At 35.2% G+C, this 53,918-nt stretch overlaps 1 long non-coding RNA gene across 1 annotated transcript; it reads left to right on the forward strand.

Annotated features, from left to right (window-relative positions):
* The first annotated feature begins 24,544 nt into the window (after nucleotides 1-24,544).
* Nucleotides 24,545-31,206, forward strand: LOC116407068. The gene is made up of 2 exons (XR_004220041.1): nucleotides 24,545-24,651; nucleotides 30,496-31,206. It is a non-coding gene; the product is annotated as an uncharacterized LOC116407068 (long non-coding RNA).
* The last annotated feature ends 22,712 nt before the right edge of the window (nucleotides 31,207-53,918 follow it).

A 53,918-nucleotide genomic window follows, 5' to 3' on the forward strand; every position in this document is an offset into this window, starting at 1 on the left:
CTTATTATTAATCAGTTCTGATGCAGAATGCACTGCTTTCTATGTTATGCTTTCAATTTTAACTATTTGTTGTAAGAAGAAAATTAGTCCTTCTGACAAAGTTGATGTAGCTTGGATGCAATAACAGCTGCATTTATCTACTGATATGGCTCTAATCTTCCCAAATTAAAACTGTTGTACAGTATAATGTTGTCAGAGCTCAAGGCTGCTAATTTATTCAATGGGTCATTTTTATAAAATGGGCCAGTTTCACTCATCCCTATGCAAAAGAAAACCACATATGCTGATTGCCACAAACCATCTTCCTACTTACTCCTAAAGAAAGTACTGTATATTTGTTAAAATAATCTATCCTCTATAAACCATGCTGATTACTAGAGATGTAGCGAACTGTTCGCCGGCGAACTAATTCGCGCGAACATCGGGTGTTCGCAAGTCCGCAAATTCGCGAACTTTTCGTGATGTTCGCAATTTGGGTTCGCCGGCACCGAAAAAATCGCAAAACTTACGATAACGTTACGAATGCTCCGAAAAAGTCGCAAAACTTACGATAACGTTACGACTGCTCCGAAAAAGTCGCAAAACTTACGATAACTTTACGAAAGCGCCGGAAAATACGAAAAAGTCGCAAAATTACCGATCATTTCGAAAAACGGCGTGTGTCAATTTTTCAGAGGTTTTTGCCCTTGATCCCCCTCCTGCATGCCACTGTCCAGGTCGTGGCACCCTTTAAACAACTTTAAAATCAGTTTTCTGGGCAGAAATGGCTTTTCTAGGTTTTAAAGTTCCCCTTCCCATTGAAGTCTATGGGGTTCGCAAAGTTCGCGAATATTCGCAATTTTCGGCGGAAGTTCGCGAACAGGTTCGCGAACTTTTTTTTTGAGGTTCGCTACATCCCTACTGATTACTAATAACGATGTCTTTTTTAAGCCATTTTTTTTATCTTGTGACAAAGTTCCCTGCTCCAAAACTCAACCTTATAGGTCTATAATTGCCAAAATGACACTGTAATCATTTCTGAATGGTTCAGTATATTTATAACATACCTGATGAATGGGAGTCTGAGCAGAAATAATAGCATTCCCTAAGATCCCTAAGTACTTTTTGTGTATTAGATCAGGCTCCAGAGCCCTGTTTTCATTTGTTTTTATTAACTGTATTATTTATTATTGTATTATATCATGTGTCAAATACTGACAATTTGTGCTAATTCCTTTGTATTGCTACAATGTAACATTTTAGACATTCATTCCATTATTGTATATACTGAGCAAAAAAAAATATATTTTCATTAACTACAACACTGAAATTAGACCATATTCTATCATGATAAACATTTAGCATGTTTTTACACTCACTATTCATAGGTCAGAGGTTATGCCCCAGTTTTCGAATTTACTTTTATTTTCTGCATGTAAGAGAATACTTGTTCTGTGAAAAAAATACTAGAAAAAAAAGATTTAGCTTTTTTTGTGAATAATGAGGTATGTATTAGTTTTAAGTGTTAGTGTTCCTTTCATAATTTGTCTTGGTGAATATTCATTCTGTAACATACTTCTACTACTAAGTAATATTTGTATTTAATTTATAGTATAGTTCAGTTCTTAAAGGAACAGTTCAGTTTAAAAATAAAACTGGGTAAAATATATATGTTTTTATATATACAGTTAGTTCACTTTGGTGACTGACATGTTAGAGCAGGGATCCCCAACCTTTTATACCCATGAGCCACATTCAAATGGGAAAAGTGTTGGGGAGCAACACAAGCATGGAAAATGTTCCTGGAGTGCCAATAAGAGCTATAATTGCGGTAGCCACTATGTGGACTGGCAGCCTATAGAAGGCTCTGTTTGGCTTTACACTGGTTTTTATGCAACCAAAACTTGTCTCCAAGCCTCCAACATGTTGCTCATGATTCACTGGTTGAGGATCACTGGGTTAGAGAGATGCAACGAAGGAGGTTGTGTTATGGCGATTACTTTACACACCCATTCACTCCAGCCTTTATAGACTACATTTTTGGCTAACTAACTAATATCTATTTATCTAGTTTTATTTTTACAATGGGCAGTTCCTTTAATAGTTGAAAGTAAAGTGCAGACAATGTAACTTATATTAATGATGCACAGGCAAGATTTAAGCTAATATCTTAGCTTCTACTTTAAGTATTCTTAAAGAGTTTGAGTGTAATTCATTGGGTTAATTACTGTAGGATGCTTACCTTTCAGTATTTTGAAAGAGCCCCTGATTCTATATTTTACTCTGCAACCCTTGGTGAAATTATTTTAAAAACCTCTTTTTGGTATAAATTAACATAAAGCACTGGGTAACTTGCTGGCTCTATATAAATAAATGATCATGATGCCCAACAACATGTGGGTTACATGTTACATTCAACATAATTAGCTCTAATTAGCAATAAATAAATACATAAGAATCCTTTTTATAGAATTAGGTGGGGTGAACAAATAGATAATTATTATAACTTGCATTTTACTAGAAAAAGAAATTTGTAATGGCCCTTAAAGAATAGTATGTTGAAGGCAGGATAGTAACATAATAGTAGAGTTAAAAAAACACACACCCATTCTCTTTAACATTTTATCCAAATGTAAACCCTCTTCCTGCTAGCTGATCCAGAGAATGCAAAAAGAGCCTTGATTTAATTGGACAACAACCAGTATAGTAATATGTTCATTGGAGGACAGATATTGTGGCACTGCACACCAGCTGCTCTACATGTTACTAATAATGATGTAATTTTTTTAATTGTGTTTGATTAGAGAAAGGGTATATTTTACTTGAAAGTATATGAAGGCTAAATTAATGTTGCTCAAAAATAGTAACTTCACTGTTAGAATAATAAAAGTATATATGTTCAAAAGGAATCATTTGCATATATAATAATTTATTTAAAAATATAGGTATAGGACCCTATATCCAAATGCTCAGATAGAGTGTTTTCTGTAATTTGGACCTCCATACCTAAAGTCTACTAAACAAATCATTTAGACATAAATTAAACCCAATAGGATTATTTTGCCTCTATTATCAATGTGTTTTGTTATTATAGAGTAAAATGAATATTTTTTTTAGAAATCTGAATTATTTAATTAATACGGAGTCTATGGGAGATGGCCTTCCCGTAATTGGAAGTTTTCTGGCTAACCGGCTTCCTGATAACGGATCCCATAGCTGTACCAGCAAGATATTTAGCAACAACTCCACTTTTTTAAAACTAAGTTATAGGGCAAAAGCTGAAAAGCTTAAAGTTGAATGTGCACTTATTTATAAAGAAAAACTTGAATTTTAAAAAATTTAAATAATGAAATGTAGTTCAATTGCATTCTAACAGTGCAGTAACTAATGAACAATATTCCATTGCAAGAGGCATATTTTGTTATGCTAATTATACTAACTTTTTACAAGTTTACTCATTATATGTTTCTGCATCTGTGTTGCTGTTCTGCACTCTGAAAACCAATATAGTAACCTGGTTTCTTACTCTTCTGTTTTTGTGCTGCAGTTTTGCAAAAAACTACATTAACATACTCCTTTGATGTAAAATAAAGTTCTTGTATAACTAGATCCTAAGTTGCTACCAACACCATTATTTATGCATTTTACTTTCATGCAAATGAGACTTTTACTCTCTGAAGTTGTAAAATGAATGTCTTCATTTTCTTAAAAGGAGCAACACATCAAAGCAGCTGACAGCATGGAGCTCCAGAGGTTGGAATTTATCTGCTGCCCCCTTATCATGTCTTGAGGTTCATTCTCTGTGACTGGTGCTTTAATTGAACACTCTCTTGTCATTGTCCCCACTAACACTGTTTACATATCTGCTTGGATGTTTGGGGTCCTTAAGCATAAAGCATGACCTGTTAAAGTGCAAGAGAATAATATCTGCGAGTGTCTATTAAGACTCTGGGATTATAAAATAAAAGGGCCAATGTTTAGGAAAAAGGCTTCGTAAGCATTAAAACATCAGTTGTTCTTTTGGAGTAGTTTTAAAAACTCTTGCTCGAGTAGAACTCTTAATTGTATTATGTTGCCTTTTATCCTGTGTCTGTAGCAAGGGCCTTGCTTATTTACATAAAACTTTAAATGATAAAAAAAATGTAGGTATTTAATAAGAGAAAAAACAAACAAGCATTTGGAAGCATGACATTAACATTTTTAAGTGTGCTTAAAGTTGTTAAGTATCACAGGTTTTGTATATTTTTTGTTGACAAATTCGTATATTATATAATTATACTATATACTATATTATATATTCTGGGAATTCACTTAAAGTGGACCTGTCACCCAGACATAAAAAGCTGTATAATAAAAGTACTTTTTAAATTAAACATGAAACCCAAATTCATTTTTATATTAACACATCCAAACCTATTATAAAGGCATTTAAAAATCCCAGCTGTCAATCATATATTGCTTGCCCCACCTCTATGCCTTAGGCATAGAGGCGGGGCAGACAATAACTTTAGCTTTCCGTTCAGCACTACCTAGATGTCACTGCACATCTCACTTTTCCCCTCCCTCCTCCTCATCTAATTGTGTAGCCAGTGCATGGGCCTGGGCATCAGGTCCCCCATTCTGGCACATAAACAAGATTTTGGGGTGATACAAAACTTGCCTTCATAAGTGTCCACAAAATGGTGCCTGCTTGCTTTGATTGAGTAATTCCAAGATGGAAGGAAACAACATTTATATTATTTATATAGAGTAAGTAAAGTTTATTTTGCTCAACTAACAATATAAAAAATAATCTGGAGTTATTTCTTAGGGTGACAGGTCCCCTTTAAAATGATAGCCTGGTAACAACTTCTCAAAGTAAAAGACAGCTGCATCCAGGGTAAATATAAACCAAAATCCGTCTTTTTTATTAACAATGAGGTTTTTTAATACTGCAATAGTTTATAACATAAGTATAGGAACTCACACGTTAATTCTCTGAAACAGGGGAGTACTGCTATGAGGCAAATTGAGAAACTCGGCTTAGGAGGCAGCACCCCGCAAGTCTAGTCGACATTTAATGAATATTGAGGTGTTTGCATGTGACAACCTGGCCAAGTTATGCTACGTTCCCACCATCATGTTGGTCAGGAAAGGTTCCGAAACAGCAAAGAAATTTGTGTTGTGCCTTCACAGTGCCAGAAGTGTCTGGGACAAATCAAACTAATTAAAATGCTAGCTTTATTCAAAAAAATATAAATTAATTACTATTAAGTACAGACTTAAAAATATAAAACATTTTTTTGCAACACTGCACTAAATCACAGGCTATGCCTAATTAATTTGATCTGTCCTGGACTCTTCTGGTGTGCACAGCATTTGTTTAAGATATAGTAATGAGGTTTCTGTAAGCTGTAGGCTTGGGGATTGTGCCAGAATTTTTTAATTTATTTTGAATCCCCTGTGGATGTTTGGGTGGTCTGATTGAGACATTAAACCAGTGGACAGTTAAGGAATTAAGTACCTGAACTGCTCCAGTATAACTGGTAAGCAGAGTTTTTGATTGTAACATCTGGGTATGCTTGATACATAAATAGTGATGTAACCTTCCTTTTCGGTTTTAATATGAAAAATACACTATCCATTGTTCTGCCATTTCTTTTAGGGCTTATTACATTCTCTTATGGATTAACACTTTACATGTGCTCTATTATTAATATATATAATATGGCATTAATATAATATACATTATATGGCATTGTATTGTCTTACAGCTAATGATCTTGTCTTCATAACCAGGCTAGGGTTTGTGAATAAAAGCCTTTTACCATTATTACAGCTATTAACACTTATGCCTTGTTGTTGGGGATATTTTCTCTTTTTGCTATAACTTTTATGTCTAACAAAAGGGAGTCTTGGGGGCACATTTACTAATCCACAAACGTCCGAAAAGCGTCCGAAAAGCGTCCGAAAAGCGTCCGAATGCGTTTTTTTCGTAATGATCGGTATTTTGCGATTTTTCTTAAATTGGTGCGACTTTTTCGTAGACGTTACGACTTTTTCGCAAATTGTGTCAACTTTTTCGTAGCGTCACGACTTGCGCGAATTGTCGCAACTTTTTCGTAGCCGTCGCGCCGAGTACGAAAGTTTTGGATTCATTCAAGCTTCAGTATCGTGACTTTCCTTGGGCCAGGTTGGAGCTGCAGAGTGCCAGTGAGTCCTATGGGAAGCTTCCAAAATCATGCAAAGTCTGAAAGGTTTGCCCGCCGTTTACGAGCGCTCAATACAAAAAAGTCGCGACAATATACGAGCAAATCGTAACGGCTACGAAAAAGTCGCGACAATTCGCGCAAGTCGTAACGGCTACGAAAAAGTAGCGACAATTCACGAAAAAGTCGTAACGGCGACGAAAAAAATCGCAAAAAATACGAAAAAGTCGCAAAATGTTCGTTTCCAATCTGAATTTTTCCCATTCGGATTCGTGGATTAGTAAATGTGCCCCTTGGTCTTGGACTGCTGCATTTAATTAGGTAGTTGGTAGTTTTTACTGTAACATCTTTTGGCAATTACTAAACAGCTTGTACTAAAATGTATTGCAAAGCTGTTGGTAATCATGGTGGAGATATTCAAAAAGTCTGTAGATACATACATACACAGAAAAAAGTACAGTTTCTGATACATTTGCTGGTGGGACTCAAAAACTGAAATGCACATGACAACCCAAAATCTTTATATGCTGATATATAAAATGAAAACTGATAACTGATAATTAACTGGTACTCATACATTTGATAATACATAGATACATTTTTAACATTTATTTTACAAATGCAATATTCATTAAGAATTAACTTGTGTTGTCTGATGGCAATGGTAAACAACTGCAGGATTTATAGCATGATATACAGTTGACTTAAATGAGCCCAAAACATGTTTATAGTGTCACCGTAAAAAACAATATATCTAGCTAACATGCTTTCATTTTTTAAATTCACAAACACAAGCTTTTACACTTCTTAGTATTAAATTAATTACTTACTATGATTAACACTTAAGACTAAAGGGATAGCCTTTTTTTTGTGAAAAGAGAACCCCCTTTATATGTTGTCCACTAATGTACTTTTCTAGAGAAAATATCCTTAACTGTGTCTTATAGTTTTATTTTTTTACCAGTTTACTAGTTGATGTTTCTGCAGTCTTTCCAGCTAATTATTATTGGCACCCAGTAAGGGACTGCATACTTAAGGTGAGGCCTTACCAGGGATCTAAAAAGAAGTATAATTATGTTTTCATCCCTTGAGTTTAATGCCCTTTTTATGCAATAGAGTAAATCAGAAAAAAACATGAGGCCAAACTAATAAAACATGAAGGGGGATGGTTCATTTATAACCAGTGCAAACATTAACACAATGTCAATGTCATATTTTTCCTTACAATCTTTTTGTACAAACCACTATTTTGTGGTGTGTACCATTACCTACAGAAAGAATAAACCCACTGCAAATTAGATGCAAAATACATGGATGACAATATTGGCATTGAAAGGGTTTTTGACACACCTTGCCTTTTTGTGCCATTTTGTGACTATGGTGCCCTATAACAGATACTAACTACAGAGTTCTCTATATTTATAATAGTGAGCTGTGAATATCATTATTTATAGCATTCACAATGGCTTTGCAAGGGCAAAACTTTATTATATGCATATCAATGTATTATTAGTGTCAAAAATGCATTTGTGCCTAGATATAAGTAGATGCCCAAAGATTAAGCTAATTACCAATTTATAGCACAATTGTCTCTCTATCTATGCAGCATTTAGAACCTGGTCTTGTTCCTTGCACCCTTTAGAAAAAGGATATAGCTACGCAAAGCTAGGGTTATGTTCTCAGCTCACTTTTTTGTAATTTGGTTTATTATTTCTATTTGGTTTAATTATATTATATTTAAAGTTGACGTAAAAAGGGCTATTAAATTAAAAGGTTTTTTTGTCACTGGAAGACGAAGTTCATTAGAATTTTCTCTAAGAGGATCAAATACATAATTATATAATATATATATATATATAATTATATTGTTATAAGTGGTGTATTTATAAGAATGTAGTTTCTTAACTTTGAGAGTTCTTGATTTGGGAGGTATCTTTCAGCAAAGAAACCGCCATACAGACACTGGCTTTATTCCCACCAGAGGAAATATGAATATCTGTAGTCAATACAAATTAAAAATTGGTGTGAATCCAAAGATCATAAAATGGTGCCAAAGTTGTTTTTCTTGGCATATAAGCGGCATATAATATATGGTTAATTTATAAAGCAATTGTATTTTCTTTTATGCCACAATCACCATATTTTTACGCAAAAAAACTTTTGCACTGAAAATGTATACACAGCTTGATGAACGTGGTCCCACAGTCTGTCCTATCTGCCTTCATTGCTCTAGTGAAATTACAGACTAGTGCTTTGTATAATGGTGATTAATGGCTTTAGTAAAATGTGTAAAATCTCTGGTGTATTGGTCTGTCAGAGAAATCACTTTCCAGTATTTTTTGCAAAATAGTTTGTTTTGACATTTGATAATCCAGCTTTATAATCTATATTTTAGCACTACATATGTTATGGGATGTGCACACTAACTGCTTACATTGTATACAGCATATACTAACATTAGATTGCATCCAAGTGGGTAGGGTGGACGGGGTGAATGTGAGAAAAAATAATGCAAATATTTCCCATAACTTTGAAATAAAGAAGATAATGATTGTGTTACATGAATTTGGTATCCCGTGAGATAAAACTGTGACACTCTGGGTAAGTGCCTCTGTAGAAATGCAGTATAATACACACCCTGCCAAGCCAAATTACTTAAGTAGCTCCCATTTCCATAAGATAATTGATAGACTAGAATTGTCTGCAACTGTAAGAAAACTAGAGCTGCCTCAAGCATAGCTGTGACATCCTAAATCAATTTTCTTATAATGACATTTAATTGTGTTGGTGGAAAATTAAATGACTCTTTAAACATACGTGGAATATTGCAGTCTCATATATTAAATGAAATATGTTTGTTGCCTGATAGTTTGCAGTATTTAATCATATAGTATAGAAAAAGTACACATTTGATACCTTGATAAACATATTGTATTCACAATATTCACAACAATATTTTCACTATTTTGATGCATTCAAAAGTCACTGGCATATTCCACTATGGCATTACTTTCCAACATTTAGCATTTATTGTACCAGGGATGCAAAAAAACAGATTTAGGGCCATAGTAATTATAAAAAAAGATAATGTGATAGATTAAAGTCTTTCAATCCCATAGGAAGTCTGCCTGTTAAATAATCCTTCAGAGGGCTGCATATGACCTAAGGTCCTCCAGCTGCACAGCCCAGACCTATACTATACCGTATAGCATGAAGGGTTGCAATTTCTTGCTCAAGGAAAAACTGCATAAATCCAGTCTTTATTTTTTTTTATCACAATACAAGAAATATATCTTCTTTGTTACGCAAATATCTCACTGACTTGGATAAATATTTTATTGACATATTAAACTGCAGTATCACGGAGGGTACAGTTTCTGTCAAATTACCTTTTTATAGGTTTAATATTTCCTAAAAAAACCCAAAACAAACTACAGAAACACACTCTTTAATTTGGGAGTGATGATTTACACATATACAGATTTGTAATGAATAAACAATATTTCTAAAGGTTGTATGGTGCAATATTTATGGCAGTTCGAAGAAACACGTTTGAGTGATAAATTATTGGTACCTCACAGGTGGGAGCCATCTAAAACAGAAGGCGAGTTAATCAAAGCCCAGGATTTTTTCTTACTTTCATTGTTTTCTGTTAGGGAAGAATTCCGGTAAGCTGGGAGCAGATATTGTGTTGCCAAGACAACGTATACTTCCTGCAGTTTTGTAACCTCTAATCACTACTGGGAAAAGCTAGGAAAAAGGAAGGATTATTTGAATGATAAAAACATGCATAGTTATGGATAATATCCCAAAATATACAAAAGGAGGATATTACGTTTTCTATGTGTAGAGACCTCCCTGGGTCTTTCTGTGGCTAGACCACTGTGCTAAGTTATGCCCAGCAAATGAAGGCCTACGGATCAGTGTTATTTTCCTGTGAATTCTGCTGTCGGTGGGGCTTTGTAAATTATCCATAATAAATATATTCTACATGTCATTGTCTTTTTAACAAATTAAACTCCACATGGGGTGGAATTGTACCCTAAAGAGCATGGAAAACAAATGAAATACGTTTTTATAAACTGAAATCTGAAATGTGTTCCTCCATAATAGTTTGCCTAAGACAGTTATTACACTGCACATTTTAATTGTTCCTAGTGCTTTTCTAATTTCTGTTTGAAATTATCAGGGTATTAGTTTGCAGTTTAAAGACTATATCAATTAAATAGGTTACTATGGGCGCTGTTATAATAAATTCTAGGATAAAATTATCTGGACCAAACAATTACAAATCACACATGTTTTACTATGTAGAATTGAAAAAAAATCTGCTAGTTATAAATATAATATGTATATAATTATGTTTTGTGTAGGTACCATTAATAAGGGAAAAATATACTATACTTTTAAATTTCTGTCTACAGTTGTTTAACTAATTCTCCCACAAAGCTAACATTATTAATACTGCTTTTGTAAATATATGTGCTTAAATATTAAGTCCAATTTTATCTTCTGATGAACCAGCACATGGAAAAGTATACAATATAACACACACATATATATATGAGTAAATTCAATTAAATGAGAAGAAAATGCAAAAAGGTTAGTAATTTTAAATGGAATTTTGTTATAGTGACGAGTCCAGAATTTTAGAATTCAGTAATAAGAGGCCTGTTTATCAGAATTTGAATTTGTGAGGTTTTAGGGTTTTTTCCTGCTACTAAACTCACATTTAAAAAAAAAACAAAAAAAAAACGCTCAAAGGTTTGCTTATTTATTAAAAAACTAAATTTAAAAATGTGATTAAATAAAATTGTGGAAAAAAGCTAGAATACCTTGAATTTGTGAGTTTACAAGCTATATAAAAAACTTAAAAAAACTTCCATTAAATAGTTTACATTTTGCCTAGATCAGCTCCCACTGACTTCTTCTTGACTTCTCAAGTTTTTAGATACCAAAGTTTTCCATTTGAGTTTTTCAAGTTTTTTCTCTCTTGATATTTGTCTTTTTAATACTTGATTTTGAGTAATAGTTGGAGTTTGAATTATGGATTAAATGCAGGGTATCAAATAAGTGCTGACAACATGCTACATTTTGCTTACATTATCTAAAATGAACACAAGGTTGTATAAACTGCTAAGGTTAAACAAAAGTCAGTCACATTGGCTTAATTAGTGTAGTATTCTTTTCAAACAGATATAGAATAAAATAATTATTTTAATATAAAGAACACAGGGCTAAGGCCATAATAATCCATTAGATGGCCAAGTCTAGGAGGACTTCCTAAAGGTCAAGTGATCTGCCTTTGATACTAGATCTGATACTAGATTCCCTGTGGCAACTCATAGTGACCCTAGACAAGCCACTTAATCTCTAATCATTATTAGTTCTTGATGATGGCTTTCTTCATGTTGTTGTTAAAAACCTGTTAGGCACTTAAAGGAGAAGGAAAGGCAAAGTCACTTGGGGGTGCCAAAATGTTAGGCACCCCCGAGTGACTTAAATCGCCTATCTTGTACCCTGGGCTGGTGCCCTTGTTAGGAAAAAACAGCACCAGCCCGGGGTACCTGTAGCGATGCGCTTCCTCCTTCCTGCTTCATTTTCCAGCAAATTCCAGTGGCCGGCACATGCGCAGTAGAGTGAAAAGCTGACTTTTCTGTTAAAGAAGTGCTGCAGCTACCCGGTGCTGGTGCTGCTCTCTACAAACAGGGGCACCAGCCCGGGGTACAAGGTAGGCGATTTAAGTCAATTGGGGTGCCTAACATTTTGGCACCCCCAAGTGACTTTGCTTTTCCTTCTCCTTTAAGGTCCCATGAATACTAATTTATCCCTGCTATATGTTATACCATAAACCTAATTTCTGAAGTAATATGGTTAAAGCAAATATGAAAGTACTAGAGAGTTTTGCATTTTATAATAGTTTTAAGACTACCTGTGATCTTTGGTCAGTGCTGACACACTTTTATATATTTCAGTGTATTAGAAGAAGTGACACAAAGAGCGAATGGTCAATATAAAAAAATATATTCTTATTATCTGAATCAAAACCTCAAGTATTACTTGATGTCAACAAACCATCTCAGAGCTTTACAAAAAGATGGGAGTTTCAAATATATTTTTTCTCCCATGATCAGATAAATGCAGATAAATTAAATATATATATATTTGATAGAGGACAGTGCTGTTGTTCTAAGGCAGTGATCCCCAACCAGTAGTTTGTGAGGAACATGTTGCTCATGTTGCTCCAAGTGGCCTCAAAGTAAGTGCTCATTTTTTAAATTCTGGCTTGGAGAAAAGTTTTAGTTGCATAAAACCCATTGTAATGCCAAACAGAGCCTTCTGTAGGCTTATTTGCACCACAGGAACTTTTTCTATACTTGTGTTGCTCCCCAAGACTTTTTCCATTTGAATGTGGCTACTGGTTTACTATTCCACAATAATCAGCAGAGAGCATTTACTTGGCAACAGTTAAAGCATCTTGCTAGGTATTACTAGACTTGGGCAAACTTTGTGTCTTTTATAACAATATCCACATGACAAAACAAGAAGGGTGTTAACACCATACAAATAGTACAAATCTATAAAGAATGCTATACACATTTTCAAATTTCCTGAGCAGAAAACACATTATACACACTTCCATATCATAACAATGTCATGCAAAAAAAACAAAAAAAAACATAGTTGGGCATGCACTAAAAATACATTTATGTACCATAGGCCTTACAGCTACTTTGCTCAGCCTGTACCAAGTATTATAATATACTTCTCATGATTGTTGTGTGGTCAGTTAAACTCTGTTTTATGCTCAAATAGGGACAGTGCTACCAGACATGCAACCATAGTCTCAGCAGAGAAAATAGATCCTTGAAGCTCAAAAGATGGTTACAAACTATTTAAAAAAATAATAATTTTTTTGGTTCAAACATCTGGCAGCAGATCGTGACAGAGATATCACTCACTGATATTACCAGAGAGTCATTAAGAGGAGGGAAACCAATTTAAAATATTTTTTTCTTTAATGGCAACTATTGCTGGCATGGGTGTTACACACAAGTAGTGTGTGCTGCCTACATTTTATTATGCATCTATTTTTGAACATGACATAAAAAATGCCCTGCAAATGCATTTTTGGAGACCTAAGTTATGTTAGACATAGACATAACCCAAGCACAGACATGGATATATAAGTTTATGTCCACACAAGGAAAATAAAATCAGATTATAAATTGCTATTTCATGTTTAATACACAGCACTAACACAGCTGGGTGGTTATCCTTATCATTTATTTATAAGATACCAATAAATTCAGAAGTGTTGTCCATTTGGAAGCACTGTAATATTCACTGAGAAAACAAAAATGATGTTCCATTGACCTTCCTCTTGTTATCCCTAGCCCCCTTGGGTTTAGATTTTGCACCCACAAGACAATAAATGCAACAGCTGTCGATATTAACAATTTTTGAAGAAAGATCTTACCTTTTTATTATGGGGTGACATGCAATATAAGGATTATTTATTTACAAATAAATATTGGTCTTTGTAAAGTATATGCGTTAATGTCTTTTCCACAGCTGATGAGGGTCATGTGAACAGTAGGTAGCAAAGGAGACATAAATTATTATGAGGTTTGGGAATATTAGGCCACAAAACATTTAGGCACAGAAATAACATTGAGTCTTATTTATCAAAATATGAGTTTGTGAATATTAGAGTATTCTTTTTAATTCCAACAAACTTGAAAGTCAATTGTTTACTTATTGATTAAAAAATTTGAATTGTAAAAACTTGATCGAATACCGTGAAAATACTTATGCAGCATATTCGCATTCTACTTGTCTTTTTTTCAATGCGTTGCAAAAGCTCAAATTGAAAAAAATTGCTTACAACTCCTATTAACTTCTATAAGAATTTGCAAGCTTTTAGCTGCCAAAATGTTACATTTGAATTTTTTTGCACTTAAAAAGTTGAGTCTTGGAAGCTCTAATTCGAATTTGTGAGTATTAGCACAAGAAAAATTGAATAGCAGTAAAAATTTAGCTATGAACACTGATAAATCAGCCCCTTACACTAATTATTACTTAGAGTAATCCTAATTTATTAGAAACTGAGTAATGTAATATATAGATGTTTTTTGGAGACCAAATTTGACATGTATGTATCACATATATGGACGATGTGTATGATGTGTATGAAAATGAACATATCATTGGGAAATTGATTGGTAAACTGTGCACAATCATTAAGTGGAGAAGCTGAAAAAGCAATTACAGGTAGGGGACCTACCAGAATGCTCAGGTCCTGGGGTTTTTCTGGATTAGGGGTCTTTCCGTTATATGGATCTCCATCTCTACTAAAAAATAATTTAAACATTAAATAAACCCAATATGACATAAAACTGATTTGCCATTTTGTTTATACTGAACTATATATTTTCTCATATTTCATTATTTTTTCAATTTCTTAGTAAATCGGATTGTGTAGAGAAGTCATATTATTTTATAAATAAATTTTTGCCAACTGGGATTTAAATCGGTAACTATTATTGTTGGTTTATAAGCATTAGACATCTATTGGACTGTACATAGGGGTAAAATAGTTCATAAGCACTGATATACAGATGCAGAATACTGCCTACACTAAAAAGTCCCTGCTTTCAAAAACTTGCAGTCTGCTGGGAAGGATTAAAAGCTACATTTACAAAATCCAATTCACTATTTGTTCAATATCTTCCCAGTAGGCGACCACAGTGCAAGTACAGTTACTTTTGAGTATAACAAACATGCTCTTTCCCTTCTTTGCTTGATTGGGATTTAGCATTTAAAGAAAACTTTTCTTTATAAAAACATTAATGACCCTTTTATCAAATTTAAATGAGGGTCCTGCCACTAGAGAGATACTTTATTCAGAAGCTGCTGCAGTTAAAATGTGTTTTGATAGTTCGACTACTTGCAGTACCACTTCTGATCTCAGGTGGCCGGAGACAATATGCAGCAACAGACAAATATCACTGATCTATTGGCTCCTACAGATAAAGCATTATCAAATCAGATAAAGATATCTTGATCTGTAAATATATTGTTATATCAGTGCTGGGGAAAAAGCTGGCACATATTAAGGGATAAACTGCTTCCCCTGCTTCTTATAAAAGCATACACATACACTCTACTTTGTTTTTTATATTGAGGCCATAATAGTATCCCATTTACAATGATTAAAAGAGCATTCACTGTAGGAAATTTTATTCATCTTTAAGTCCCATTCACCCCTGATTCCAATAAGAATAAAACCCCTCTATTTTGCTTTAAATCTATGGACCTTATGTTACCTTAGAGAGAAATCTCAACTAGCATACTGGTTCTCTTATTCATTACCTTGGTATAACCGAGCAATCATTTTAAAAGGCTCAGTTTACTATTTTCTTGTGGTTGGCATAGGTTTTAGCCTTTAACTAGTTGTTTCAACCTTTGATAACTTTGAAAAAGAAGCAATATAAATCATTTGAATAATAGCATGGGGAAACATAAACAAAATTGTTGTATGTTTGCCTGTGCCTTAATTACCGTAGTTTTTATAAATATATTAGAGACATAATTTAACCCTCATCTGTAAAAATGTTCATTTTATTTTCTCTGCTTTGGCATTTATAATATCTTAATAAACAGATTAAACATTTACACAATATTCCAGTTTGCAAATCTTTCTTTCTAAATTAAAGTACAAAATTTGTTTGAAATTTGATTGAAAATAAATAGACTGCAGAAATATCATTCAAACAGACTGAATAGGTACTGTACCTGTTAGTAGCTAAATAAGGCATCAAATCTATTTTTTTCATACTTTCAATAAAGATTTGTTTAAAGCAATTTAGCTATTTTTATATATAAAAAATATCAGATTTCATATAATATATATATATATAGTTTTTTTTAATATACAAATTAACATGTGTATCTATATTAATCATAGATTAATATTTTCAATTATAATTCCTTGCAAATACTGTTTTATATTTGAAATATAATAGTGTTTTCCATAAAAGCATTAAACCTAAGGTAAATTTTAAAATATAATTATTCAATTGAAAATGAAAATTTGTACAGCATTTTAGTAAAATACAAACATTTTATTTTAGTAGTGATTATTGTGTGTAAAATAAGTTTATAATATTCCCATGGATTGTTTCTATATTTACTGTTCTGTTCAAATTCATCCTTGCTGTATAAACCCACTGAGAACTGAATTCTCTATCTTCTACAACTTAAAGGTAGGAAACAAGATGGGATGCAAAAGGGTTAATTGTAATAACACAAGCAGAGCCACTGCTGTCCGTGTTTCTTTGACTGTTCTCTCTTTTCTCTTGTCAGTTTCCGCAAGAAAACTCCTTTGGAAAATCGGCTTGCAGATGTGTACAGACCATGTAGATAATCAGCCATTGGATCTCTGCTGCCAGCATATTTAAATAAATATGGTAAATGAATGAATGTTTAGGTTCTTTACATGGATTTATTATATGATTAGTAGAAAAGATTAGATTAGAATTGAGTGGGTTGCTGACGATCGGTGTCAGATATTCAGATTTCCTGTCTTTGATTACGGACTAGTCACCATTTTATCATTGAAAATAATACATTAAATAACAGCCTTTTTTTTGTAAAGTAGTTATTTAAGAGCAGATGGCCAGATATGTCAAAAACAAATGTTCTCAAGAAGTAACTTTTTTTCATCATTTTTAACAAGAGCTGAATGCATTTACTATAAAAGAAATAAGAACACCAAAAAACAGCAGCATTGAAAGTCACAGCAAGCTTTGATAAAGGATGGAAAGTAGCATTACAAAATATAAGTATATATAATATTATTTCTTCTTCATACTGATTAAAAGAATTGAAACAAAAGTTATTTTAAAAGGGAACACATAGTTCAAATTAACTTTCATACTGGTGAATATATTTGGAATAGTTTTTCTTCAGTGTTATTCCCAGGAGTCATCAGGAAAGAAATCCTAAGGCATAAAACACAAGCGGAGGGCAGAGAACTAGTTTTGGGTGCTAGGATTTGAACCACAGATAAATGTCAGTCAAATTGATTGGATATATTGCATAGTTGGCTCAAGACAGCTGTCAACAGATCTTGCTAGTTCAGCACCCATGTCTCAGGTTTTATGCATGAATGTTTCTGACAAAAACTACAGATTGTGTTGGTCCCTACCAAATATTACTTTTTGTAGTGCTCTAATCCTGGGAAATGGGAACAGTAATTTCTATTTTATGTTTTTGCTGACTAATAATGTTTATTATTTGTATATGTCTTGCTATAAATATAGGGAAATTAATGTTTACATTTACTTGTAGTTATGAAGCTAGATACAATGTGCATAACACTAGTGAGGAAAAAGGGAGAACTCTACCAATTTTCTATGCATAATCACCATTATAGGCTTAATGTTTTTCATTATCATTATACTACTATATAGTATACTTTTGTCTCATAATCTGAGCACAATGACAAAAGACTTAAGGGAAAGTTATATAAAATTAAAACAATAATGCAAAAATATAACTAATGATTATGCAGAATGAATGTTAGGTGAAGACGTTGCAAGGAGCAGGTAATAAATTTATTCAAGCTGTTTCAACAAAAAACACAACAAAGAATTTTGGTCATATGTCCCAAGATTTTTACTTTTTTTATTGAGCAAATGATTACTATACCTAGGGCTGTTCTCACATGCATAAAAAAACAGTTTAATTCGTTTTGGCTCATGCGGTTTATTAAACACACAATTGAGCATACAAACAGCACCTGTTTAGAAATGTACATAAGTACAAGGAGGTATAACCCTGCACTGGAGATTTCTATAAGAAATTTGCAATTTTTGTTTGTTTACCGAGTTAACCTTTATTACAGAAATACCAAATTATAATAAATACATACATGCTCACTATTCAGATTAAATGTGTTCCTGTTTTGTAAGGTAATTATAATTACATATATTTTGTTGTACAATATAATAAATGCATAAATGCATAATAAATGCTGCATAGATATCTGGACAGATGGTAGCAAAACATGACAAAATGATAAAAACATAGGGAGCATATTTACTTCCATGTAAAAATACACTACATGGCCAAATGTATCCAGACACCTGCATGTCCACCATCATCACATTCCTATACGAAGGGTATTAATGCTTCTATAACAGCCTCTACTGATCAGGGAAGGCTTTCCACTAGATTGTGTGACATTGTTGGTGGGATTTGCTTCCATTCAGTGACAAGAGCATTAGACTGCTAATGTTGGGCAATCAACCCTGGCTAATAGACAGTGTTACAATTCATTCCACAGGTGTTCAGTTGGGTTGAGGTCAGGGCTCTGTGAATGCCAGTCAAGTTCTTATCCTCCCATGTCAGCAAACCCATTATGTTCAGCCCTTAATTTGTGCAGTGGACATTGCAAGTAGAAAAGTAATCAATTAACAAGAATGTCAGTATATACTATAGCCTTAAGGTTTCATCTCAATATAACCAGGGACCTTTGCCCAAAACATTAAAAAAAAAGCCCCAGACGTTATCTCTCCTTCACTTTACTGTGAGCACTATGAATTCATGCAGGCAGTGTTCTCTTGGCATCTGCCAAACCCAGACATTTCTGTTAGACTGCCAGATGGTGAAATTACATGTATCATTTATCACTCCAGAAGATGTGTTTCCACAGCTCTAGAGTCCAGTCGTAGTGACATTTACACTACTCCAGTCGGTACTGGAAGTACAGCTTCATGTGCTCCATGCCTTCCAACCTATTGGATCAGAGCCCTCCACAGCCCTCCCCCTGTCTGTATAAGAATACATCTAGGTGCTGTGTTTGGAAGAAATTGGCAACATAGGAACCTTCTTTTCTAAGAACAGTTGTAGTATAGTGGAGTGGAGCTTCTCTAACATAACACAATGTATATTCTTTTCCAGAACTAAAAATTGTCTAACTGCAATCAGCGGCATAACTTGAAAATCCTGCCCTCCCCCCCAAAAAAAGTCTTCGGAGGGATCCAGCGCATATTGCCCATGTCCCCTGCCAACCTGCTTCCCAGCAACAGATTGAAGAGTGGATGGGGAGTGGGAGTTTCTGCCACTTTATTACACAGCTATAGAGGAAGCAGACCCAAAGGTCCAGGCCCCCTGTAACAGTGGGGTCGGCTTTATTTATAGTTATGCCAGTGACTGCAATGTAATGTCCCTGATTTGTACATTTCTCTGCATTTTTGCTAGTTTTGTGGTAAAGCAAAATGGGCCAGTTTTGCTCATCTTTAAATATTAAGTTTATTTACCTCATAGCCAATAAAAAAAACACATTTTCTATGAATGTATATATAACAGATTTGGCCACATCATGTACATATATACTGGGTAATATGTTTAAATCATCAACATTTCAGACAGATCAATTGACATGTATCAGTTCTTGTCAACTTTGAATCAAACATATCTACACAGAATTTTTTTTACACTGTTATAAATAACCCTGTTTGCCATTTGACAGACTGTTGCAATGCACATACTTTGGATGTTCTTTGTGCCTGGGTACACTATTTCTGCTATTTTACTTTTGGGTGTGCCTGACCTTCATCTGTCTGCTTCTTACCATGAAAAGTGGTGTGTATATTGGATTTCATCAGTTGTGTTATGTTTGGGTTCTTTAGAAAAGTACTGATGCTAAGTTAAGGTCAACAATTTCCAAAGGTCAAATATAGGACTTATATTTTACCAGGAAGTATGACAGGCACAGTATGACAATAGTCATACTGTTAAAAAAAAGCAATATGTAGGGCAATATGTATAGTAATGTCTAGATAAAAAGAGCAATGTGCAGGAAATTTACAAAAACGCAAATATCAGATTACTTGAATTCTTTAGGTAGATGGCATCTTGGAAAGTTTTAGGTAATGTCATTTTGATTTTTGAACTCTTGAAAAAAAAATCTTGAGAAATCATGGTATTAAATCATGATCACAAAAATAGTCAGTTAACAGTTAACAAAAATAATTGTTAATAAATCTGCTCCTGAGTGTTGCATTATTGTCTGTATTGTTGTTTTGCTATTAATACATAGTACATTAAATGACAAAGATGATCTGAAGTTTATGTCTGTTTTTTACATTAGTAGAGGTGTCTGACTCTCAACTTCAGATTAAACAGCAAGCATCTTTTGCTTGGGTAGTATTCTATACAAAGTTGAGTATTGGTTGCAACCAAAGTGACAATCAAAATGTTGTCATTTAAAATGTGTTATATGTTTCCTTGTACCAATGCAAAACAATTGTACTGAGGAGGCCTGTATCTTGAATTGCTCCAGACTTAATATTACCTTCAGCACTACATTTTACATTCAGCTCATTTCATATACATTTGTTTTGTTTTTTTGTTGTAAAAACACTGCAATTTATAATGCGACAAAACAGCAAGAAATCCAAAAGCAAATTGTTCTGTTTTCTGTGCACTTTGCTTTTGGAGCGCTAGTGTAAAGCCCACATCTGGTACTAATAGTTTAAAATAGACTTTAGTTTTTATACCACCCACTTCTGAAGATGCCTGTTTTTGTTTGATGGGTGTATTTGTGAGCCAAAACAGTTCTTACTGTGTTACTGCACAGAACACTTTCTAAGAGTCATATATAACCTTCCTGGTTTACAGCACTGCAACTTAAAAGGACCTTATTATTAAACAAAGAAATCAAACTGTGCCCTGCCCTTTTTGGATGCCTCAATATTGGGGTGTAATACATGGCTCCCATAAGCAGAGCATGTGCCCTTCTAATCTTGGATATTACATATAAATCCAAAGCCATGCCACAGCCACCACAAGATGGAACCAGCGCCCTTAAATTACCACTGGTTCTGGAAGGCAGTAGTTATCGGTCTTCTTGTTTGAAGTGAGGTAAATTATTAAACTATTAGGCATAGGGTTTAGTAACTCGTTTAAAAATGTAAAAAGGGAAAGCCAGGTGGAGGCTTTGCACTATCCCTTTGATGTGAAAATAATCTTGATATCTTAAAAATACCCAAAAATGTAGAAAATATGTTTCCTTTTTTATGGTTTGAATAACATAGGTCATACAGTAACTATATGCAAATGCATGATTAATAAATATATTATGTATATATGTTTTTTTTAACAAATCCATTTCAGAAATCTACGTGGGTACCTCAGTGCCTTCAGTATGGGTTTCCTGAACACTTCAACTGTTCTTAAGATCCCACTTAAAATGTAGGTGTTCCTGGTCCAGTGACTTAAACTGAACAAAGTCTTTGTATACTTCTTGGTTTATGCAAAAGGTCCTTTTTAAGATATACTTTGAAATTAAAAATGGTATGGTATATATACTTTGCTCCTTATTTATACCTGTGCAGTACACATTTCCACATCACACAATATCTTGTATTTCTTGCAGAGCTAAAGCTTTCAGTTTTATTGTTAGAACTGAGAGAATTGCAAATAGCCACAACCGTGTTGTTACTTAAATGCAGACAAATAGGAGAATGCTTGTAAAACTGCATATTAAAAAGGGCAATGAAATACACCAAGCATTGCCACATTACCACTACAGCATGTATTCATATAGGATGAGGTGGTGGCCATTGGTCAAGTAAAACCGAAAATTGGATCCACTTTCCTGGTTCTACATATGCCGATCATAAAACCCTGAACTGCACTGATAAGCCCCAAATAAAAGCCAAATCCTAATGCTGCTATTTCCTAGCTGGGCTTTAAAACCTAGTGGGTGTGCTTTAGCCTATTTGGTATTCAACAAAAATGTTGGCCATGGAGGTCCATAGTTTGACAACTACCATCCACACTTCTAAAATACTGCCGCATTCTGGAAAGTTTTAATGATCAAAACTCTATTTTATGTAATACATTTTCAAATAAAGTTACCAAGGGGTTCCATGACCATTTAAATACATAGGCAGGCCAAGTGTTTTTATCAGGGTCATGAAACTAATGATCTCATATTTTACAACGGGGGGTACAGAATTGCATCATTAGGCACTAATTATAACTGGTGACATCACTACATACAGTTTATAAGGATTTTTATGGCACTTGTGTAATATATCTACAGTATATAGTGTATACAGTGTACAGTATATAAAAGCCTAGAAGCTTTCAAAGCAATATATGATTGTCTTATATTTACTTAAATAATACTGATTTCTGGGTATTAACTATATATTCCTTGAACACATACATTCCCAACAAGAAGGCAATGGAGACAGCATAATTTCTTTTGTAATTTTAGATGCAATTGCATTTGAATCAGCAAAATGTGCACCTGCAATGGCATTTGAGAAAAATGCTGCACTGTGAGTAAAAAACATTGCAACTTTAGATTTGGTTTTAGAGAGACTTTCTTGTAGATAGGTTTGTGGAATGATCACTTCCTTGACCTAGCTATTGGCCTTATTTTTGGCCCATTGGGAAAAGAAAATACATGGAATGGACTGAGATATAATTAATGTATCCCATATCAGTGGATTTAGCATGTAAATAATAGTAGAAATAGTAGTAATTGTGGCTACATTTGTTCCTTTGCATTTTGCAATGTCTAGGTAAATACACACACCATAAGCAAACTTAGGAGGGCACTACTACTATGCAGTTAACATTTACTTTTCATTATTAGCAGATCATACCCCTGCTGGCTTTATAGGAGGGTTATGGTAAGAGATATGAAAGTTTGAGATCAGGAAAACAAACAACAGTTGAGTCTTTAGAAATGATAAATCATATCTTAGTAAATCAAGTAAAAGTTATACTGGGGGTTGGGGAATAATTATACATTTGCATGTTAAAATTTCAATTATATATATCTAAAGGAAAATGTAAATGATGGCATTATGTCAAGTCATAAATGGCACTTGCACATTCGCCTCCTCCATTTAACCAATTGTTGAAATTTTAAAGCCAAAGTTTCAAGCATTACCCAATTTTTCCATGACCGAACCAATCACTTTACACTCACTTATGATCAGCCCTTGTTGGCTTAATAGAAAACTTGAAATTCTTTAAAACCTCTTTTAAAGTGTATATTCTGATGTTACTTGCATCTAAACCTTTCAAAAATATTTGTTTTACTGTTGCCTTTTTCTAATGAAACACTCAAAATGAATAAAGAAATCTTTAGTTCTTGCTAGACTCACCTTATAAATAATCATCATCGTCATTTATTTATATAAATAGGTAAGCAGTGCTTTACATTAATTCATAGCAAACAGGGGTCTTACATTAATTTAACAAACAAGGGTTACAGATTAAAAATGGAATCAGAGGACCCTGCTCACAAGAGCTTACATTCTAATAGTACACTTTATTGAATGAAAACATAATGTCTCTTCTCTTAGTGATCCTGGCAAACTGTTTCTAATATCAGTATCTTATGTATAAAATCAAGAGACAATGGGGGGTCATAAGGGTCAGGGAAGAATGGGTTTCAAGATGGGGAGAGATGTAGAAGGTTAGGGTATTGAGGGGGTGCATAAAAATACAATTTAGAGTGAAAATGATGCAGAAATATACTGGGTAGGGGGAAAAGGAATTGGAAAAGAGAAAGAAAAGGGAAATAAATAGAAGAAACATACTAAAGGGAACATGGGGAATGTAATCAAGAGGGAGGAGTAGATGTTTGAGTTTTCTAGTAAGAATAAACACTCTCACTGTATATTTTATGGCGTATAATACATCTTGTTTCTGGTTAATGTACCATGCATGTTTGTCAGGGATTTGAACTGCAATTTCACAGGATCTATAACTGCTGTGGGATTGCTCTATTTGTTTTGTAGTTTTGTTTAGTGAGTTGGTGACAAATGAATATTATACAGTACTCAATTTCTTGTATGTGAAATGCACATCAGTTATGTGTTTACCTTGCAGCAGATCCACTGATGTTCGGCCCTAATATAATAAATGTAGATTATCTTTAAATGACACATTGTATGGTTTGTTTGTTCAAGCTGAAGTTTGCTGCAGCACCACAACAATATTATTCTCTTCTGCTGCTTTTTTTTCCCTCCACTTTTGCCCTTAGAGGGCAATTAAGGAAACAAACGATTTGTAGAGATTAACTGACTGCAGGCTTTGCATACTAATATAGTGGCATTTGGCTACAACTGGTGCACTTTCTAATTAATGGAGCTTCGCTCTTTCAGCCTGAAATGTCTGGTTTTGGAGGATTAGACCCCTGTGGATTCAGGTTTGTGTGAAGGGAAAAAAATAAAAAATAAGAAATAAAAATAGGCGTGATCTGTAACCTAGCAGTGGTGACTGAATAAATCTCCTTATTTACATTGCAGCTATAAGGCTGGGTACAGAATTCACATACAGAATGTGCGTGATGGCTGATAAATTACAGGGATGCAGGGATATTTTTTCCATTGTGAGCTATGAAGTTGATGTTTGCTGTAAAGGAAGATCTTTGGATAGATCCAAGGTTGGTTTTCCTTGTTATCTCTCATTTACTCTGTCTCTCGCTGTCTTTCACTTGATTTTATCCCATTGTGCCCAGCATGTGTATTTCTTGTGATGTGATTGCATATGCAAAATGAGACTCAAGAGGTTGGGCTTCCTATGCTTGGTGTAATATGTTCCCTCTCTTCACTCTGTTCTTATTATGCTTTTTAATGATGTGTTCATCTACACCTGGAACAAAATATAATCAAATCCTTATTAATGAGATATACTGGGATACGTACAGTATATGCTTTGAATGAGTACACTGGGATTAAATGGCATAGTTACCAGCAGTTTCTTCTGTTATATTACTCTCTGAGAAGTGGCAGATGGTTTTATAATGGTCTTATTCAAATAAGAAAAACAACAATTTCCTTTAATAGCTAGACATACATTAAAAAACATAGATAAAAGGATGTTGCCAGAATCATGATCTAAGAGTGAACCTCTATATCTACTGATACTCTAGTAGCCAGCACATAATGAGCAATATGCAATTCATTTTCATCTTGGCTGGAAAGGCTACATTCATACACTTTTCTATTGTCCTGATGGTACAATAAAAGAAAAAACAACAAAGAGGTGGATTTTCTAAATCTAATGAAATAATGAAAAAAAATTGTACTTGATTTTCAACAGAGAATTGAGTGGTTCAGGTTCTCCTTTGTCATTCTCTGTAACATGGATGCCATTTTTAAGGGCTTAACCCTTTCCAGAGGGCTTTTAATGTCTTTGCGTGAGATGGGGTCATTGTAATAGAATCTGATTAGTTGACATTGTAGTTTAACTGGCAGATGACACACCACATAGAAAAACATCACACAGCCTCTGCCAGTTCTAAAATTATAATTCACTTAGTCACTATAACATCTCTTTGAAGCTCTGGCTTTACCTTTTTTTCTTTATTCCATGCAAATAATATTGAAACAGGACTTGAAGCTAAAGTGGCTAGTGTAACAGAACAATGTAAGACACACCTAGCGTTGTTTATCAAAGGAAGAACAAGGTGTTACTATTTTTCATTAATGGTTTAAGAAGAACCAAGACACTATCTAAAATGTGCTCACAATAGAAAGTGGGGGCATGAATATCAATGAACTGTGTAAAGCTTGGAATTTACATCTTTAAGTCTTTTTTAGAGTCTTTTTTTTTAGATTTTTGGGAATTCTTTTCTGTTGCACCAGAGGAACAGCTGAATGATCTATTTGTTAATTCCTAGGCACAATGAACCTCAGTGACACAGTTGGATGGCAGTTGGTTTTAGTTCTCCTCCATATGAAGCATGCAGTGACTTCTCCTGCCTTTAAGAAGGAACAATTTGAAATATATATTTACATAGTAAAGTTTAAAAAAAAGCTATAAACTAGCTGAATGTAAATTTATTGTCATGCAAGTAGACTACCTCCTGAAACAACACACTCAAAATATTCACGTCCACATAATCCAACACAAATAAGTGTGCAACGTGCAGTTGTGTCTGGTGTGTTAAAACACATGCAATTGTGCTTGTGTGCTGACCAGACTAGAGCCAGACTCAATTGCTCTGAAAATTGTGCTGGGACAGTGTAATTTCTGGGGTTTGGCATTTAAATGACATATGTGCCTGATCCTTTAGATGCAAGAAAGACCAATGTGCAAATTGAAGCAGTCGAAAGTGGGAACCCAAGAATTACTTCCACCTTGAGGGCGTTCCCCTGCATCAATAGGGGAACTTGTACATGATTCCAAACATGAGGACCATCAACACTGAGCGCAACTATTGTGAAGCACCAGGGGTGTTTTGGACACAAGTAACTTTAAGGAATGGTGTCAATATGCACAAAGACTGTACCCAACCAACTGTGGCTGTCAACAAACCATTTGATTACATTTTAGCAACTACCACTAGGGCCAGAACTAATATGAATAAGAAGGGCTAAATATAAGGGAAGTTACTCTTTAAGCTCTACTGCAGCTTGGGCAGATAATAATCATTTCTGGGTGGTGTGTAACATGCATAAATACAGAATAACATTGCCCATTTACAGTGAGGGCTGAGTAACTGGGCCTGTACATTTCCATTTCCTGTAGTTTTTAGCAAGGTACCATTAGGGTGACAACCAAAGGGAATAAGCAAAGCTGAATACTCAGAAACACAAGGAGACTTATTTATTAAAATATGAATTTGTGAATTTTTGTTTCAATTCATATTTTTTTTACCAAATTGGAATGTTTGCTTATTTATTTTGAATCTTAAAAACTTCAAATTTAAAAAAATCTAATTTACCTTTAATGCATGAAATTTGCATTCTACTCTAATTATTTTCAATGGGTCTACAAACTTTCAAAAAAATTGGAATTTTTAAAAAAAAAATCACTTTTGCCTAGGACAAGTCCCTTTGACTTCTACATGAACTTGCAAGCTCTTTTTCACACTAAATTTCATGTTACATTCAATTTTTTTTGCCCTAAATAAATCTTGAGCATTCGAGTTTTGGAAGCTCTTATTCAAATTCACGAGTTTTAGCACGGAAATATTTTTGAATTGGAACATTGATAAATCAGTTCCTAAATATTAAATGGGCAAGAAGATCACAGGGATCCTCCCTTCAGAAAAGCACTACAGATATGGGATCCATTATTCGAAACCCGTTATTCAGAAAGCTCCAAATTACTGAAAGGCCGTCTCTCATAGACTTAATTTTTATCAAATAATTCAAATTTTTTAAACAAATTCCTTTTTTTCTGTAATAATAAAAGAATACCTTCTACTCGTTCCTAATTAAGATATGATTAATCCTTATTGAAGAAAAAACAATCATATTGGGTTTATTTAATGTTTAAATTATTTTATGTAGACAAAGTACGGAGTGCCTAAATACAGAAAGATCCCTTATCCAGAAAGCCCCAGGTACCAAGCACTGTGTATAATAGGTCCCATACCTGTACTATGGTGGAAGCGTTGTAATGAGCCAGACTCGATACCTAGGTAGAGAAAGGAAGATCATAAAACAGAATGATTAAAAAAGGTAGAAGAAGTAAAAAAATGAAAAGAGAGAGTATAAAGATGAGCAGAATAAGAAAAGAAAGGGATAAGATAATGAAAAACAGAAAAGAGAATAGGCGGAGTAAAAAAATTGAAATGGAAAATTCTGTTTTGTCAATTGAATGAGTGGTAGTGAGATAATCAGCCAATGGCATGATGACACATCACAAAATGTATCAAATTATTAATGTAGTATGAACATGATCAAAAAAATCATACAAAAATTATAGTACAGACCCCATAATAAACTATTTCAGTGGCATTACTACATATACAGCTGACCCCATGGTCTTGGTGGAGCATCAGGGGTTCCAGACCATAGGGATTGTTGTATCATAGCCCCCTCCCAAGCCCCTCTCCTACCTTAAACTTTGCTGAGAACCAAAGGTGTGCAACAAGCAGGTAGCAAGCAGGCCGGGAAGAGGACAAGGGAGGAGCGACCATTGGTGCTGGGCCCCTCTGAACATTTGTCTCAGGGGGCCTGGCACTTGCATGTTCCACTACTGTTCTGTTGTTAGTTTATATTTCTATAGCACAATATATAAATATCAAAATAAATATAATTGTGGAAGCAAAGAAGATGGCACTGTATAGCACTTGCTATGCTGTAGTGGTGTCAAGCACTCTGAACCATTTTATTATTTTCATATTCCAAAACATCCTACTTATATAAGCAGCTGTTTTATCAGCTCTCCATCAGTTGCACACTCTCCATGCTGTTGTCGTTTAAATATTTACTTTTAACATATTTTACCTTCAGTCACCATTTTGTGATGTTCTATGTGTTTGTTGAAATGTCTAAAAGTCATAGCAGGAAGAAGTGCTGGATTAAATAGAAAAAAAGGGGGCTCATTTACTTGCAAATGATAAATGATGTCATTGTGCAACTGTTTGTTTGTGAGTCAGGTTATACACATGTATGCTCAGTGCAACTATATGAAGGTGCAAGGAGTGGCTTTAGAGGCAAGCACCTTTTATTAATGGCATATATTCGTGCAATGTGTGCAGCTGTTGCACCTGCAAAAGCGGTAGTGATTCATTAATGACCCCTATAAAGGCTCATATAGAAAGTTCAACTGTAGTTCTGGTGGCAGGAAGGAGACCAGAGTTTGTCTTGGTGTATCAGGTGCAATTGTGGAGAACAAAAGGCTGTGCTCTTCTGCAATGACTCTGGAAATATGGGAAATAATGTTGCATTGCAGGTAAAATACATGGTGACTTGCTCCAGAAATTGCACTTTGCATATGGCTCTTGTGCTTGTAAATGGGCCCTATCATTTTGTCCATTCAAAGACTAATTTAACCCAGCATGGCACTGCTTTGTGTGTAAGCACAGTGCCTCATGTATGTATGTATATTTATTATTTATAAAGCAGTATTAGGGTACCCATCGCTGTACACTTTGACAATGTTGAAAAGTACACACAGGGAGGACAAGCATTATAATAAAAAAGTATAAACACACAGAAATTAAATGGTAAGAGAAAACATAGGAATAAAGTCTCTACCCTGTAGAATGTACAATGTAAGTGCCAGGGAGTCTTTAGTATGTAAAATGGCACTGGTTCAAAACTGGATAGTGATGAGCGAATCTGTTTCGTTTCACTTCGCCGGAAAATCTGCAAATCTTTCAAAAGATTTATGAAAAAGCAAAAAATTCATGAAACGGAGAAAAATGACCTGCATAAAAAAAATGACTCCATGCCTAGTGAAAAATTTCTCCCATCACTAACACTGGATTATACGGTGGCACATACTTTTAATTTAATATACATAAAATATTAAACTATGAACTTTTAATGAAATATATGTTAATATGTTCTGGGGTAAGTTTCCCTTTTAATCATAGCAGCACTTGTTTTATCCTCCTGTTGGCTACATATGATTTTTGTGTGTTTATGATCATTCAGGCAATGGGAGGTGTATCCATTTCTGAGTATCAGCGCTTGTATCTTTTTATCTTTACACAATTTGTGCCTGGTGACTTACTTATCAATTGCTGTATTCCCATTTTTTTAAATGTAATATGTGTCATTGAGTGTACAGTTTGCTTTATGCTAGTGATGATTTGCACATCCAAGCTGCTGGTCATCTGGGAGGTACCAGCCGCATTTATCTGCCTTGCGTGCTTGGAGCCTGCAGATATGTGATCATATGCGTGAATGGTTCATTTCAAACCACAAAGCAGCTAGCTGCATAAGGCAGTGATGTCCTGAGGGCTTGTCTCAGCCACTGCAACCGTGTGTGTGTGTGTATAGGGGCAATAGATCACAATCTCTGATCTTCTTAATAGCACTCAAAAGAATTATTTAGAAGTAGCAATTTTAGACATCAAGATGAGAGAAAGTGGTAGCCATTTTGTTTAGCAAAATGGGCTTTAGAAATACTTTCCAGTGTTCCCAAACATTATATATAATGCTCATTTTTAGAAGTCCTTAACAAATAGGAGCTTTGTATGATTTCTATTGCTTTTGAATTAAATGAAGTGGAAAGGTACAACTTATTGTGCGGACAAAGCATTCATGTCTCTATTTTTGCTATTGAACTGATAAAAGAAAACAATGTTACAATCAAACTTTTTAAACATAATAGAAAATATAAAAGGAACATTTATAGAAGATGGCCTTGATCTTGTCCAGATTTCTTTCATTTTGTCACATTTTACCCAGATTCCCCTAAAATGGGATATCCATGTCCTAACATTGGTTTCCCATAAATATTTCTAAAAGTAACCTTAATGATAACACCAAAGACAACCATAGGGCAAATCATGTCTAACAGTTCTCTCTTTCTCTTGCAGGAAATGTATTTCCCTCCTTACTGGATTTCATAACATCTGAGAAAAACAAGTTCAACATTCTGGCTTAGAGAAACTTGTATGATTTTGGACTTATTAATCCTTTTACTAGTCAACTCTTATGCCTTCCATTACTGAACCTTTGCCATGCTAGTATCTGACTTCTCACCTTTGTTTACCTTAGCATCATCATCTTTAGCAAAATTGCTCTCAAGAATCTATTTTGCACTGGGGCTGTGCAAAGGTTTTTAGCAGAAAAGGACCCAAATTCATACAGAAGTGGGCACATCTCTGCCTACTTAAAATGAACACATCACCATCAATCAACAGAAATGTTTTGCCCCTCTATACAGTATGTCAACCATCTAACATGTAGCCCCATGATAATGTAGATATTAACAATAAATTATATCAAGAGTCTCCTTTTCTATTAGAAGTTCCCTGAGACAAAAAAAGACAATAGTGAAGTATGGAATTAAGTAAAGCTGTCATAAAGAACCCCTGTAAAAAGTTTTCAATTAGAACTGAGAAGGGAAACTGGCCTCCAGAACTAAGGAAGATATTCTTGTTGAAACTGAATTAAAACCTTGATCTTTCCACATCAAATACTTTCTTCTTCTGGAACAGAGTCCAGCTCCTTTCTCAGAAGTGATTTAATTTCTTTCTATTTCTCTTACTTTCCAAAAAGTTTTTTGAATAAATTCAAAAAGAATACTTAGCAGCATCCCTCCAAATCTATTTTTGCCTCAATTGTTAAAAACAAAAACTGCCAAAAGATCTTCCTTATGCTATATCTCCTGGGAACTTACCTCCAAATAGCTGGAGCTTCACAACCCGTTTGACAATCTTCATTGACTGTGCAGATTCCAATTTAAGGATAAAATGTCAGAAAATAAAAAAAATTGTGTTATGGACTGTAATATGAGGAAGGCCGTAAACTACTAGTACCAACCTTTAGGTGAAATAGAAGAGCCCTGGCAACCCTGGTCGATTCACCAACACCCTTTTGGGACCCCTGACTTTCTGCTGCGGGGAAGACAGGGATTCTATACACTTCCAAGATTAATACTGAAACACAGTACATGTCAGAAAGAGGCAATGTCAGAGTCAGGCAATAGTCAAAAGGCAGGCAGCGAAGATTCAGTGTCAAAAACGAGGCAAAGTGTCAAAACCAGTTGAACAGTCAAAAATAAGGCTTAGCAAAGGTCTGGATACTCAGAGCCAGTTTGGGCAAGGAAAACAAGCAAATGTGCACTATTTAAATTTGTCACCAAAGTGACGTCAGCGTGTCCAAACACTACTGCGCAGGCAAGGGTCTGGAGGCGCGCTGAGCCAGAATGCGTTTCGATACACGAGAAAGCAGACGAGTCCGGGGACCAGCGAGCCTGCAGGTAGGAGTGCACGCCGGTCTCCCGCCACTCGTAACAGTAAGTTTCTTAAGAACATATTTATTGGGTACTGACAGTCCTTGACCAAGGTCCAAGTCATGTATTCCCTGCTTCTGTAAAAGTCTGTAGATGCTAACACCATACGGAGCAAGCTTAAGTTACACCAAAGTATTGTAATTGTAATCATAGGACAGCCCTGTAAAATTCTTCTTTTTTTATATCAAAGTTTAGTAACTGTTGATACAGATAATATGATAAAAAATAATCTACACTCTCTTTAATATGTATCAGTGGTAACCCCTGAATTTCTGTCAGTGCTGGGTTTTTATTCTGCATTTTGTTTATGCTACAAAAAATAATTCTTTTTGTAGTTTCAACAAATGCAGGCACAATGGTAGAAAAGTGCTCTGTAAATATAGTTATTATTATTTTTACATTTACAGAAAGGACATCTGCTTGTTTCAATTTGCTTAAAGTGCACTTTACTGCTGTCAAGCAATTCCCATTTGTTTATCTGTCTGTTTTAAACGCAATAGTTGAGATTTGTAAAAGGGGTTAAAATTTGTTTAAGGGCGGAATAAAGCCTCTCCAATACAAGCAATACTATTTAATATAAAAGATTTAAGGTAAGCCTTACATTTTTTTAACCCATGAATGAGGCACACCAAATTTGGAGCCCTTTGCAAATTACTCAGAAGAGTATTCCAGAAGAAAAATACAAAAAGAATACATATATCTGTGCATGCAACAAGATTTCACTTCTGCTGCAAAAAAGTGTCGCTCGGGTAAAAAAATTGTCACCCGCGTCAAAAAATTGTTAAGCTGATTCCCGAAGCGGTGAAAATGTTGTGCATCAAAAAAAATTACACACAAGACAATATTATTTGACGAGTGACATTTTCGCCATTTCGCAGGGCATTTTTGATGCATATGGCTTAGTGGGCACCTTTTTACATTAGTTTCCATACCTATTATGATCAATTTTTTCTTCTGTGTCCATGGGTAACATAGTTTATCTGGCACTAGGACCAATATTTAGCACATCAGAACAGGGCAGAATTTTCACTGTGGCTTAACAGAACAAACTGCAACCAAAGGAGGAGAAAAATAAATGTATGAAACATGCCTTTGTCCAAGATATCTACTTTTTGTGTTATCATTCTAGTATTAATATGCTTGTCTCTTACATATGTTTTCTCAGTTTTTAAACTTCAGACTTAAATTTCAGACTTGTTTTGTGAACTGAAAACAACTGTAATCAGTTTTCAGACCTTTGTTGTCTATAGGGTGCAGGGTACTACACTAAACCATCCTTGCCCAGGTGTCGGTATGCTGGGCCAAACATGTCATTTTAAAATCAAATGAACTGGCTGGTAGAGATTATAATCATTAAATACAGATATAAGTATGGCTCTGTAAAAGTCTAATTGGTCTTCCACCACGTTTTGTGGACTGATCGGTGGTTTGAAGTTTTGTCTTTTATTACCCTACATTCCTTGATTAAGAAACAATTGCAGCATAGTGATTATTAAAGGAAGAGACTTCTAAAAAAAGTCTTCTATAGAGCAATCAAGATTATAGTGAATTTATATAGACAGAATATTATTGATCCAGGAACTGGTGACTGTCTAGGACAAAGAAAAAGCATTCTGTTGAGGGTTTGAACCCAATAAAGGCAGTAAATACTCAGTAGATGTAATAAAATGAGTTTTCTACACTGTTGTATCTTAAGTTATCATATTTATTCAGTATTCAATTACTGGTTTAAAAAGTATTAGTTTAATGGATGACCATACTTAATAGGAAGATGAATGTGGAGGAGTGGTTCTTCTTGCTTAATGGCCTATATCTAATAGAAAATTCCCCTGGCTATTAAAATGACTCCAAGCCAAAGGCCCTTGGCCAACTCCTTGCCTTCTCCAAAAATAGTTTTTGCAGGCTCACTTATTAGGGTATGTTTTTCCATCATAAACTGTAAACAGAACATTTTTTTTTCGTAAATATCTAAAGATATTGTACAGTGACAAGTCCGATTACAAAAAATTTGTATTTTTTCTAGTTTACAACTTTTGCATAATTTCTGTGTAATTTCAACTTTCTTCTGTAATTTTTGTTCTTTGCAACAATTTGCGCAACAGTTTGTGCGACAAAAACGCATTTGTCCCAACGAGTTCGAAAGTTTCGGATTTATTCAAGCTTCGGTATCGTGACTTTCCTTGGGTTAGGTTGGAGCTGCAGAGTGCCATTGGGGCCGATTCACTAAAGGTCAATAACGCTTATCGCATGCTTTTTTTGCGTTAAAAAGCATGCCATAATTAAGTCCCGAATCATCAAAGTTAAGAGGCATATTGCATGCGCAAAAAAAAACGCACTACCGCTGTGCGAATATTAACACCTACTTGGGGCAGGCGGTACTTAAAGAAAATTGTGCTTGGTGAGCTTTTGGCAACACAACATGGACTTTGCAGTGGGATTTTTTCAAGTATGTGTTAGCCCTAGAGTGATGCATCCTCCAGTTTTCAGAACAGTAGTTTTCTGAATATAGCAAGCGGCAACGCTCATCGCGAGTTTAATAATGCAAAGAACATCGCGTCTTAATTATGACGCCTGCCCTTTTAGTGAATCGAGCATTAAGTCGCAAAAAATAGGAAGCGATAAAATTTTTAACACATGCTATAAATAGCACTCGTTTTATTGCCCTTTAGTGAATCAACCCCATTGAGTCCTATGGGAGACTTCCAAAATCATGCACTGAAGGTTCAAAGAAAGGTTTTCCCGCCGTTCACGATCATTCGGATAGGAATATTTTGTGACTATCGGCTCGCCATTCGCAAATGATAGTTTCAATACGAAAATTTCGGAACTTTCGTTTTGTAAGTATGAAATCTTCGTATTCAAATGAACTGAATTTTCATGACTTTTGTAATCATCAGAAATTATCGGATGTCGTGATTCCAATTTGTACTTTAATGAATGTGCCTCTAAGTCTGCTAAAAATCATTTAAACAATAAATAAACCCAAAAGGATTGCTTTGCATCCAATAAGGATTAATTACATATTAGTTTGGATCAACAACAAGAAACTGTTTTATTATTTTATTTTTATTATTACAAAATTTGGAATACCTTTATTAAAAAAATTTATACCCAGTAGACCTTGGAAAAAATGTTCTAAATTGATCAGAATTTATTTATGAAGGTTAAGGGATCTTACTGAAACAATTTAAGGCAATGTTCTGTTTGTGGCAATAATAGAAGTCAAGCTTTTTTATTTATGGACACTATTAGTAAATAAAAAGTAATAGCTGATTTTGACTTATTTTGGTAATGGAAAATATAGGTTTAGTAGTTTCAAGACACTTTTATGGGAATGTAATAAGGAAAAATGTGTGCACAGTAAATTTTTTTAAATTTGAACCATTTTTTCCCATGCATGCATTTAACATTGTTACATAGTTACATAGTTAAGTTGGGTTAAAAAAAAGTACAAACCCTTTGAAGTAAACCCAGCACACACAACCTATACTAACCAATCTATACACTCACATACATAAACTATATATACAACCACTAGTACTAACTGTAGATATTAGTATCACAATAGCCTTGGATACTATGCTTGTTTAAGAACTCAGCCAGGCCCCTCTTAAAGGCATTAACAGAATCTGCCATTACCACATCACTAGGAAGGGCATTCCCCAACCTCACTGCCCTCACCGTGAAAAACCCCCTACGCTGCTTCAAATGGAAGCTCCGTTCCTCTAATCTAAAGGGGTGACCTCTGGTGTGCTGATCCTTATATGGGAAAAAGATATCTGTCTACCCTATCTTTCGACCAGTGGAGAATAAAATCAGTGTAAGGTTTATGTTAAAAGAAGCAACAAAAAAATAATTCTAAGCAACGTTTCATTCTATTTTTATTAGTTCTACTTTAAGCAGGTTTGCAACTTTCTTTTAATATTCCCCAGATGAGTTGCAACTGAAAAGTCCAGTAAAAAAAGCAAAAAGAAATTTGTCATCCAAAAGTGTTTCATAGAGAAGGTGAGATGGTAGAGTAGTGTGAGAATTATACAACTGATAGTAAATGTCCGTTTGTGTCCTGTTCTACACCTTAGACTGAAACAAATGGGATTGGACAGAAGAACTAATTACACTGATAATTCCAGACATTTACAAGTACATAATACATTATATTTAGAGAGCATGTCATGTCAAAAACCTTACTTACCGTAAGTGCTTAAATATAATATTACAAGTGAGAAATATGTGACAGCCGCAATACAAAGTACAACTGTGGTGCAGATTCTTGGACATCTTATAAATATCACCAAAATCTAAAATTAAACGCTTCTTTATTAAAATGGGATTTTTTTTATTGAAATAAACTTGAAATTTTACCAAACTTGAATATTTGCTTATTTATGTAAATGTTTTAATAAAAAAACTTCATCACATTGAAATTTTTAAATTTGTATTCTAGTCATCATTTTTTGGAAACCTTAATTTAAATCCACAACTTTTAGCACAGAAAACATTTGTATTTCAGCAAAAATTTGAATTAAATCAGTCCCTTAGATAACTAATAGAACCTCATGTGCAATGTTTTAAGACGTTAGACCCTGCCTTGATCAGAATGCGTAATATTGCCACAAAACTGTCTATGGGGCAAATTTTTCAATGTATGATTGGGTACAATTACAAAAAAATTTTTATTTTTCTAACTTTTAGAACTGTGCGTATTTTCTGCAAATTTCCGCAACTTTTTCATACTTTGCGACAATTTTTGTCACAAAATCGCATTTGTCGCAACAAGTATGAAAGTTTCATTATTCATTCAAGCTTCGGTATCGTGACTTCCCTTGGGCCAGGTTGGAGCTGCAGAGTGCCATTGAGTCCTATGGGAGGCTTCCAAAATCATGCACTGAAGGATCAAAGTCAGAAAGTTTTTTGCGCCATTTACGATCGTTTGGATACAAAAATTTTGTAACTTTCGGATCGTACTACGATATTTTCGTACAACCATGATGTGAATTTTCACGGAATTAACGCACATTAGAAATGTTCATATTTAATACCAACACTGCTTTATCAAAAAAACATTTTCATCAAAAAAATCTTTTCTAATAGTGAAACATCTACTTTTTCAAATTGTCACACAAAAAGAACAGCATCAAAATTTAGAAAATTTCTAAAGTTTTGAACCAAAGAAAAATCCTTCACTGAAGGGAAGGGACATCTGCCGCCCCGGATTTCAAATCCAGGTGCCCCCTAGGCTCACCCCCGCGCATGCGCGCATTTAAACTTCCATATGGAGCAGTGGGTGGAAGTGCCCATTGCTCCGTATGGGAGCAAAATGTCAAAATTTTGTTGTGGCGGGGTGGCATGCCGCCCCTAAATTTGTGCCACCCTAGGCCTGGGCCTTTGTGGCCTCTCCACAAATTTGGGCCTGGACATCTGCCATTGACTTCTACATGATCTCAACAAATTTAAACTGGCATATTGTCGGATTTGGATTTTTAGCCATTTTGTTCTTGAACACTTTTCACACACAACTTTTTTTCTGCAACTTTTAGTGCTAAAAAATTTGAATTGAAAAAAAAAATCAGAGTTTAAGTAAATGGCCCCCATAATGTCTGTTATAAAAGGAATTTCCCTTTTTACCCAAAAAGTGGTGGCAATCATAAAGAGTTCCTACATGGCAACTCAGAGTGAAGCATTAGGCTCCTTCAATATAACAGCCTCCAGTAGCTTGGCCCATTAACAATTAGAAACTGCTCTGATTAAAGTGTACATTGTGCCCACAGAGCAAGTAAAGGTGGTTGAACAGGTGGAAAACTGCTTTAAATGTATTTAAAGTGCCTATTTTGAAGTGCAGTAATTTAAAGAAAATTAATTAACAAAAATATTCATACCAGTTATCTAATATAAAAGTAAATTTGGGTTTGTTTGCCAAAAAATATTTCTTGACTTTGCCCATATTGGGTATATGAATCATTGCAAACCAAATGCCACTTATTCACAAAATGGTCAGTATGTTACATAGCAACAGTATGTTCCTCTACAGTAGTTTACTATTTATTGGATGTGAGCAAATTCTGTCACAATGCCCCTTTAACATTTAAAGGCTCTTTTTAACACTTGAACATTTACAATACTATCCATTTCTATTTAGGCAAAAAATCTGTATCAAATGAATTTTAAAAGCAGCAAATGTAAATGTACGTTTTATCTGTAGATATTGCCATGCTCTGAATACTGGAACTCTCCTTATTAGAGGAGACATCATTTCATCCCAAATAATTAGTTAAAGATTTTCCTATAAATAGAATGATAATGCGCCTGTTTCTGCACCTGCGGGTTACAGCAGCGCTGTATAACCTTTCTCTTTGGCATTTGTGAGCTTCATTTCTGTGATTTAATATGTTTGAAGAGTTGTGTTTCACGGATGTACATTGTTCCTTCTGTGTCTACATCTGCTCTATTATATTAGCAAAAAAATAAGACGTTTTGATACTAATTGCAAATAAATTGTGATGTGTTCACCAAGTAATTGATGTAATGAAGTTCTTATTAAACTCCTTAAATTGCCCAAGAAAAAAGGCTCCCTGTTGACTCCTTTGTGGCAAAAAGGGAGGGTTGGTTTTACTAGATGTTGCATGGAAAAGGGTCAGTCACAGATGTTGCTGAAGACAACAGTATTTCTGGTGAGCTTCAAAAGAACTCATAATGGTGCCTCTGAAATATCAATACACAGACATTTCATCCCATTTTAATTAAGTATACATGCTTTGTACATCAAATGAAAGGATGGGCTGATTGAAAGCCCCCTGCATGTACATATCATTTGCATTAGGTGTAGAAAAGATTTATACTTTATAAATGAAAACCTTCCTTACGTGATACATGCAGAAAAGTATGTTCTTATAATGTTTGTTGCTAGCTAACATTAAAACACATACATAGAAGGTATATTTGGTAATGCTTTCAATCAGCCCATTTGTAAATCTTCGTAAGGGATGAGCTGCTCAAGACAAAATATTTACTTTTGTATTATATTTTGATATTATTATTATATAGAGAAACAGCACAATACTATATATTTTTTTAATAATGTAATACCTTAATTTCATTAAAATTGTCTAATGCACAATTTTAACCATTGTTTATAAAGAAACAAAAATAGGATTAAACAATGACTCAAGTCCCAAATGCATCACAATGGCTCTCATCTCTATAAGAGAATTCCTCTGAAGCTACAAAGTGCCTAAAATAGTGATGCTCCAAATCCATAATTTTTGGACCCAGCTGAATATCAAATCCTTCATGAGAAAACTGACTGGATATGGAACCTAATCCGATTTGTATATACAGGCATATAAAAGTATGGGATCCATTATCTGGAAACCCGTTGCCCAGAAAGCTCAGAATTACAGGAAGTCCATCTCCCATAGTCTTCATTTAATCAAATAATTTCAATTTTTAAAAATTATTTTCTTTTTCTCTGTAATAATAAAACACTACCTTGTACTTGATACCAACTAAAGTTTAATTCATCCTTATTGGAGACAAAACAGTCCTATTGGGTTTATTCAACATTTAAATTACTTTAAGTAGACTTAAGGTATGGGGATCCAAATTGCGGAAAGACCTTTAAATGGGAAAGCCCCAGTTCCTGAGCATTCTAGATAACAGGTTTATACATTTGCATTTATACAGCAATATGCGTTTTTCTGAATCACTTGGACATTTGTGGTTTTTGTGGAGTTTAATCAGTTTCGGACTGGCCCACCAGGATACCAGGAAAACTCCCAGTGGGCCTAGGTGTCAGTGGGCCCTCCTGCTTCTAACCATTTGGCCAATTGCATGGTCATTCCCTATTTCTGTATGGAAAAAAGAGATGGAAGGATAGAGAAAAGAGACTTGGATAATAAAGAGGTTGAGGGAGGAGAGGAGGAATAATAGTTTAGAAAGTGGTCCAAGGTTTTCTGGTGGGCCCCTGGCATCTCAGTCCGACTTGGCTCTAAAAAACTCTAAAACCACAAAAATCTGAATGTTGATAAATGCTCTCATCAGGGTTCAGAATTATTTGACCAAATAAGAATCCTGCAAAAAGTGCTACTATTTGGCCTAAACTTAAATGGAATCCTGACTTTGGTACATCCCTACTTAAAAGGGGAAACAGGGGAGAAATTATCACCTTGTGTAATAAAATAAGCTAAATATGCACTAAGGGGGGTATTTACTAACACTTTAATTTTTTTCACAATTTGTGTTTTTTTGTGGAAAGAAACTATTTTTTTATGCAACAAAACTACGACAAATCCAAAAGCAAAGATACGCCATCAAAAACCTGTTGATATCACGCAGAAGTCAATAGCAGATGTACCTTTAACAACTGGAAGTGGTTTTAGAGGTTTTTGGGTTTTATTACTCTGATATTTGTGCTACAATACAAAAAAGTCACAGTTTTCGTGTTTTTTCTGAATCTTTTTTCATTCATGCTTTTTCAATTTGGATCCTTTGAGAATACATTTATCACCATTCAGATTTTCAGGGTTTTAGTGGTTTTTGAAACCACGACTTAACTTAGTTCCACAAATGTCAGTACAAAAAACACTAAAACCCTGAAAATCTGAATGGTGATAAATGCCCCCTAAATGTGCATGACAATTGCCAGCGCTAGTGCTGCATGCAAACAATTATTCAGTATATATTTATTTATAAAGCACTACATATGTATGGAGCACTGTATATTAAAACAATACAGGAATAAATAAAATAAAGTAATAGAATATACATAAATACAAAAACACATTTACATTTAAGATTAAGTATCAAGAGAAAAAGGAAACAAGGTCCCTGCCCCATAAAGCTTACACTTTCATTGAAGCAACCCAACTCACATCCAGCTTGGCACAACATAAAGAAAGAAACGGTAAATGTGAGATGCCCACTATAAAGGGCCTATATAGATCTCACTTATAATTAACAGATCTTAGTAATTCCTATACAGTTTATAAAACCAAGAAGGAAAAACATATTGTAGTATATTTATATCTGTAGTTGTACTGCAGTTTTATATATGTCAGAAAAATTGGGGCCAATATAGCAATGGTTGAGATAAAACAATGTAGTTGGATCTCAAATAAAGTTTATGTTTTTTTTAACAGTTTGTGATTAGATTTTTTTTTTTAGATACTTATCAAATACCAAACATCGAAATCTGCAGTAAATGTGAATCACGGACAAAAATATAAATGTTGATAAATAACCCCCTTAGTCTTTGATACTATTTTTGTTCTATTTAAACATAAAGCTAATCATTGCATACCTTTTTATTCAAACATATACATACATTTGTGTATATGCAGCCACAGCATGGAAGAAAGAAAAGTTTTTCAAATGTTTTTTTTTCCGTTTTAAATGCTAAAGGTTAAAATGTTTTTTTTTTTTTTAACAAGAAAAGCTTTTAGAAGAGCATTTTAATTTCAATGTAAAATGACAAGCAGACAATGCCAGAATAATTTTAGCTCAAATTATCTTTATTACATTTCAGTGTTACTTTTTAAAGTGGACTTCAGTGACTGAAAAGTAAATGCTGATACAGCTTGACATTTTCAGTAAGACTTGGTGATTTATATAGTGTCAAGCCTATGACTAAGAGAGATACAAAGGCTAACGCGTGTACTGAGTCTCTCAGTCCTCAATGGTTACTTCAGTTCTGACAGCATTACTGGTTACTACCTTTTTGACATACAGAATTAGGACGGTCTGTTCTGTCAGAGGTTTATCCTGTATTAAAATAATACTGCCAGGTATAAAATAATACTGGCTGTATAAAATAAAAACCAATATTAATGCCAGATATTACCTTTAAAGGCACAAGGGACTTTAGGTCATAAGGGATAGTCCATTTCTGTTAAGAATTACAGTTTCCATTTCAATAACCTATGATCCAGTCTGGAATTCTATTGATACATCAGTGTGGATCATTTCATTGGGATGTATGATACATTTCAGTCCTAACTTTGTAACACAACTTCTTAATTATCTTTTTTTAGCATTCAAACTTATTCACACACTGAATTTTTATAAAAAGGCGAGAGCATGTTATGGAGTAGAATATTGTTTTAGGTACAGAAATAATATCCTTTCAGCAGATACAGTTCTGATTTCATGCAATTATATTACTATATGGTTGTTCAGCCAGAGATATCCAATTTGGTGTGCTATTTATATGAACCTGCTTTGTTTTATTTGCTTGCATTTATTTTCATGCGTTTTTTTTTAAAGTATCATTTTTATTAATCTTTAGGACTCTAAATTACTTAAGAATATATAGAATGAATTTCTCAAATGAAGGACCACACTCAAATTATAGCACACTTTCTAAATTGTAATTTATGTTTAATAACGTCTAATATTGAGGTCTGCTGCATGTTAACAATAAATATAGACACAAAACTGGCCCTTCTCTTTTGCCCAATCACTAATTACCCTCATCTGTGTACCTATTAATAATTAGAGTCAGGCGAAAGATTTGTGTGACTTTGGAAGTTCATGCATCAGTCAGAATCTTCCATCTCAACGCACCTAGCTGAAAGTGATGCTGGGTCATCTGGCATTGGTAAAGTACTTTGAGCTATTTTGGCAGCAAAACAGCTTTATGAAAACAAATATTTTCAAAGCTTTCTAGTTAAGTAAATTAAATTGCACTCTAATGTGTTATAATAATTATTTAACATTAATTCTACAAAGTACAAAGCAGATTTGGAATATCTGTGCATCAGTAGCAGTAATGATCTGTGTAGAAATAAACAGTGTTATATACACTTGAAAAACAATTAAGTGCTGTTTTATTAATTACAACATTGAGTGTTTTTATAATTGTGCATGTTTCCATACTGTGGGGATTCCCAACCCCCCCCCCCAACCCCACCCTGGGGCCCCAGAGAAGCGGCTGGGGTGTCAATTTAGGTTGAGATACAAGAAAAATGTGTTCTGCTTGTAAGAAAATAATATTATGTCTGCAAACCTGAAAATAAAATGGATTATATGTGTAAGAAATATGTTACTTAGTATGAAACAGCTTACAATAAATCACTTCCCAGAATTACTAGTTACTAATAACAACAGCAGTAGCAACACCAATATTTTTTCATTCACTATTTATAAGCAGTGTTAATATTTTGTTTGTTAATATTATTGTTACAAACTTATGGTTAAAGGTTAATCTGTATAAACAACCTCATTTATATTTGCAATTGTTGATAATTCTGAGGCCCAATGGATCAGAGGGCAACATAGGGAAGCAGGGCATGATGGTGCTAGGAGGGCAGTTTTCCCCCTTGCTGAAGAGCCTATCTGGGGTCTAATCTGTTAGAAACAGACTAACACGTTCCTGACAGGCAAAGGAGCAGGACACAGCAGCATCCCTCCTTCCTTCCCTGTGGATGTGGCGGTTGTTGAAGTTGCAGTGGCAGAAGTGGCTTGATTCTGAGCCACAGGGGTAATTAAAATGGACAGTTGGTAAGTTGTAGGAGTAAATGGTAGGCCTGGGATGCTGGGGAGGTGCATAACTTTGGATAGGGCTTGGACATGCTCCAGGCCTGGGCTCAGGGTCTCTTCACCGGGAGAATTAGTAAAGTTGTTTACTGCTGTTTAATGTTTTAGCACAAGCGGTGATGTTACGATAAGTTATGTATAAGTTATATATGTGTGTTTATGTTAATAAACACTGCAGCCTTTTCTTCCCAAGTTGTTGTGTTGTTTTTGTGTGCATTGGGTAAGGTGGGGAGGGGTGGGTTCTGCAAGTTAAACGCTGCACTCATCATGGAAGTTGTTATACTACTTAATCTATACATATACAACAGATCCACTGCAAAGTGGTAGGCCAAATCAAGATAATTTACATACATAGTTAGTACATAGTTACATAGGGTTGAAAAAAGACCTGTGTCCATCAAGTTCAACCCATCCAAGTAAACCCAGCACACCTAACCCACACCTACCAATCTATACACTCACATACATAAACTATAAATACAACCACTAGTACTAACTGTAGATATTAGTATCACAATAGCCTTGGATATTCTGATTGATCAAGAACTCATCCAGGCCCCTCTTAAAGGCATTAACAGAATCTGCCATTACCACCTCACTAGGAAGGGCATTCCATAACCTCACTGCCCTCACCGTGAAAAACCACCTACGCTGCTTCAAATGGAAACTCCTTTCCTCTAATCTAAAGGGGTGACCTCTGGTGCGTTGATTGTTTTTATGGGAAAAAAGAACATCCCCCAACTGCCTATAATCCCCTCTAATGTACTTGTACAGAGTAATCATGTCCCCTCGCAAGCGCCTCTTTTCCAGAGAAAACAACCCCAACCTCGACAGTCTCACCTCATAGTTTAAATCTTCCATCCCCTTAACCAGTTTAGTTGCACGTCTCTGTACTCTCTCCAGCTCATTAATATCCTTCTTAAGGACTGGAGCCCAAAACTGCACTGCATACTCAAGGTGAGGCCTTACCAGGGACCTATAAAGGGGCAAAATTATGTTCTCATCCCTTGAGTCAATGCCCTTTTTTATACAAGACAGCACTTTATTTGCTTTAGTAGCCACAGAATGACACTGCCTGGAATTAGACAACTTGTTATCAACAAAAACCCCTAGATCCTTCTCCATTAAGGATGCCCCCAACACACTACCATTCAGTAGATAGTTTGCGTTTATATTATTTTTACCAAAGTGCATAACTTTGCACTTATCAACATTGAACCTCATTTTCCAGTTTGCTGCCCAGTTATCTAATTTTGTCAAATCGCTCTGCAAAGCGGCAGCATCCTGCATGGAACTTATAGTTTTGCACAATTTAGTGTCATCAGCAAAAATAGAAACAGTACTGTCTATGCCCACCTCCAGGTCATTAATAAACAAGTTAAACAGCAAAGGCCCAAGGACTGACCCCTGCGGTACTCCACTAACCACACTGGTCCAATTAGAAAATGTTCCATTTACAACCACTCTTTGTACTCTATCCTTCAGCCAGTTCTCTATCCAATTACAAATATTATGTTCTAGGCCAATATTCCTTAATTTGATCATTAACCTTCTGTGAGGTACTGTATCAAACGCTTTAGCAAAGTCCAAGTAGATGACATCAACTGCCATTCCAGCATCAAGGTTCCTACTCACCTCCTCATAAAAGGCAACTAAATTAGTCTGGCAAGATCTGTTACGCATAAAACCATGCTGGCACAAACTAATAGTATTGTGAACTGAAATGTATTCAAGTACCCTATCCCTTATTACCCCTTCCAAAAGTTTTCCTACTACTGATGTCAGACTAACAGGCCTATAGTTTTCAGGCTGAGAACGGGATCCCTTTTTAAATAACGGCACCACATTAGCAATCCGCCAGTCTCTTGGCACCATGCCAGACCTCAATGAATCCTGAAAAATTAAGTGAAGAGGTTTGGCAATCACAGCACTCAGCTCATTTAATACCCTGGGATGAATCCCATCCGGCCCTGGACCTTTGTTTACCTTTACATGTTCAAGTCTCTTTTGAATTTCCTCCCGAGTGACCCATGCGTCAGTAGCTAAATTACTAGAACTGGGCATATTACAAGGGAAGCCTTCATTATCTGGCTCCTCAGATGTATAGACAGATGAAAAATAAGAGTTCAAAATTTCAGCTTTTTCCCCGTTTTCATCAACCAACGTACCCCCCCGTGATAATAAAGTTCCCACCCCTTCTTGCTTCATTTTTTTACTATTCACATAATTAAAAAATAATTTTGGATTCTTTTTACTCCTAGCTGCAATATCCCTTTCCATCTCTATTTTAGCTTGCCTGATAGCTTTTTTGCATGCTTTATTTGCTTCCTTGTACCTGATGAAAGTTTCCGCTGTCCCAGCTAACTTGAATGCCCTAAAAGCACGTTTTTTCTTACCAACCTCGACAATAACTCTTTTATTCAGCCATAAAGGTTTCGCTTTGCGATGCCTCTCCTTGCTTACAAGGGGGATATACTGTTGTGTATACCTACAAAGCAATGTTTTAAAGATGTTCCATTTTCCTTCTGTGTCTAACCCCATGAAAAGCCTTTCCCAGTTGACACATTGCAGAGATGCCCTTATACTGGCAAAGTCTGCACATCTAAAATTGAGTGTTTTAGTTACTCCCTTATAGCGCTGTCTCTGCAGCATTATCTCAAAGGAGACCATGTTGTGATCACTGTTCCCCAAATGCTCACCCACACAAATGTTAGAGATAAGTTCATTATTATTAGAAATCACCAGGTCCAAAATAGCGTCATTCCTAGTGGGTTCTTGAACTGCCTGAAATAAAAAGTTGTCATTTAGCATATTTACAAACCTACTAGCTTTTTCTGACTTAGCCACCCCATTACTCCAGTCAATGTCCGGATAATTAAAGTCCCCCATAATAACAACTTGACCCAGTTTTGAAGCCTCCTCCATTTGCAACAATAGCTGGGCCTCATCCCCCTCATCTATACGGGGTGGTTTATAACATACACCAATGATCATTTTCTTTGTGACCTTCAGCCTTACTGAAATTTCTACCCAAAGAGATTCGACGTTTTCATTGGTAATGTCTTTATTACATGGCTTTAAGTCTGACTTTACGTAAAGACAAACCCCTCCACCCTTTTTAATCACTCTGTCCCTCCTAAAAAGTGTATAACCATTTAAATTCACAGCCCAGTCGCATTTATCATCCCACCAGGTCTCAGTGATACCTATTAAATCATAATTTTCAATACATGCAATAGCTTGCAGCTCCCCTAATTTACCCGACAAGCTACGCGCATTAGCCAGCATGCAGCGGAGATTATTACTTCTCCCTCTGATGTTTACATTAGCTAAGGGAGAATTAGAGCTAAGGCAATTATGAGACTGCTTTCCTTGTAACGGAAGCTCCTTATCTGATAAACTATATGCCCCCCTCACTCCTCCCCCACAACCCTTTGCTAGATCCCCTACCCCGTCTACACTAATTTTCCCATGGAATTCTAGCTCACCCACCCCCCCCTTGTCTAGTTTAAACACTCCTCCAACCTCTTAACCATTCTCTCCCCTAGCACAGCAGACCCCCTTCCATTGAGGTGCAATCCGTCAGGGCTGTATAGATTGTACCCCAAGGAAAAGTCAGCCCAGTGCTCTAGGAACCCAAACCCTTCCTTCCTACACCAAGACTTTAGCCACGCATTTAGCTCCCTAAGCTCCCGCTGTCTCCCTAAACTTGCACGTGGCACCGGCAAAATTTCAGAAAAAATGACATTGGAGGACCTTTGCCTAATCTTAGAGCCTAGATCCCTGAACTCACTCTTTAAAGTCCCCCACCTACCGTTCATTTTGTCGTTAGTACCGATATGTACCAAGACAGCCGGGTCATGCCCAGCCCCTCCCAATAATGCGTCAACCCGATCAACCACATGCCGAACCCTGGCACCAGGAAGACAGCAAACTGTCCGGTTGAAGCGATCCGCTTGACAGATTACCCTATCCACTTTCCTAATGATCGAATCCCCTGTAACCACCATCTGTTTAGGCCTAGCTCTGCTCTCCTCCCCACCACTACTAGTGAAACTGGTCTCCCGGCTGTTAGAGAGATCAGCCTCACCTAGAACCGCCAATCCAGAGTTCACACTCCCATCTTCTTCACACAATCTGGCAAATCTGTTGGGATGCGCAAACCCTGGAGCAGCCTCCCTTTTCCTTTTCCCCACACTAGATTTTCTAACTGTCACCCAGCTTACTGCCCTATCATCCTTTTGCTGCTCCCCTCCCCCCCTACTATCTGACCCCACTAGTTCTTGTTCAGTTAACAAGAGACCCCTCTCAAGATTGTTGATTGAACGCAGTGTTGCAACGTGTTCCTCTAGGACTCTAACGCGAGCCTCTAAAGTGGCAATTCGCTCACATCCACAACAGAGGTATGCACTTTGGAACTGTTGTTCCACAACTGCATACATGTGGCAGGCTGTGCACTGTGTCAGACCTTCAGTGTTGCTACCACTCATTCTCCCAGTTACAAGAACAGTTAAACAAAAATAGGTGTAAGGACTTACAGAGTCCCACTTAAAGAGCAATCACTTACAGAGCACCTACCACCAGAGCAAGCTCCACTGGAGTGTCTGTGGTTCTATTTATGCAGTCTGTAAAGGTGAACTAATCAAACCCCACCCTCCTCAAGCTGAGGGTAATTACAAGGGAATGTAACCTGCTGTAAGCCTATGGATCCCACAAACTTTGTAAATTAGCTCCAAAAACAACAATTACTTATGAAAAAAATAAATAAAACCCAACAGTAAAAAAACACAATGGTTTTGATAAAGTTAGTAAAGAATACTTATCCCTTTTTAGTTGAAATGAAAGCAAGTTGATTCAACCAGCCACCAGCCTGTTAGTAAGCCAATTTGATTATTTTGCCTCTTGTGCTAAAATAGGATCATAATATGGACCAAAGCAGGCCTTTAGGAGAGGTCCTCATCAATGAAACAACATGGTGCTTACCAATTAGGATTTTAAAACAAGCCCAATTTTAATTGGTCTGGCCATTAAGCAGGATGTTTACACTGTCCACTAAATTACTGATTTAGTCTGGCGAGGTAGAGTTGTAGCGGGGTAAAATTGCAGATACTAAAAAGAAAAAACTAGTTATCATTTATAGACTCCAATAAAATAGAACTAGCATTCTTGGTATCCTAAAAATGGCATCATATTTGTTTGACTAGAAACAGGAATGATCATGTTTTTCTGGGCAGATAAAACAATGCAGTCTTAAATTCCATAAAAACAGACTTCTTAATTCTTAAAATTCTTCTAAATACTAATTTGTGTTAAATGCTAATATAGTCTTCCTGTAACTCTCCATTTCACTCTGCAAACTACTAATTCTTTATTGCGGAGTTTGCAATACAGTATGGAGATCCACAGGTTCCAGATGTTTCCTTTTGCATGGAATGTAAAGTCCTGGCACAGCTGCCACCATTTAACTTTATTAATATAGAACTAAATTGAAAATCCCTTTGTTTTGCCCCAACATCCATCCATACCAATTTTTACCACTCTGAGAAAATATACTTGTGCATAATTTATATTTCCCAAGCTAATGAATTGGTCATTTCCTCATGCTACATGATCAGTTTGCATTTCTTTGAAAAACAAAAAATAATAATGATTTATAAAGGTAGAGTATCATTAAGAGAACTTTCTGTATTCATGCAAATTTAAAACTCAGCACACAAGGTGTATAAGTGTTTGTTGTAGATAAAAGCATATCACACATTGCTTCCTTTAGATTTGCAAACTTCAAACAATGAAATAATAAGTGATGAAGAATACATACAAGACACGTTCAGGTTGAATTACCCTTCACAAAGATCATTTGAAATATGTCATATAAGATTTAATGCAGCCTGCTTGAAAGATCTCCACAGGAAGGAAGCTTGCGAACTGTTCCTGCTGTACTTCTGCCAAAATGCAAACTTCATTTCTTTTTTCATATCAAAAGCTTTTCATTACTTAAGCCTCATCACCATCACTCTCAGAGTTGAAAATATTCCTTTAACCCCTCCATGCTGCTAAACACAGCAACCCTATCTGGAAAATGAATTGCCAAGACCAATAAGTTTAGCTGTAAATATAAATTCTGGGAGGGATACAATGGAAAAGTGGCATGATGATTGAAAAACGTATTTACTTATTATTATACTAATTACTTGCTTTTATGAAGTATTTACATATTCTGTGGCAAAAGATATCCAATAGGCCGCACCATATGCATTCCAGCAATGCATCAACCTCTTGTTTGTTTAAAGAACAACAAAAAAAGTTGCTTTGAAAGTATACAAATCAGCCAGTTAATTTGAGAAATAGTTTGAAATAGTTGTTGGTACCTATAAAAAGAAAGCAGAATAGAAGATTCAGGCATTTAAGAATAATATGACTGACTGCAATAATATTGGTATTGGTGCCTTTGTTATTTGTGCTTAGATGAACAATGCTAAATTAAAATCACTTATGCAATGGTAATATGTAATCGTGTTTATTCATGCATTCATGCTTGTGCATAGGTGTTCTAGTGCAGTAGCAGAAGCATGCTCAAAAGAAATATATATATATATATATATATATACAGGTATAGGACCCGTTATCCAGAATGCTCAGGACCAAGTGTATTCCAGATAAGGGGGTCTTTCCTTAATTTGGATCTCCGTACCTCAAGTCTACTAAAAAATGAATAAAACATTAATTAAACCCAATAGGATTGTTTTCCATCCAATAAGAATTATTTATACCTTAGTTGGGATCAATTACAAGGTACTGTTTTATTACTACAGAGAAAAAGGAAATCAGTTTTAAAATTCTGAATTATTTTATTAAAATGGAGTCTATGGGAGATAGTCTTTCTGTAATTCAGAGCTTTAGGATTAGGGGTTTCCATATAAGGAATCCCATACCTGTATATAGCTAACTGACAGCATATACATATAATGCACAAGAGCCATGAATATCCTGTAAATTATATCTTTATTAATGGTGCTTAGTGATGTTATATTTTATAATTGGTGCTTAGTGATTTAATTTCTGTCACTCACTGAAACCTGTTTATTATAATAAACAAAGTAACCCCTGTTGTAAAATATGCGTATATTAGTTTCAAGTTTTAAGTTTTTATTGTCATATACAAATAACAATAAAGCATCATTACTGTAATGAAATTTTTTTGACCCGTGTTCCTCCCAACTTTACATAGACAAAAAAAAAATACAAATATTAAATATAATAAAAGTGTGCAATAAAGGTACAAGTATTTACCATAAAAAAATGCAATGAAATATTTGAAATTGTGCAGTGAGGATTTAGAGTGGCTTTGCTTAAAGTGACACTGCGAAGAGTCCAGTAGTTATGGGGAGTGTGTGTTGGTGGTTGGTGTTGGTGTCAACTTAGAGTTCCATGACCTTTATAAAAGCACTTGGTCTATGGTCTAAAAATTAATTTTCTATATATAATCATTTCCAACAGGAAATTATAATTTCATACTTTTTTGGATAATGGGTCTAAACAAATATATTAAATTATACAAACAAATAAAAAACTTATCACCTCATTTGAAACCTTTTTCGTTTGCATAACATATTATTCCATTTTATTGGACCTGAATAAAGCAAGTTCAAATACAGGCTATGTATAACCCAGTGCATTTGTTCTTGTAAAAAAAATATAACAAAGGTTTGGTTTGGGATTCTTCTTAAAGGCATATAACTCACTTTCTTTATGGTACATAAAATACTAGGCTGTTATGCAGTGGCTAAGTATTAACATGTAAAAGTACTATAAAATCACAGTATACTTGTATATGATACAATTACTTTTCCCTTACAACCGTTGCATTCATTTTGTAAATTGTATCTTGAAAATATATATACTTTTATAGATTATTGATTATACATGATAGGTTATTGAATCTATTCTTTATTTAGATATCTTGTAGAAGATATCAGGGGCCTGTTAAATGTTATTTACATTTTTGTAGTTATAAAATAAATATTTAATATACAGTATCCCACACACACACATATATATATATATATATATATATATATACTCCATAATAATAGGCACAAAGATTTCCCAGGTGCAGTAACCCATAGTGACGAATGAGGCTGGAGGAGTATTTAGGTTTGTAAATATGCTAATGACAACTCTTTATTTCAGGCAGTCCAAGAACCTACTAGGCATGGACCAGGTGACATCTAATAATACTAAACACATCTCTAACATTTTTCTCTAACATTTTTGTAGGTGAGCATTTAGGGAATAGTGATCATAACATGGTTTGCTTTCAGATAATGCTGCAGAGACAGGTCTATAAGGGAGCAACTAAAACACTACATTTTAGACGTGCCAGTATAAGGGCATCTCTGCAAGGTATCAACTGGGAAAGGATTTTCACAGGGTTAAACACGGAGGGAAAATGGAATATCTTTAAAATGTTGCTTAAAAAGTATACAGGTCAGTATATTTCCCTTGTAAGCAAGGAAAGACTTTGCAAAGCCAAGCCCTTATGGTTTGATTAGGGGGAGATTTATTAAGACACGAATGCTCGAAGCGTTCATTCACCGATTTTTTCGCGTTTGCGCAACTTTTTCGTATGCTTGCGCAACTTTTTCGTACCCTTGCGCGAAAAATTCGGTAAGGTTATGCCACTGTTTACAATCATTCGATGCGAAAATTTTGTGACTTCGGATTGCCAATACGATATTATCGTGACTAATACATTTTTTTCGTAAGCATTTTCGTGATATTTGCGATCTTCAGAAATTATCGTATCCAATCCAAATTTTTCCCATTCGGGATTCGAACTCATGTTTTAATGAATCGGCCCCTTAGGGGCAGATTTACTAATCCACAAATCCGAATCCCGAAAGGGAAAAAATCGTATTGGAAACGAAAATTTTGTGACTTTTTCGTTGCCGTCACGATTTTTCATATTTGTCGCGACTTTTCCGTCGCCGTCACGACTTTATTGTATTTTGCAGGACTATTTCCTCGCCGTCGTGATTTTTTTTGAGCGATAGTAAACGGCGGAAAAACCAATCCGATCTTTTCGCAATGGCGCCGAAAAAGTCGCGGAAAATATACGAAAAAGTCGTGACGACGACAAAAAAATCGCGGGACATATGGAAAAGTCACAACGCATTCGGACCGTTCGTGGATTAGTAAATCTCCCCCTTAGTGTCGAGGTTGGTAGGAAAAAATGTGTTTTTAAAGCATTCAAGTTAGCTGGGACAGCAGAAACTCTTCACTTAATTTTTCAGGATTCATTGAGGTCTGGCATGGCGCTGAGGGACTGGCAAATTGCTAATGAGGTTATTCAAAAAGGGATCCCGTACTCAGCCTGAAAATTATAGGCTTGTTAGTCTGACATGAACTGATATGAACTGTAGAAAACTTTGCTCCTCATACTGCATAACCCTCTTAGGGCCTGATTCACTAAAGTCCGAAATAAGGAGTGCTATTTATAGCATGCGTTAAAAATCTTATCACTTCTTATTTTTTGCTCGATTCACTAAAAGGACACTTGTCATAATTAAGAAGCGATGTTCTTGGCGTTATTTATCTTACAATGACATATTTTAATGAAAAAAACTATGCGATAAGCGTTATAGGGGCCGATTCACTAAAGGTCAATAACGCTTATCGCATAGTTTTTTTCATTAAAAAGCATGCGATAATTAAGTACCGATTCATCATTCGCATGTGTTAATCCGCATATCGTATGCACAAAAAAAAACGCATTGCGTTAATTAGCGAATAGAAATAGTACTAACGCATGATTCACAAACACATATGAAGCGTTAAACGTGCAAAATATCGTGTTAATCTGTGTGAATATTAACCCTACTTGGGGCAGGCGGTACTTAAAGAAAATTGTGGTTCGTGAGCTATTGGCAACACAACATGGAGTTTGCAGTCGTATTTTTTCAAGTATATGTTGGCCCTAGAGTGATGCATCCTCCAGTTTTCAGGGAAATGGTGGTTTTCAGAAAGTAATGGTTACGTGCGTATTATATTGCGCTCTGCATAAAATATTGCGCGCTGCATAATATCTTGTGCGCTGCGTAATATATTGCTTGAAAATATGTCATCGTAAGATAAATAATGCCAAGAACATCGCTTCTTAATTATGACAAGTGTCCTTTTAGTGAATCGAGTGAAAAATAAGAAGTGATAAGATTTTTAACGCATGCTATAACTAGCACTCCTTATTTCGGACTTTAGTGAATCGGGCCCTTAGGGGCACATTTACTAACCCACGAACGGGCCGAATGCGTCCGATTGCGTTTTTTTCGTAATGATCGGTAATTTTGCGATTTTTTCGGCGTCTTTACGATTTTTGCGTAAAAACTCGAGTTTTTCGGCGTCTTTACGATTTTTGTGTAAAAACGCGAGTTTTTCGTAGCCATTACGAAAGTTGCGCAAAGTCGCGATTTTTTC

The sequence above is a fragment of the Xenopus tropicalis genome, chromosome 8 (genome assembly GCF_000004195.4).
Source record: "Xenopus tropicalis strain Nigerian chromosome 8, UCB_Xtro_10.0, whole genome shotgun sequence".
Lineage (NCBI taxonomy): Eukaryota > Metazoa > Chordata > Amphibia > Anura > Pipidae > Xenopus > Xenopus tropicalis.